The 71,744-nt window shown below is 41.7% G+C and overlaps 1 protein-coding gene across 2 annotated transcripts; it reads left to right on the plus strand.

The window, feature by feature from the left end:
- Positions 1-2,614: 2,614 nt before the first annotated feature.
- Positions 2,615-58,436, plus strand: KIT (KIT proto-oncogene, receptor tyrosine kinase). Of its 2 annotated transcripts, XM_048304663.1 has the most exons (21): positions 2,615-2,736; positions 20,808-21,047; positions 24,629-24,907; positions 27,931-28,067; positions 30,717-30,876; positions 33,700-33,889; positions 34,575-34,690; positions 39,933-40,047; positions 41,234-41,427; positions 42,523-42,629; positions 42,724-42,850; positions 43,106-43,210; positions 43,299-43,409; positions 45,037-45,187; positions 46,955-47,043; positions 47,399-47,526; positions 50,304-50,426; positions 54,020-54,131; positions 54,225-54,324; positions 54,962-55,067; positions 56,184-58,436. In XM_048304663.1, exons 1-21 carry the CDS (start codon positions 2,667-2,669, stop codon positions 56,307-56,309), a joined length of 2,886 nt encoding a protein of 961 aa, XP_048160620.1. In that variant the 5' UTR covers positions 2,615-2,666; the 3' UTR covers positions 56,310-58,436. The 2 variants fall into 2 exon arrangements, with proteins under 2 accessions (XP_048160620.1, XP_048160621.1); XM_048304664.1 differs by lacking the exon at positions 24,629-24,907.
- Positions 58,437-71,744: the final 13,308 nt, after the last annotated feature.

The raw sequence follows: 71,744 nt of genomic DNA on the forward strand, positions 1-71,744 counted from the left end.
ATCTATTCAATGTTTACTTCAGCAAGCAGTCCCATGAATGTGTAAAAACAATCTTTTGAATTGACTTTTTAAAGGTGCTTATCCACAAATGTTAAGTCACTTTCAGGATTTCAAGCTGAAGTGAACTTTTCAAATATAATTTCACATATTTCTCCAAGCTTATCATTCTTATCTCCAAATCTGTATCATGTCCAAAGCCTGTAGATCTCTCTTGTCTCTCTTTTCATTCCACACTCCCCCAAATGTCAACCTACTGCAAGTTGTCTCCAGCAGACGATGAGGAGAGATGGCATTACCTGTCCTAACATACTGCCACAGTACCACATTGACAACCAAAGAGAGGAACATGTGAGGCTGGCTGCAAAGCCAAAGAAGAACCTTTCTAATTTATGCTCACGTATTTTTGACAAAGGTAGGAAAAAGACCTACGAGAAACCTCCACTGCTTAAGAAACTTTCTTTTGCTTCTATAATGAAAAGAGCATATAGACAAGAGAACTTAGAGCATTCCGTGCAATACGTTGGAAAGGGCAACTGCATTTGTCATTACAATTATTAAAAATAAATGAAGGGGCAAGGTTAAAAGCAATTCACCTTTGTTTCCCAGTGACTGCTGCTATTTATAGTCAGTCAAAGCACGTGAAGAATACTGTTGCCACTTTGATTTTGAGATCTAACGTTGAGCTAATGCTTGTGAAAATGAGGCATATGATGCAGAGCCACGCGGAGTTTGGCTTCATGTGATCAGGGATGTGCAGGACCTAAAGGCAGGCCACTAACTGAAAGAGCACTAATCAAGGAGAACAGGGAGAAACCTGCCACAATAACAACATCACATGTTCCTTGATAATGCTTTAGTGAAAACCTCTTATAGTATACTGTGCGCTGCCTTTGCCTCCTTAAGAAATTAAACTGTAAATGCATCAAGTATTTATATAAAAAAATTCCAGCTCACTTTTTTTCTCCTACAGAAACAAAATCCAGAGACACCTGGAAAATCGGGGAGACAGTAAAAAACTAAGTATTTCAGTTATTTTTTCCTCCCTAAGATTAATTTGATGAGGCTAGCACCTAGTAAAAATTATGATTTTAAAACGTTATTTGATTTTGAAATTGTTGGTGTGCTAACAAAAAAGTATTCCATTTTGCAGCAGAGGAAGGATTCACCCATCAAAAGAGACTGGCTGTCAGAGATGAAAGAGAGTAAAGAAATGGAGAGAGCCATTTAAACATGTAAGACAAGACTTTCATCTCATGCTGGACCATGTGGGACAGCGCTATTAACCTTGGAAAAAAATCTGACAGGAGTGAAACAGAAAGGAAGAGGAAGAAAAAAAAAAAAAAGGAATATTTTACCTGCAATATTTTTTTCTGATCTGTACTGACACATTTCAAGAAGTCTACATTTATACTTTTCCTTGGGTGAAAGTTTTGCCATATGTCCTCTACATCTTTCTGTACATCCAGAAGTGTTGTTACGGGTTTTCTGACAGTCTGTGTGTCCTTCGCCCACCTGCCTGTTCAGGTGCTGCCTGTGGATACCTTGGGCAGGGCATGGCTGGTGAATGCATGCACGACTCCTTTGCCTGGGTCACCCGTATACCTTTCTTTCGCCTCAGCAGTGTGTGACACTGCCTGCCAAAGCAGTGTTAAAGGTAGACATTTGTGTAGTTTGTGTTATTTCTGCCTGAAGAGCAGCTCCACTCCAGTTCTGCTGCTACAGAAGCGAGTGCTCCCAGATCCTCGTCAGTCGTCTCATCAGTGCTTAAAAAACTCTCTCTGTGGGATTCCACAGCCCCTTCTCCGCAATGCATTTGTAGTCTAAATCCTCCCTGCTCTTCGCAAGTGCCTTCCTTACATTTAAGTGACTTCTTTTCTTTTTTCTTTTTTTTTTTTCTCTGAGAATCAAATGGATTACTTTTTATCTTGCCCTTGAGGGACATGAAAAACAATCGCTCACAATCCTTTTCTTAAGGACCCTTTCCACGTTTAAGCTCCCTGTCAGTTTTCTATTTTCCAGGCACTTCTTTCAAGTCTTCGCTTTGTGTCACAGCATATACTTTTTAAGTCTCACTCCAGGTGCTCTGGCCCTTAATAGGTGGTGACCCACAGCGGGCTCTCAGCGGTGCGAGCCAGGGCGGAGGCGATCCCCTTGGTGCCTCTAGAAACTGCTATGACACCTCCAGGAGCGATCAGTGAGGACTTCAAAGCTAGGCAAATGGCTTTGTACCTGCCCTTTAAGGGATGCTTTCTCCGTTTCCAGCTCCCGTACCCAGCCCGGCCGCTCCCCCCACCTTTCTCCGGTCCACGTTCCACTTGGGCTTACGCAGCCCCACGGCCCCGATCCCTCGGGTGCTCGGCATGGCAGAATGCTGCCCGTGAGGAGAGCAGCTCTCCCCGAAGACAACACTGCGCACACATTCGCCCACTGGGCTCTGCCCTTCTTTCTTAAATCATTTTGTTTAGGGCTTCACGGTGAGCCCAAACGAGGCACCCCGGAGCGCGGCCCTTCCCCGGGGGGCGGGGGAGCTCCTCACCTGCGCCCATCCCCGCGGCGCCGGGGCGGGGGCGCGGCGCGGGGCGGGGCGGGGCCGGCTCTACTCCGCTCCCTCCCGCGGGGGCTCGGGCATCTCCGCGCCGGGCGCTGCGAGCCGCAGCCGCGCCGGGATGGAGGGCGCGATCCTCGCCTGGGAGCTGGCACGCACCGTGCTGCTGCTGCTGAGCCTCTTCCCCGCAGGTGGGAGCCGCGGGCGCGGGCGGGCGTGGAGCCCCGCGGGGCCGGGATCGGCACGGGCGGCGGCGGGGAAAACTTCGGCGCTGGCTGCCCCTTCCCACGGGGCAGCGCCGCGCCGGGGGTCGGGCTGTAGCCCGCGGTGTGCCTGACATCGCCCCGCGCTGCCCTTGTGGGACGCCCCGCCGGGGAAAATAAAGTCCTTTGTCTGCCGTGCGCGGGTATCCGGGGCTGGGAGAGGGGCCGGCCGCGAACCCCTCCATCCTCCTCCATCTCCCCGGCCGGGCTGTTTTGACAATAAACTATCTGGGGATCAGTACAAAATGTCCCCGCGCTTAAGTGCTCGTTGAACAATGGGCAGGAACGAGCGGCCGCCGCCAGGTGTCCAGCGTTGTGCAGCGGGATGCAGCCTCCCCGGGGAGCCAGGTGGGCTCGGTGCCTTCTGCGCCCGCCGGCGGGCCGGTGCCCCGGGTGCGGGGATCGCCGCGGGACAGGGCATCAGGGCTGGTCTGCTCCGGCACTGACGTCCTTCGCGGTGAAGAGGAGGGCGATGGGTGCCTTTCAGGCCTTCGGGTGGTCAGCTGGTGCTAAAACTTTGGTGTGTCGTAGGTTCCCTTCCACTCCTTTCTAAAAAAGGGGTCTACTTGCCTGACCTCACAGCCCTGGAGCACAGGTCTAATGGTTTTAAATACTGCATCTGGCTGCAGCTCTGGGCAATTTGGCACATGGCTTTCAGAGCCGCCGTGCATCTCCTTGCATCGTTTGTAGGCTTAGGAGGCTTTTTGCGGTGCCCAGGGGAAGGTGCTGTAAGGAGGTCGCTGCTAGACCTGGGGAGGAATTTGGCCCTGGGCACTGAAGTCTGAAAGGAGATAATGTGAAAGGTTCTTCTGCTGCTTAGCTAGGAACGAGCTGAGTATCCAGGGAAGCGGTGCACAGCGATAGGTGTTAAACGTCTGCTGCCACCACCAGAGAGAAGCCTTGCAGAGCACCCTCCGTGACAGACGGGGAGGGTTCCGCCATCCTCTGCCCATGGGAGCAAATAGCACTAAAACACCAGGAATTAACAGTAGTGACAATTTACACTTCTTCACTGCAGAGCACTTCACTTCATCATGTCTTAGTGACTTTGTTTAGGTAACTTTTTGTGTTTGCTGCCTTTTGTTTATTGGTAATCTGAGTAAGTGTGGTATCTGGCAATTTGGACTTTTCTATTTAGAAGTACCCACACAGGGCTGCAAAATGCTGTGGCCACGGGAGTGGGAAAGTCTCCTACCAATAAGTTATTCCTAGAAAGACATTTCTTAAGTGTTGAAATTATTAATACCTGCCAGCTTTCTTTACTTCATGTATTTCTTGCCTGCACTTTAAGGTTATCCTTCGTCATATAGTTAGACTGTCCTTAAGGAAAGCTTGGGAAACAGGTCACACTGGCAGCATCTCCTGTAAGACAGAGGTGCAGTTTCCAGACTACTGGAGAAGCAAGGAGGGAACCTTTCTTATGATCCTTCCTCTCGTTCTGGGTTTACACACTTGTGGGAGACTTCAGGGACACATCAGACGAAAACTTGTTGAACAAAAACACACCATGTTGTAAGAAATAACTTGCTGCTGCAAAAGACAGCTGTCCTTGGGTATGTATGTGCATCATCTGTGTATCATGCAGATGTAGGAGTATTCTGGGCTAGTTTTGTGGTGCTGGAGGAGGTATCAGAGTGATGGTTTGTGTCCTGGCAGTGGCATAGGAACATCAGAAGTGACAGGCAGGACAGAGCTGACGTGCTGTTCTGGATTGCTGCAGAGCTACTGTGACCCTGTGCTACTTTTGGTTTTGCCTCAGTGTAGACACTTGGCTGGGATGATCTCCCACAGTCCCTGTTGAGACTTATCCTGTTTATCAGTATACAGATTTATAATAAGTATCTTTCTTTGGCTGTTGGTCAAGAGCTTCTTCCTTTGGTTGCAAACTGGGAAGGAGGATGTAGAAAACGGCTTAACATAGCTTCTCAAAGGGTAAACCATTCATCTCTTCTGTCCATAGTCTGTCCCTACTTTTTCTTTTTCTTGCATCCTAACATACTTCCACACTTCCTTCCATTTGGGGCTTGCCTAGTCCTCATTTTGATGCAATATTCTGGAATGAGCTTTTCTCTCTGCTTCTCCTGTCCTCCCTCAAGGCTCACTTTGTCTCCCACCATCCAGTACTCTGCCTGAGTCTCTTGCATTTCCATCTTGTGGTCATGGAAGACTGGACATGGTTCCTTTCAGCATCTATCAGTGCAACTTTTTTTTTTTCCAATCAGCTGCAGAGTAATAGGAGACTCTTCCTGTGCCCAGAGGGAAGAATGTCTGTTTTCATGATGCTCCCTGCTACCTGTCAGCCATGAAGGAGGAAGATTGAATTTGACGAGGATTATGATTGCTGTCAGTCACTGGCTTGACCGCCCTCAAACCATCTGAGTATCCTTCCCTCCCCACTCCCGTTTCCATTTCTGTTCTCTCCTTCTCCTTTTCCTCCCTCCCCTGTGGCAGTGCAGAGTCTCCTGTGCAGAAATATGGCCTAAGGCCACTGTCAGGAGCAGAATGGAAATGTCAAAGATTGCTCAATATTCAGCTCTTTTTCCTTGCATTACCACTGGGAACCCTCTCCCAGCAAGTGCGTAAGTGATTTTTGTTCAGGCTTTATAATAAAGAATGTGACAAATTTGGCAAGAAGTGAGACTCCCATTTGCATCCTGTTTAAATACCATTCATAGAGACTGAAGGCATTTCCATGTGCTTATTTTGCCAGAGAGAGCCTCTTGTCAACAGATGACTGCAGCTGTAGTACTGTTGGGTTGTATTGGCTCTCTGTGGGTTTTCCATCTTGTTTCAGCTCTCCCAGTGATTGTCCAAACAGTAACACTTCTTTGCAGGTGCCTGAGTTAAGCAAAGGATCCTGAGTCACCTCCAGAAGGGACATGCTGCACCAGGACACAGGTGGAATTGGAAGGGATATGTCTTTAGCACATGTAAACATGAGCTAGGACAGGTCTTGGGAGGAACATCTGAGTCATATTCCAGTCAGTAAGAGGTTCTCCTAGTGAAGCGTGTCCTTTTCGCTCTCTGGTCTGTTCTGAGAGACTAATGGTATCCTATAGTCTTTGGATTTCTGTCTGAACTATAATTTGTTGTTACTGCAAGCTGTTAGAAAGATTTTTAAGGCATATCTGGAGCTGTCAAACTGAATACCAAATATTAGGCATTTGTAGTTTGAAGGAAAGCTGCTTCCTGGTCTGAACAGTAAACAGTCTGATGGAATCTGAAGGTAAGGAACAAAATCTGGATGAAACAAGAACCACACAGCATCAAAGAGTTTCAACAACATAAATGTTTATCTACAATACACAATGACTGATATAATCTCCTATCAGTCTTGTAGAAGAGAGGCAGTAATTGCTCAAGGTTAAGCCACTTTTCAGCTTTATTTCTCTGTCCACAAAGATGAATGCCATTGCAGAGATCAAGTGCTACACATTGTCTTGCTCTATGGATGGTGACACATGATTTTACAGATGTTGTTTTCTTTTTCATCTAGTACAAACATCTTCCAGGATTTTGACTCATTTCCTTAAGTCTCTTTCAGCTGTTCAGAGAATGGCTAGAGGAAATGAGGTCTGATATCCTAATGCATTGCATTTACTGTAAGTACCCTCTCACTTTAAGTACAAAGCTTTACCTTTTTAAAATTTCTGAATGTCTTTCTGACTGCTCCTGTGCACAAGAAACAACTTGCAGATGTTTCTGTCCCTTAGAAACTCAGCTCCCCTGGTTGAGACTTTTCAGCTGTAAAAGGGCTCAAGGTGTTCATTGTAACCTTAGGCAGGAGAGAAGAGCTGATGCTAAGGCATCTAATGAAAGCGTGTTACATCTTTTGGTCATTTATTAAAAAAGTCTGAAGAGAATGCACATAGACATTATGAGACCTTGACATAAAAGGAAATTTAAAAATTACTAATATTCTTCTATATTATGGTATTCTGTAGTATTGTGCTTGGCTTTTTCAGTGGCTTTTAGGAAACTAGAAGGTTTTTTCCCAATAGGACCCTGTTTGACAATGAATCCTGCAAACAGTCATAAATGAACGTAATTTTACGCGTGTGAGCAGTCTCCTTGGCTGGCTGCCAAACCTAATGACAACTGAAGTGTATTGTTTGTCCACTGGCCAAGATTGCTGCCGTTAGTGATAAAAGCGTAAGGAGAGTGTAAACATCTGTGTTTGAGGGGAGAATGTGACTCCTATTTTCTAGGGGATACCAATTAGAAAGCACAGTAAATGTTATTCTCTCAGTGGATTTACTCTTGGGGATTATGTTGATTTATTCTGAAAACACAGGTTTTCAGATTTAATGGACTTTTAATGATATTTTTCATGTTGCAAAAGATTTTTTAACAGCACGTAAGGCTCTTGACTTTTAACAGCAAACAGGCATGTAAATAACAGAAAAGTTTCTCATGTTGCTACCATGCTATGCGACTTCTGGGCTGCTCCAGAGTGATCATTCCTGGAAATTGAACTAAAATGAAGCCTCACTGGATAACATTATGAGCTACAGAGTTTTTTTGTTACTGGGGGTGGGGGGGGGGGCTGACTGCATTAAATGTGTATAATTTTAAATGTCATCTTGACAGTTGAATCTGTAATCATGTAACACAATCATTAAATATCTGATGTGGCGAAGAATTCTCTGGTCAACTAGGCACTGACAGTTGTAAATCTAAGTGATAAAGAGGATGCATGGGCTGATTTAAGTTAAGAAGAGATGAAAACTGTGGCAGGCAAATGTGAAAATCAGAGAGATGCATTTCTTACAGGTTCTTTGCAAGCATGGCAAATGCCAGGTTAGTCCTACATCTCCTCTCTTTTCCTATCAGTCATGTTAAACTCAGCAGTGCTCCTCTGCTCATGCTGGGTGGCCATGCTCCTCATGAGGGACCAGAGGGCTGGAGCATATCTCCTGTGAAGACAGGCTGAGAGAGCTGGGGTTGTTCAGCCTGGAGAAGAGAAGGCTGGAGTGGGTTTGTTTTACAGAAAGGAATTGTGCAAAAGCCACACAGAAAAAAGAAGTCAAGCTTGTTGGTTATAACTTGTCATTCAGAGCCTGCATGCTTTGAAGGGGTGGAAAATCCCAGTGAGCTGTGTAATAGAAATGTTTGGGGTGTTCGCATACCTAAGCCGTTCAGAACTAACTAGATTCCTGCTGACGGGTATCATGAGATTTAAAACTTGCACATGGCTCTCTTACTTAATCTGGTTTTTGTTTGGGAGTTAATGTCTGCACTGATGTCACATGTTGAAGGTTTTGCCTGCAGCCCTCAGGACTGGAAGTTTCATTCTTGCTGATGAAATCTGAGTTTCTCATGCATTCATCTTCCTGCAGCTGGTTTTCTAAGAGACATGGCAAGTCTTAGGAAGCTCCCATAGAACTCTATGAGTAAGGCTGGAGGATACCTGCAGAGATCTGGTCTGTCCCCAGCTCTTCCTTGTAGTCAGATGGAGCAAATCTCCCCACACAGACTTTTGTTCTAACCTGCTCTAAGGCAGATTTGTGCTGCAGAGTCTACCACCTGTTTTTTCTTGTAAATAGTTATTAAAGGTTAAAAGCTTCTCCTGATATCTAATCTCCCTTGCTGGTTGCTTAATTCCATCTTTTTATTCTCCTGGTCTTTTAGATATAATTAACTGCTCATCACCATCCTTTCTATAATAATACCGTAGGCATTGACAATATAAACACTTTGGCTTCTCTTTTCTATGATAAACCTTTTCCAACATTTTCTTTTGGAGTATCTTTTGTAACTCCTCCCCCTCCTGCTCTTCTCAGCCCTCTCAGACTTGTTTGCATTTCCTCCAGATATGATGTGTAAAATTGACATCTGACTGCAGATGAGAAATGCAGTGTTTCCAGGTTCAATAGTTACCTCCCCCTGTACTATGTGCTTCAATTTGATTCAAAGCGTTGTAAATCTGATTTTAATCATGATTTGCATCAGCCAACAGTGAGCCTCATTTTAACTGTTTTGCATTTGTACTTAATCATTTTGCAAAGAAAGGTTTAACCTCCTTTATTACCACTGAGAGTTTTAATTAAATATAGCCTTTGCAGTTAATGTTATACTTACTTTGATTAATCACTGTGCCTGTATTTAAGCAATTATGTAGCTTGTTATATATACACTGGTCTTGATTCTTCATGTGTATGTTTCAGTATGAAAATAGAAAATGCTGACATTTATTGTGTTAGATAATTGATTTTTACCGATGATTTGCATTGATTACAGTGAAGAAAACAAGAATTCTGAAATGTTCTTCCATTAGATAAAGAAATAGCACCACATAGAAGCCAGCCAATTCAGAAGAAAAAACTGATTGAGAAATGTTTTGAAATAAAGAATTAATGCCTGAAAGGCCTATCTGTAGTCAAAACTGGTGGTTTCTAATCACTATGCTACAAAAATTTTGAACAAGTCCACGTCATGTTCTCCTTATTCTTTGAATAGCAATGGAGAGAAACACTAATGGTTTTTTTCAGCTCCAGATCAGTAGCTCCTCTTTAAATGGACTAGTTGCTTAATTGAGTTGTACTGAATGAACTGAAATAAAGAAAATATTTTCTGTGCACATGCTAGGAAACTCCAGATGCCAAAGGCTGGTTTGTTGCTGCAGCACAACCTGCCTAAAGGTGCTCAGGGACTGACTTTGATGAATCCAGTAGTTAGATTATCTTTAAAATGTTGACAGCAAATGTACAGCTTGAATAAATTTTTGCTTTTATTTTTTTAATAATTAGGGGAGCTGTAAGTTTAAATTTATGTTGTTGTATTTTCAAAATCACTGTTGAGTATATTTACCTTTTAAAAGGAAAATTTGCATTACAAAAATGCTATGGTTTTACTTTTCATGTAATATTAAATTAAATATGCAGCTTAATAGGGTATTTTTACCTGAAATGGTTCTGTTTGTATGCCTTGTATACAATTCTGTGCTAGGACCTGATACTGAGGCGTTCATTTTCTGCTGCTCAGTGGCTGGTTGATTCTCTTCTTCACTTTTGGTGCTTCTTTGTTTGCTACTGTCTATGTCATGGAAGTGCTTTCTATGCCTGGATGAGCATAACTTTTTAACTTTGAAAAGAAATTTTATTATCTTCCACAAAATACAAGCTTCCTCCCAGTAGTGTTCACTTTAACACAAGCTGTTAAGGTTTCCTATTCCATAGCATGTCTGACTTCCAGGTATTATACATAAAACTGCTGACTTTGCAGTAGTATTAATGTTATCATACCTAGGTTTTGAGGTATGTAGCACAATAAAAGAGGTCAAATGGAAGGAGCAGAAGTAAGCCCTGTGGTCTCCTCCTATAAGCTAGATATATTCAGAGGAGATCCTGAAATGGGACTCCCTGTTTAAGCAGGCACTCAGGCTGCACTCACATTAAGTAGTCTTATAATTTGTTTATTTATGTGTATCTCTCCTGGAGCAGGAAGGAGGACTACTTTTCAGTAAGCAGCTACCTCTGTATATGCAATTTGTGATAAGGCTTATAAGTAAACTAGAAAATAAAGTACAATTTAAAAGCAAAAACTACACGTTGGACTTCGGCTGATATTAGAGATGAAGTTCAACAGCTGAGTTACTTACCTCATTGCCAGAAGACTGAGGAAATGAAACCGAATTGTCAGAAATATATCCAAGTCTCTGTATTCAAAGCACTTCTATTTGAGACAACATTAGTGACAGATGTTGCTGGGTGTTAGTGTGATTATCTGAGGTGAAATTTTTCACCTGAGGGTGTTCTGAAAAATGTGCCAATGACTCCTCCAGAAGCTGTCCTAGTCATAGCTTGAGAAGGCATATGCAAAGATACTTCTGTAATATGCTGGGTACCTCACTAAAAAACTACTTACTAGATTTGGTGTTGTCTGTAAAACAACCCTTTTACAAGAATTTTTTACCAACATCTTAATAGAAAAGTTTTAAGTGTAATTTAGACAAGGGAAATCTAACTTCTTGCACACTTACCAAAAATCTCTGAATAGATACACGTAATTTATATGGGCAAATACGGAAATACCCTAAAACCTGCTTCTTACATGGATCCTGTGCCATGTGCCTGCATGACATGATGCAATGACTTTTATTTTGGTAACACAACAGTATAAATACCCTGTCTTATTACTAAACCCAGAATTTTTCTCATTAATCTATCAGTTCTTTCAGTGAAGGAAAAGAGAATACAAAGTATTATATACATAAAAGACAACTGTGTCTTTTCTGCAAAATTTGGTGAACATGTTAATCTGAAGGTCTTGTTTATTGCTGTAATCTTCTAGGAAAACGTACTGAACTAAATATCTAGAGAAAGTAAAAAGCAGTGTTCCTCTTTGTGGTATTTAATGTGGTCCATCATACAAGCAGTGATAACATAATTATGCAATTATTGGTATATTTTCCCCTCTGGAGGCCTTATGTAGATGATTACCAGTGCACCTTTTAATGAAATTGCTACTATTTGATAAAATTACTGCCAAGACTTGAAATAATTAGAATTCGCATTGCCAAAAGTCTTACATCTCCTTCCTCAGTTGAGCCTTTTCCAAATAGGCATTAATTCAGATGGCAAAACGATTCACTGTTCTCCATTTTTCTCATTTCTCTTCATTAAAACTACCTTTTTACTGCATTTCAGAAAGCATGCTTTCAAGCCTGTGTTGCTCATTACAAGGAACATTCGTTCAAAATGGAAGTTGAAAGACACTGCACCTTTTAATGTAAATGTCAGCAAAGAGAAGTGAGAAGAAAGAGTCATTAAAGGAATAGAAGGGGCGCATGACAGCTGAATATGAATACGCTATGCATTAGTGTGCTTTTTGGTTCCTTCTAATCATTCTCCACACTTACCTTATAATTTGTTTATTTATGTGTCTAACAGCTGACAAAACTAACTGTGGGAACAGCTGGTTAATAAGTAATTTTGGAAATTAGAGGGAAGAAGGCAATAATTCAGAGTAAGGATCAGTCTAAATGCATAAATCTCAATACTGGCAAGTGTTGTGGCATACAGTTGCTTTTTTTTTTTTTGCAAATCTACTTGTGTGCGTACATATATACATATTTATGTCCTCTGTATTTCTCTTTGAATAAGAATTATCAGGTAGTTGTTGTAAGCACAGACCATTCTAGCTTAAAAAAAACCAAACCTGGCAGATCAGTCATGCATGGGGTTTGGTTTTATTCATTGATACATTGCCTGTAGATTCCTTCCACGGTAGGAAGTTTAGGTAGAAGAGACTATAGTGCGTCAGTGTAATATAGTGAAATGGATCAATCACCTAGTGCAGGTTGTCACACATACTGCTTCGAGGTAAGTGACTGGGCTACTGTAGTGCACGTGGTACTCCTTCAAAAAACAAACCCCAAAACAACAGAAAAAGCCCCAAAGCCATGACTTCTCAAGAAAAGAGGATTCAGGGAGGTACCGTACTCAGCCTTGGAAAGAAACGTGGTGTTTGATCCTGCTGTAGCCATTTAGTATGTGTGCTAGACTAGAATTATATTCAGCTACATGTCTGCCTTTGACAAATGCCTCTGTTTGCACAGTGAGGGATGCCTGTCAGAAAGGGCAAGGTGCTCAGCAGGCAGGAGCAATAGCCTGTTTGCATGGCTGGATTTTCCTCACCTCAGCAAGGGAAATAAAGCCAGTGGGGAAGAGGAAGGTGTGTCTGTCTCTGGAAGGTGCAGTTGCTTTCCCCAGTCCCTGGCCTTGAGGGAGTGTTGCACTTGCATGCATAGGGCAGCTCTCACATGGTTTTGGAGGTCATGTGAGGAATCTGCTCTGCTAAGCCTGCTTCTGAAGTACTGAGCTGTTAGCTACATCACTAATTGGTGTGACAAGACCCCCTGCAGGAGGATCTGCTGGCTTCCGCCCACAAGCCAGCGATTGTCCCAGGTGCTCATGCTTATCCTGGCTGAAGAGCCTGTGAATGTCTCTCTTGGAGAGTGGGATGTACAGGGTCTATAGAGCTGGCTGGATTTGTCATCTTGCCACCTGTCTCTGATACTGGCTCTTCCTGATTCATCACATCTTGTTCGGAGGGCTGCATATATAACCTCTGTCCAGGTGTACCTGGGTGTGCCCTCAGTCTCCTGAGCTCTCTTCTCTGCAAGTGGTAAGCACCAAGTGCCTCTTACTTGTTCTGTGAAGTGCCTTGCCAGGGCATGAGGTGTGTCGTGAGGCAGGTCCATGTAGGTTCAAATGCAGACTGTGGAGCTGAAAGCTTACTGTGGGGCATCACTGCAAAGGGGGGTGTCTCACAGCCACAGCCTCTGTAGTTCCCCATGCTTTACTGATGATAAAGCCAACCTTTGTTCTAACCTCCTGCCACTTCCTCTCTTGGGTTTGCCATGGGTGGGAATCAGCTGGCTGGTTCCACACTTGCTCTTTGTGTGGGAGATCTCCATTTCTCCTTAATGCTGTTTGCAGATGGAGTCAGCTTGGCTGCGCCTTTGAGTGCTGCACTGGCGAGCTCCCTCCTCCTGCTCTCTACAGTGCCCTTCCTTTGCCCCCTTCCCTTTCAGGGTGAGGGGGCAAGCAGGGCTGGGTGGGAAGACAGGGGTTGCCCTCATGCAGCTGGGTAAAAGTCAAAGCCCTCATTAATCCTCTCCATTGGTTTTCTGCTTAGTAATATGTAGCTTCTGAGAATCCAAAACTTCAGAGCGAGCACAAGCTTGTGAGCTCTTAGTATCTGCTTGGAAAACACAGCATTGAAGAGTCTGTTGGTCAGCAGATAGCACTGACCCTGTGAGATGGGTTAGAAACAAACCGCTTAGTTCTGCAGGGAAACTTGATCAGCCTAGACTTAAGTATGTGTCCAGTGACAGATAATTTTTCAGTCTCTGAAAAGAAGTTGAGGCAGAGGAGACAGTCAGCAAGGATTTGTGTCATTCAGATATGCCAAGAGTCCGTGACACTTGCAGGGACAGTCATGTCTTGGGTATTTTTTGTTCTATGTCTTTGAGGAAGACACTAGTGTGGGTGTTGGTGTGGATAGTTTATTTTGCTAGCCACCTTTTCCCCCACAGCCTGGCTGAAATGGGATCTGATGTAGCTTTCAGATCAAGTAATTTAAAACTGACATTTGCCATTGCTAAACTTTTCATTTAGCATAAGGGAGAGTGTCTGTTTAGTGAAGTGGAATAAAACAAGTAAGCATATGATAGCATGTCTCCTTTGAAAAATCTGGGAGACTTATACATCAGAATAAATTTTAAGTTGTTTCAGTGTGGTTAACATGCAAGTTTGACACTTTATCTTTTTCCTTGGGGCATGAAATGGCAGGACAAAGAAAATGTAATTGAAAGGATCTACATTCATGTCCATCATAGCATATGTCAACTGTCATAGTGGCTTTAACAAATAGGAGACAGAGTTGGAAGGGTGATACTCTTCAATTAGACCTGTGTGTAAATACTCTAGAGAAGATTGAGTAGGCTTCTGGCTAGGACCTCTGCACTTGTGTAAAAGAGATGGTTTTGCTTCTGCTCTTCTTTCAGACCTGCAGGGGACTTGTGTGTCTGAAAACATGTTCATTTTTTCCAGCAGTGCTGGGTATGCTGAAAGAGGATATTACTTCCCTGCAAGCCATGTCTTGCTGATATCCCTGGACCATTGCATCTACAGCAGTGCTACTACTTTAACTGCTAAAGCATATCTCTTGTTTCTGCTCTCTTATGTTGTTGTAGATGAAAAACCACGGTGAGTGAGGTCTGTGTGATAGCCCTTGAGTGAAGGCAGTGCCCAGAATGCATAGGCACTGAAAAAAATAGTCTCTCCAATTGTATCCAATCCCCACAATCTTAGACGAAAGTTGTGGACATTGTGTCACTTGAAGTTTAGCTCCTCTGTGCATTTATGATAGAAAAGCATTAACTGCTTTAGAAATCATGGTCATGGTCAGGTCATAGTCAGGTCATTGTTTTCGTTGTGCAGTGTTTGTACAGCTTACATGATGATGACTATGAAAGTTATGGACAGCTGCGAGGGGGGAAGGCAGAAGCTCAGAAGAGCCTGCCATGCCCTTTCAACGTGCCCCAGCCCTTGAGGAGGCAGGGTGAGGGATTTGCCCTTGCTGAGCAGCAATGAACCTGTTGGCAGGGCGCTGCCAGTCCCGTGGGCTTGGCAGAGAGGCTGGTACTGGATGTGAGCAGTTTGTGACTGCACTGCAAAGCTGTGCTGGGCCTCTGTCCTGGGAGATGTTTGACACAACTTTGAAGTGGAAGGGCATGGGATAAGGCACAGGGTTTTTTGTTTTTATTTTTCTTTGGAAGCAATCTGTTGTGTTACAGAGCTGCCACAAACTTCTTGTTCCTTTTAATGTTTAGATAAGAGTTGAAAGAGGAAGCAGCCACAGAGAGACTAACCTGTTGGCCTAAGGTTGTGCAGGAAATCTGTGGCAGAGCTGGGAATAAAATCCACAGTGCTTGACTCTTCATCTTATTCCATGGCAGTCCCACATCCTTTGTTTGCTTGGCAGCTGGAGATGGTTTCCAGTTGCTTGCAAGCTTGATGTGGACTTGCACCTGATGTGCTTTTCCATGCTACAGCAGTGTTGTCCTGACGCTGAAAAGCTCCAGCATAAACTGTATTTTTTTTTCCCCAGGATGGTTCACTCCTTAGCCAGAGCTTTTGTTGTTTGCACATCCCTTAATTGTTACAGGAACATTCTGCTGTCCTTAATCATATCCCTGCAATTTGACCTGCATTTCCTATCAGTATTATCTAGAGCTGTTTGAATTTCTAATTCCTCCAGCCTGGTTTTCCAGATGTTCCTTCTGCATGCAGAATTCACAACTGCTGTACTCCTCCTCTTTCCTTCCTCTTCCTTCATTTTAATATATTCATATATTCTTTTTCAGTTACACAGCCTTGTTTACAAGTGATCCCAGCATTGTAGTTTTTAACTCAAGTTTGTTATATTATAAGGAGAAGTTAGGGTTGTGGAAGCGAAGCTCTTCAGCTGTAGGACTCAAATTTAGTACATCCAAAATGGATCTTTGGCTGTCCAACTCTGAGCTTAGCAGTTTATTTTAGTTTTTCTAAATTGTGACTTATTAAATATTTGCCATTATCAGTGTGTTTTTGTTAGCATATAGTAACTACACGCTGTAGTTGCCCTTGAGGACAACTCTAGAGGGTCATCCAGAATCCCATTGTGGTACTCTGGCTGTGCAGTGTATGGGGAATGTTGAGTGTGTCATGGTGGGATCCACATTCTGTGATCAACAGTGGGATTATCTGCCCCACTTGAGACCACAGGACCCATGTGGGCAGAAGACAGGTTTCCTCTCTTCTCCTTGCCCTGAGTTGTTCCCCTGCTCAGGTGGACCTCACTGAGATGGGGACACTCAGCTGAATATTGAAGTAGTAGTCCACCTCCTTTTCAAAGGTGTAAAGAGGTGGAGAGAGAATGGAGAAATGCCCAGGTGTGGGGCAGATAACAGATTAAGGATGCATACCCATGCCTGGAAAACTTCAGTGGGGACATAGCAGTGTGTTCCTCCATCTCATTGCTCATTATAGTCCTGCTAGTGACTGGTAAAGCCATGATCCCACCTGGGCTGAACACAGAGCTCTGGTAGGAGACAGCAAACACTGTATCCCATGGGGTTTGGCACTTGGGAGATCTCTTTTCTCTGGCATATATACTGCCAACACAATTGATTCCTGAATTAGGAGTCTTGGTGTCATGGCTATGATTACATGGTTGATGTTACTGGAGTCCCTGAGAGCAACAGGGGCCTGGAAAGAGCCCTATCACTCGGGTGCCATACAGATAGAGCAGTCTCAGATGTGAGTCTGGGAGAAGATGATGAGAGAGCAGATGGACACATGCTGTGGGGATTAGTACACCGGATTACAAGTTGTTAGTTAAACTCTCAGATTTCTGTCACTTAATTATTCCTCTAAAAAGAAGATAGAAAGTCATTCTCATCTTTCTAAACACCATTTTAATTCTCTTTTTAAAGACAGCTGATATTTTGGTGCATAATATGAAGCAAATCTAATAGTCATTGTGTTTACAACTGGTTGTCCTTACACTGTCATAGTTTCCTTGAAGAGACATTATTTTCAGAAGGCAAAAGAAGAAAACCCTTTACACTCTGGGAATCCTTTGCACAAGGCATTATTCAGTTTGTAAATTGTTTTGCTGAGAATTCATAGACTGCGTAAAAGGAACCATAGCAAAATCATCTCAAAATATGAGTGATACTTCACCACAAGTGTGCTTATTTCCTCTTCTTTTTTTTTTTTTTTTCCCCCAGTTCTGGTACGTAACATATTTCTTGTTCATCTGGACAGGTCATGCTCCGCTGTGTTGTTTACTACCTTCAAAAACTTTTCAGTAACTTACTAGATAGTTCTGATAGTAAGTGGTGCAGAAATTTGAGCTCCTAACTTGAATGGATAGGATGAGAGCTAGGGGAAAGAGTATGTAAGAGTAATAAATATTCAATAAAAAGATGAAATTATGTTTTTCTAATATTTCTGGCAATTATTTTTTGTGGGATACTTTTTTATATGTTGAGTCATGTGAGTTTATGTAGGGGATTGATTAGTGGAACTCATGGAAAATTTCTGGTGGTGCTGGAAAAACAGGTGCTGGTGGACTCGTCTGTTGGGTTTAGCACTGGTAAATCTTCATCCAGGGGAGATGGGGAGAGGACAAAGGCTTCCTCCAAAACCTAGACCACAGACAAAGTAATTAGTCTCTGCAGGTGGTCTGACCATGCTTTGCTTCCTACTCTGTGGTGGATTTGTCAGGAAGAGGAACAGTTACCTGACCTGGTCTTAATCCAGTATATAGCTTAAGCATGACTAAAGCCGTGAGATGAGTGAATTAAGTCTGGAGTGTATAACCTCACCCCAACTACTTATCCAGTTGTTTTTCTTGAACGTCTGTTGTTATCTGTGTGGGTAGGGAAATTCAGCCTCTGAATGGAGCTGCAGAGTGTGTTTTTGCATGCAAGTGGTGTTAGGTTTTGAAAAACGTTCCCCCCGGCTCAGGCATGGCCATTAGATGTCCAGTCCAGCTGTGCAATGCTGTTCTGTGCTGTGCATCAGAGGGACATGGCAGTGAGTATTTGTAGGACTATTGAGCTGGCCTTCATGAGGGGAAGCGTTTGTTACTGCAGAACCTGTCCGAATTTACACACAACGCAGTGATGTGTATGGTTTGACAGATCCATCCTGGCGTAGTAGGTCAATTACAACATTAATCTTTACACTGCTACCCCTAACAGGTCCGTTTTCCTCTGCAAACCTGTTGGTTTTGACCTTCAGACCCCCTTGTGCCCTAGGGTTGGGTGCCTAGGTGGGTTTGGGAAGAAGGAGAGGCCCGATGTCTGTCTGCAGGACTTTACAGGCCGGTTTTGTCTGGGCAGTTTGGAGCCTACACTTAGGCTGTGTGTCATTATTGGGCTGTATAAATACCCAGGAGGGAAGTGGAGGGAGCAGTTCAGCAAGCCAGGCTGGCTTGGCATTTCCTCAGGGGCAAGTAAATGAGTTTGTTCTCTGTGTAGCCCTGGACACTTGGAATGAAGCCACCTCTTGCTGCAGCTGAGGCTGCTGCCGAAGGAGGGGGAGCACGGCTCGGGCCAGCGGGCTGTTGTGCTCATCCCTGCTGCCTGCATCGTGCCAGGGCTTGGGAGCTGAGGCCAGGCCACAGCAGCACATCCCCTCGTGCTGGTGAAGGAGAGCTGCCCTGTGGCATGGTGAGGGCATATGCTGGTATTTGCTCCATGGCAGGGGCTGTGTGACCTGCTCAGGACTGTGCTCCTTGAGACAATGGGCAGTGGGGGCCATCCCAGTCCAGCTACATGTGCACCTCCCTGGCGGAGCCCGGGCTGAAACCTTGCTGGCTGCAGGCATGGAGTGATTCCAGTGAAGGTTGTCCACATCTTTTGCTTTCTCAATCTTCCCTGACTCGTCTGTGAAGCTAGTGCCAGAATAGCTATACCACACCACACTTCTGCTGTCTTACGCAGCTCATGTAATTTGTCACTTGAAGTGCCTTGTGGTCTGTGGGAAGCAGCAGAGAAGTCTTCCAAAGACAACCCCATGAAGGACTTGCATGGTCTTTCAGGAGCCCTTCTCAGAGATCTTTGTCTTCTGTCTTCTCACATGCCAAAAGTTACTGGCTCTGATCTGAGGGGTTTGAAAATCAGAGTTTTTTTGCCTCAGCCCTGCAGTCAGGCACATCTTTGCCCAGGGCAAAGGATTTTTCCAGCGTTCCTGTCTACTGTGCCATTGCTGACTTGGGACTTGTGCTTCTGCGACCTTGGACTTTCACTCTTCTTGTTCGAGCTACTGTACCACAGCTCAGACACACACCTACACTTTGAGGTAGCAGATTTGAAATTAATAGGGGTTTTTTTCTGCATTTTTCTGGTGATTTTTATTTTTAGGGTGGTTGGTTGTGCATTCAGTCATGGAAGCATATATGCAGGATTAGTGGACCTCATGTGGAAAATTACTTGGTGACACTGGAAGAATGAGTGCCAGTTGAGTTTAACACTGATAAATTCTAATTCCAAGGAGGGCTCCTTCCAGACTACAAACAAAGTAATTAGTCTCTGCAGGTGGTCTGACCATGCTTTGCTTCCTACTCTGTGGTGGATTTGTCAGGAAGAGGAACAGTTACCTGACCTGGTCTTAATCCAGTATATAGCTTAAGAATGAGTAAAGCTGTGAGATGAATGAATTAAGTCTGGAGTGTATAACCTCACCCCAACTACTTATCCAGTTGTTTTTCTTGAACGTCTGTTGTTATCTGTGTGGGTAGGGAAATTCAGCCTCTGAATGGAGCTGCAGAGTGTGTTTTTGCATGCAAGTAGTATTTTCACTGGCATGACTCTGCTACTCCACATGGATGTTGTACAGTCTTGTACAACTCTGTGATATGAGCTAACAGCACAGTCATTGTAAGCTAAGGATCACTTGTAGGACTGAAGAGCTACTCTGAAAGGGGAAGGGTTTGTTACTGCAAGATCACCTCAATATTTGCGTATGTTCTTCTGATGTGCAAGTAGGTCCATAACTGAGAATTTCTCTGGATTTTTGACTGTGAACTTCATTTTTGTAGGCTCACTAAGACTTTCAAACCATGGGTATGCTAACTCAGCAACCCCCTGATTGGCTTACCCTAACAGTAGAGTCAGAAAAGCCTGAATGTGCTCCTTTCTCTGTGTAGACAGTTGGGAAGTAGTTGGGAACTGTGAACTGGAGCTGCCGATTTTACAGAGCTTTATTTTGTAAGAACTTTTAAAACACTGTGTTATGGCGTGTTCAGTGAAAAAGAAGCTAAATGGTCAATTAGAGCAACTTTGGTGACTGGGAGTTTGGTGCCTCAGTGAAACTAATTTGGTGGTGTTGGGATGAAAACTTGAAGAATATTTTGCATGAATTTTTTTTTTTTTAACATGAGAAATGTTGAATTGGCACTTCAGGTAAAGAAATAAGCAAGTGTGGAAAGCATGTACTGATGCCTTCATTAAACTGGACACTTCTAATTCACAAGTGTGAGTGGAGCATCTGAATACATGAGAGCAGTTATAAAAAGATAACTCTTGAGCAAGGAAAACTTTAGTTCTTGGCAACATACTGAGTAAATGACAAAGAATGATTAAAAGTGCTGCCATGTAGGATCAGACTCATATGTTCTTGAATTTAATTTTTAAATAGCTTGGGTCTGTTCCCATTCAAAAGCCAAAACATTGCAGAGAGTGGTGCATCTGAAACTTTAATTTCAAAAGGTTTTTTAGAGGCCAGTTTCCACCTGCACAGGTTATTTTCTCTGTGTGCCAAAGGTCTCACAAGCCAAAAGGTGTCTGTAGAATAACATAGTGCCATTGCAGCTTAGTATTTTTAAGAAATAATTCCCAAAATATTAGTTGCATGTATACAGCTATAAATAAAATTTTGCTGCAGAAGAAAAGAGAGTGTTGTATTGACAGACATTCTGTTCTGTGCTTTTTTTTCCAGGTGGTTCGCTGTCCCATGTAGAGTCTTTACAGGTTGTGAATAAAGGGGAGGAATTCAGGTTGACGTGCAACGAGGAGGGACCTGTGACATGGAATTTCCAGAACTCAGACCCATCGGCAAAAGCAAGGAGCTCCAGTGAGAAAGAGTGGCACACCAGAAATGCAACAGTCAGAGACATAGGCAGATACACATGCAGAAGCAAAGGGAGTATTGTCTCCTCTTACTATGTTTTTGTTAAAGGTAAATATCAATGAAGGCATTATTTTTGCTTCCTCACCCCCCCATCTTCACTCCCAAAATAAGAGGACAGTAAATGTTGGAGGAGGGAATGAGTTTGAAGTTCAGAGGCAGAACACAGTTGGGTAGAAGAAATCTTCTTCCCTGTCCAGTAGGAAGAAACCTCACTCTCTGCTTTGCTTGCAATGGCCTTTGTCAGCAGCACAAAGTTCTGGATGACTTCTTCTCTACATCCCCGTTAATTTTGTGGTCGTGCTTATCTGAGCTCCCTTTCTAGACGCTACCTAAGTGACCTGAGTCTGTTGTGTGAGTCAGTTATACTGTGAAGAAGTAAGAAATAAGTAGAAATGTCTTTTTAATTCTGTGCCATCCATCAGTATGGAGTCATATAAGGTTTGGTCCCAAGCTTTTAATTTACTGAGGCAGTTAGCCTAAAGGATTTGGTCTTTTGAGACTGTCCTCCGAGGCTTAAGCCAGCAAACAGTGATGATTCCTCTGCCTCCAGCTTCTGATCTACCTTGTGACTGATCAGAAATGTTTCAGACAGGAAAAAAGTGCTTCTGCTCTGACACATTTCTCAATCCTTTATTGCTCTTCTTTGTGCAGTGTTTTCTTCAGATTCCTTCTCTTCTGATTTATGTCTGCATCAGCTGCCCCCAAGTTCACAGTTTACCATGCCTGGCACTCCATTTACTTTCCAAGGAAAATGGTTATTTTGCTTCCCCTTCCCATAAATCTGGTGGTCTCCTAAACAGTTAATAGAAAAAAGGTCCTATGGTATCCACTTTCTTGAAGACAGCATTACTTGGCCAACAGGGGTTGTCTCAAAAGAGCCTCCTCTGAACCCCACTAGTCCTTTGAGAATTACTGCAAGGTTGTTCTCTGAGACAGGGAGATACCAGCATAGCAAAGCGCAGCACAGCGAAGGTTATTTTCTCCAGGGAAGATATCTGGTATAGTGGCCACACAATTTAAAGAGTGCTCCTTTAACTGCTCTGGGTTCTCCAAATAGCCATGCAGCTACCATGGATAAGTTTTCTTGACTTTCTGTTTTTCTCTGAGACTATGACTAAAGGAAGTCTGACATGTATTTTACCTATATGTGGTAAATAGTGTTGACTTTACCTACCATGATTTTTTTCCTGAAGGTCATGGTAATTATCCCAGATAGCTATGATCATAGAGATGTTTTTGTTTTCCATTACATGAGTGACTCCTTCACCTTAGGATAGCAGGCAGCTCTCCTGAGCATGCTTACCACGCATCAGGGAAGTTGTGTGGCCCTCATACAACACGTTGCTATCTTTTTTGTCTCAGTTGTGTGAAAAACGTGCCACCTTCACTTTGACAAGTTCCTGGCAGTGAAATAAGTATGTTTGTGAGGTTGACCATCATTTTGCAATAGGCGTGGTTTAATGACATCTTATACCACCTGTAAGATGCTGTCGTATGCTCTGCTGCTTGTGGGGTTGCCACAAACACCCCTTATACTTTTCTGCTTGTAAAACTGGGAGTGAAGAGAGAGTAGGACGAAGGACCTTAATCCTGCATAGTGACACATAAAATGGTGGCATCTGTTGATATCTTACGTTCTTCTGAACCTACAAAATCCAAATTTCTTCTGTTTCTGTGACCAAGGATGACACAGTGTTGACAGACTGTGGATGTGTACCTGTTTCACCTTTCTGTTACGGCGGAAAGCACCTGTGTTGTATCTATAAAAGCAGCTTTTTTCCTAATCCAAGCAAGCCTAGTTCAGACTCCTGCATAAGACAGAAAAATGTCTTGATTTTGATCTCAAGTCTTTTCAGAAGGAAGCAATGATAAGCACCACTATATCTTGTGTTGGAAACCTGCAGTATGCCCAGAAGGCAAGTGCAACCCAAGATGTCCCTGGCGTAGAAGGCTATGCAAGGAAGAACATGAGCATGAACAGCCTTGTTTTTGTCTGGATTCCCCATAGGAAGTCCTTTCATGTCTTCTGACTGTGCTAGTCCCTTCAAGAGGGGAATTGAAGATGCAAGGGGTGCACCTCAACGATGTTACCTTCTCCAGTCAAGACCTTCCCCGCAGTTTCAGCTGTTAGTGAAACAGGTCTTTGTTCTTTCTATTTTCAAAAATTTCTCTTTTTTTTGGAGTTGTGGGGAGCCATACTTTCTGCATAATGAAGATATCTTGGTTCTGTCTGTATTGGAGAAAAGGGGACTGAGTAGAAAGCAATCAGGTATGTCTGTTAGCAGGGACATTTAGATGAGCACTTTTAATCCATCCTCTTCCTGCTCAGCAGTGACAGCTAGTCATAGCATTTCTTTTAAGGTCTCTATGTGCAAAATGTCACATTTTGATTCTGTTCAGAAATGCTTTACTTTTTTTTTCATTTCTTAGTAGTCTCCATCCTCTAATTCTAGACTGATGCTTCAAAACCTGTAGTTTGTGGGGGCTTCTTGGGTGGTAGTATCAAATTCAGCCAAAGCTACACCCTCACTCTAAGCTAGAAACCAGCCAGTAACTTCTCTGTTCAGTGATGAGGAACCCCTTGATATAGTGAATTGCTTACATAAACATCCCAGGCTTCATTTTCAGCCTGGTACTTCTTGTCTTAAACCAAATGCACATTGTCCATTATCTTAACCAAATTCTCGCAGTCTTCCTTGTTAAGCCATGGTTTGTTGATCTGTAATCATTCAGGTTGTAAGCATGTTTGTAAAAAGGAAAGAAAACTTTCCTCTTTGTTTTTGTTTTTTTAATTCATTCTCCTCTGTAGAGAGGGCAGATGGAATCTGAAATAAACTTTTACAGAGTGTTTGTCATCACACATTCCTTTATTTATGTGTTTGCCAGCTTCTTAGTATTTCAAGGTCATGACATATCATGGGCTTCAACTTTGGTTGTAAAAGTGTTTGAAGTACTATATGTTTGTGTGCTGTGGTTGGCCGAGATGAAATGCTATAGGAAAGTTACCTTGTGAAAGATGTGATGATGATTTTTCAATCAGATATGCTGTTTGTGTGCCCAATTTTTCTTCTAAGGAGGCTAAAAATAATCTCTGCTTTCAGGGAGCTGAGAGAAAGAGAGAAGTTGTTTGCTGCTTCCTCTGGTAACAATGTGTGTTCATTTAGATTATGTATTTTACAGAAGTGAAAAACCATAATTTAGGTGCTTTTCAACTTCCATTTGCTCATAAATTTCTTCCAAATCCTCCCGTGGGCATGAAACTTTACAGCCCTGCCACTAGCTAAAAGCAAATTACTTTTAGTGATCTGTGAAAATCTGTTTACTGTTGTGGGGATATTTTGGACCTAAACAAGGCAAAAAACTCCCTCCATCTCCAAATAAAAAAGCAGTAAGCTTATTTTTAGTGCGAATGATTCTTTAGTGTACCTGGTATTGAATGCTACTGCATGTCTCCTGTCATGCTGCTCTTTTAGGACAAAATTTAATGTCTCTTGGTAAACATGAATTAGGCAATACTCAGTTTTACTGGCTGAAAAGAAACTCTCTTTGACAAGTGCCCAGTTGTAGAGTTAGGGTCATCAGAAGTTCCCATGCCAGCTTCTCTGACAGATCTTTGTGTTTCTTCATAGATCCAAATGTGCTCTTTCTTGTTGATTCTCTGATCTACGGAAAGGAAGACAGTGACATCCTGCTAGTGTGCCCACTAACAGATCCAAATGTTGCGAATTTCACACTGAAAAAATGTGATGGCAAACGTCTCCCCAGAAATATGACGTTCATTCCCAATCCCCAGAAGGGCATTGTTATAAAGAACTTACAGAGGTCATTCAAGGGCTGCTACCAGTGCTTGGCCAAGCACAATGGAGTTGAGAAGATATCAGAGAAGATTTTCCTGAATGTGAGACCAGGTAACACAGGATTTTTGCCTTCTTGTAGAGAGCCTGATTTTACTCCTCACCTCCCAGGAGATGTAGAGAAGGGCTGTGTGTGAAGCCTCGCTGCTGTCCAAAGGAAAGTGGTGAGCTTAGAAAGCTTGTTTTGGGCCAGTTGTGTCAGGGCACAGATTGATCTCGTGACACTTAACTTGTGGCTGTGCTCAGAAGGTTTGGCTATGATGAGTTTTGCTTTCTGTTCCTGGTGATTTCCAGGCGTTTTTTTCATCATTACAAGAAATGTGGGTTATGCTGTTAAATTCTGAGGGCAAACCAGCACCCTGAGGTTTGGACAGGTTTAAGCAGGCAAAATTATTTTGGTGCCTGACTCCTTTGTACGTTGCCCACAAGTGACAGTAGAAGGAGCTGATTGATGGCATTAAAGAAAAGGGATTTGGTGGAGAAGCAGAGCTTGTGAAAGGAGAAGGTCTTTGTCTTCTTATTATTGAGTGAAGATGATCACAACAGCTGTGTGCACAGATCATGATGGGGACTGCGTTGTGGCTGAGCTGCTGCATGCAGCACTACACTTGGCAAACCTGTTGGTGATACCCTACACTTGACCTTCAGACCCCCTTGTGCCCTAGGGTTGGGTGCCTAGGTGGGTTTGGGAAGAAGGAGAGGCCCGATGTCTGTCTGCAGGACTTTACAGGCCGGTTTTGTCTGGGCAGTTTGGAGCCTACACTTAGGCTGTGTGTCATTATTGGGCTGTATAAATACCCAGGAGGGAAGTGGAGGGAGCAGTTCAGCAAGCCAGGCTGGCTTGGCATTTCCTCAGGGGCAAGTAAATGAGTTTGTTCTCTGTGTAGCCCTGGACACTTGGAATGAAGCCACCTCTTGCTGCAGCTGAGGCTGCTGCCGAAGGAGGGGGAGCACGGCTCGGGCCAGCGGGCTGTTGTGCTCATCCCTGCTGCCTGCATCGTGCCAGGGCTTGGGAGCTGAGGCCAGGCCACAGCAGCACATCCCCTCGTGCTGGTGAAGGAGAGCTGCCCTGTGGCATGATGAGGGCATATGCTGGTATTTGCTCCATGTGTGACCTGCCCATTCTCCTTGGTGGTGGGGCGAGAGGTTGAGCAGTGGGGACCATCTCAAGTGCGGAGTCTGCTGTGGCAAGTTTAAATCTTCTTTTCCTGATGATCTGGAAATTCTCATACAATGAACTTTAATAACTACTAAATGTCAATTAATGAGAACAAAAGTTTAATCAGTATAGGCAGCTCTGGCATTCTTCTTTGACAAACAAAAATCAAATCCATTCTTGCTGTGTGTCGTTTGTTCTGTAACAAGTGGGGTTTTTTTCAACTGTTTCTTCAGTGATGGCCAAAGAAAGAAACCAGCTGGTTGATATAACTGATTTTTCTCTGACATAGGAAGATGGAGGCTGTAGTATTGGACTTTTTTACAGGATAAAAATCTCTAGTGGTGTGATTCAGTGGTGACTTCAGATGGAAGGGTGCTGACCTGGTACCATTGTCAGCAAACCACTGATGGTGGGCAACCATAGGTGGCTGAGGGCACCTTGTCATTTTGCCCACCTTCTCCATTAGGAAGGAAGCGTGCAATAAGTAGAAGCATCTGCTGAAATCCATCAGCAGCATTGTCACTCAGTATTGTATTTGCTGTGCTATAGTGTTCCGTCCTTATTGAGTTCACCAGGTAAAACTCCCACTTTCTCCTTGGCTCAACATTTAAACATGTTGGAGATGCTTTGGTGCGTAATGTGTTTGTAGTTATAACCATGCCACTCAGACCCTCAGGTGTGAGCTTCTGGTGCAGAAAGACTGAAGAGGCATCCATGAAACAGGGAGCTGTGCAGGAGTACTCAGACACACATCAGCTACGACAGCACAGGGAGTGTTTATGTACAGCCCTTCTCAAAACAATGAGGAGCTTTATGGACTTCGGGCTTTTTTTTGGATGTCCAGAAATGTTTCTGGCAGATGAGAACACAGAATGCCTTCTGCACTGGCATCCTCCTGTCTCTTGGGTATGCTGAATGCTGAGGGGGATTTTTGTGTGAGCCTTTATATCTGAAGAGAGCAAACATGTTTCTTTGTTCTCTTCTGTAGCTTCTTACAGCAACATGAGGAAAACATTATTGTTAAAGTACGAATGCCTGACAAGCATGGTGTTTTCCTAAGTTTTGTACAGTTTACCTAAGACAACTACAAAAGTTGTGTCAGAGGTAGAAAGAGAGTCTGAAGACCTTATCTGCATTTACAGTTTGTCTTCCTGTGTAAAAGCCCTAGTGGGAAATTAACTGGAGTATAATAAAATGGGAAAAATTGAAGAAAGGATGAAGAAAATAGAAAAACAAGCCATGAACAGAACAGAGGGAGAGCTGAAGAGCTTTGCAGAGGCAAGAGATACGTAGTTCTCAGATACACCTGACTGTTGATGAAAGACATCCTGAAGCAGAACAGGGTACAGCTACCCCACGTCTGCATGTCACCACCTGATTCTTGGGTGACAAACTGTGAGCCATCACTGTGAGCAGAGGTTGAGGTGCTTTCAGGCACAGATGTGCAGAAGTCCTTGAGCTGTACCTGTCCTTCCTAGGCTGTCCATCAGAGCTTTTCAGGGACTTGTCACACAGTACCTTCTGTTGGCTGTAATGTTTTGTAATTAAAATTTGCAGTTAGTGCTGGGCTGCTGTTCTTCAGTGACTGATACTTACCATGTTTTCAGTTCCAGAGTGCTGCTTTTTAATCACTGTCATGAAACGAATTGTCTCACTGATGGTTCAACATCATTCAAGTTTATTCATGCAAGTTGCTGTGCTCTAACAAGTATTATCTAACTCTTAAGTGTAATTTGATGCGAGGTTGAGGCAGAAATGTGCTTATTGTAAAGGAACAACTGTGTAATACGTTTAAAAAAATTTAATACATATCAGAATCTTGATTTTATTGGAAAGTTAATTAATGACTGTTGATTTTTATCCTCCTCGGAAGAGCTGAGACTAATGAAAAGTAATAAACTTCTAAATTGTTTTCCAGTTCACAAAACTCTTCCTGTCATCACCTTATCAAAAAGCTATGAGCTTCTCAAAGAAGGGGAAGAATTTGAAGTTACATGCATAATCACAGATGTGGATAGCAGTGTACAAGCTAGTTGGATTTCTCACAAAAGTGGGGTAAGTTCCTTTAATTGTATCATGTGTGCCTCAGCACAGTTCACAGACTCTCTGTAGACATTCACATGCTTGTCTTGGGTACCTGATGCTGTGTTGATTTTGATTTGTTGCATTTACAAAGATTCAGTATCCCACAGACTGGTGAGAGGGCAACAGCTGTCCTGTGCCCATGAGGATGGCTGGGACGAAAAGCATCTGCATGGGCTTCTCTTCTCAAAAAGAATTTAAAGTTAGGCTCTTCAATGTGAAGTTTAGGTGACCTCTGTTGGGTTTCCTAAATACGGAAGCGTGGAGTGCCTACACATCACATTGCAATCAATGGGAGCTGCAAATATCAACACATGGACTGCAAATTACATATTCTAGTTGTTATCATTAACAGTAAATACCTGCTAATTAGCATGGGGTTGTGTGTGACAGGAATAGTAGTAAGCATTCGCAGGAATGATTAATTCATTTAAATTACATGGTGTGCCTCACTAACTGGAAAAGCTCTGAAAAATGAACCAGTGAACTGGCTTCTGTCTGCCAGTGATAGATGAAGTTACTGACTGCATCACCAGATTAAATTATTGAGAGGCTCAGTGCTCCAGGAGAGTTTGATACTGCAACTATTCTGCAGAAGAGAGGCAGAAAGATTCCCTTTCCTGGTAAGCCAGTGTGCTGCCAGCTCTGTCTTTGAAATGAGCAGTACACATTGGGTTGTTTTTGAGAATGCTTCTTGATCTTCTGGGTATACCCTGAAATTTAAATTAATTAAAGGCCCTTGTGAAGACCTTTTAGTAACTCCTACAGTATACGCTCCCATGCTAATTGACTGATCTTTTACTGCTAATGGTAGTGACCAGAATATGTAATTCTCAGCCCATGTATATGGAAGAAAAGCCTCCTGTGATATTTGGATAAATTACATCTCCTTGGGCACATAACGAACAGGAGTCTGTTCCCTGGGGCTGGGCATGCCATGCTTAGCTAATCCACCAGCTCTGGTAAAGCTGTTCTTGCTAAGTGCTTGCTGCTCCAGAAATCCCACCCTGCAGCTCTGAACGTTGAGAAGGTCTAAGTGACACAAAGGTGGCTTGGGACATGCAGATCCGCTTTTGTTCCTGTGCCAGGACCTTTATCTGAGAATTTAATTTCTTCTCTCATTCCCCTCCCTTTCCTGTGTAACAGATTGATGAAATTCCCTTCATTTTTTGTGCTTTATAATTTTTTATTTAATGTGTAAATGCCACAAGGAAAGTATTTTCCCAATAAGTTTGACTTTTCTGTCCTTTCTAGTAAATAGTAGGAGTTGCTGTCTTTGAAATACTATCAAATTGAATTTTGTGTTGAAGGAGAGCACATAAATTTCATATTTAAGTAGATTTGGAATTACATTTTGTCCTGAATAGATGAGAGGAAAAAGACTGAAATGCTTTTTCCATGTATGACTGAAGTTACCACCGCTTTGGAAAACTAGGAGACTGGTTACTAACAAGCACATCCATACTAAATACACTTCTCTTGTGATTATTATAACTCAGGAGAAATCAAAATTGCATTGAGAAGCTTTAATTTATCTAGAAGCTCTTGGAACATCCAAGAATTGCAGTAATTCGATTAGAAAATCATAACAAGTCCAGGTCTGCGTTTGGATTAATCAGTGTAAATTTTATCAGTCTTCCCAACCATACCGAACATTCTCACAGAGATTCAAGTCAATATCTCAAAGCATTTATTTTTTCTACGCATATGTATAGAATCATGACATATTTAAGAGAATGAAATTTCCAGTTGCTTTTAAGATTAATAAATTTAGATTTCTATGGACCAAGAATCAGAGTGGGTACCAGAGGAAGGATGCTGTGTATAGTCTGCTGCCGGTAGGGCTCTGTGCAGCATGCCTGCAATCAGGAGATGCTGTGGCCTTGGGACATAGAGCAACACAGTTAAAATGAAGCCCCAAGACTTTAAATTGTCTCTTGTCATTCTCCAGGAAGCATTGCAGCCATTAGAGAGTCTGCTGAACTTCAGGCACCGCTTGAGTGGTGAACCACACTTCTGAGTTGCAATGACTTCATACAAGAGCTGCAGCTTCTGAGCATTAGGAAAATCAGGATCCAGTGGTCATTTTGCATCAAGCCCTACAGTTAGAAGTGCTGTTTGTGCAAATAAAACCTTCAGTTGGTTTTTCACCTTCTCAGTATTGGAAATGTAGGCAGAATGAGCTGGGTCTGACCTTGGGTGCAACAGACTTGTCATTAGGTAATGGGAACATGTGAAGAAGCTACAGCTCTAGTTCTTTGGCTTGGGCTGGTCTCCTCCATTTGGAACTCTTGGGGCAGGTGAGCACAGCCCCAAATTCACCCCAGCCACACCCCATGTCCCCCCACATTCTTGCCTTAGAAGGGAGCTTGTGGGGGAAAAAAAAAAAAAGAAGGGGAGGGGATAAGACTTAGGAGAGGACATTATCTCCCAAAGGCAGCTGATCACACACTTGTTTTGCATGGAGAGATTCTAGTGACAGGTTTGTCGTGCTGGCTTATTATTCCGGTTTAAAGTTATGAATATTAATATAGCAAAGTTATAATTACTCCTGTTTTTAATTTATCTAGGAAAGATGATGCATACACAGTGTTTTAGATGTTAATTGTTTTTTACCGACAGATTGTTACAAGCAAAAGCAGAAATTTGGGTGATTATGGATATGAAAGGAAATTAACATTGAACATCCGTTCAGTGGGAGTTAATGATTCTGGAGAATTCACATGCCAAGCAGAAAACCCTTTTGGAAAAACCAATGCCACAGTAACCTTGAAAGCTCTAGGTAAATGCTTCTTGTAGAAATCTTAACATTTCTAAGAGCAGGAGATGAAAAGTGAGAACACTGGGGAGTCTCTCTTCGTTCTCTCCCTTTTTCCTCAAACCTCAGTGAGTAAAGTTGCTTTTCTGTAAAGGTTATTGCTGACTGGTACCATATGGGATGGTTCAGGAAGTTGTGGTGCGTATGGCTGCCTTAATTTCTATAACCCTTTGCTCGTTATTCTAAAGTGATACTAGAACAACCACCCAACAGTGTTTCTGTCCCTCTGGTGTCTCATCCTTCCGAATTCAATCTAAAATTTAAACGGGTTTTAACAAAGCAGCTAATTTACCTTTGCCTGGTACTGTCCCTATGCTTAAGTAATTTGGCAGCACAAGCGCAAAGCACATCTTCAGTACCTGCCTTCCAAGCATGGGGAATTTCACTGACAGCGTGTCAATGTTTTTTACGTAGAAGCTATATTTATACCTCTATTTAAAATAATGCTGTGAGCAATGTCATGGTGCACATAGACAGCATGAAATTGTTCCGGAGGTCACCCCCTTGTTAAACCCACTATCCATCACTTCTACATGTTTTGGATCATGTCCCTAAACAGTGAGCAAACTCCCTTCCTCCTCTTGTTCAATAACAGATGTGTTTAGAGTCTGCTATATATTAACTTGAATGACACACAGTGCCTTTTGAATTTTAAAGCTGCTGAAACCTGATCATTTGATAAATTGAGTACAATTAAGAACATGTTGGTATAGTTAATAAGATCATTCTGGTCTGTGTAGTTGCTACAACTGTTCCAGTACCGTACCATTCAAGAGTTTAGTAACTGAGGGAAGTGTAGCCTTGGATTCTTTTTTTCCTTTTCAAATCTGTTTTTCTGCTGCACAGACACGCACTCCGGCAACACTGCTTGTTTTGCTCTCCCTGGTAGCGTAAAGAAAACAGAAGTGTTTGACCCGTGTGGGTCAGATCTTCAGCAAATAGGCAGAGGTTTGAGTGCCCTTAACCTTGCTGTGCTGGTCGAGTGGTAGGGCTCACAATGACAGGGATGTTTTCCTCATTTTTTTTACAGGAGAGACTACATTCATATGTAAAAGAGTGAAACAGTGTGAAGTATGAAAGAAAATCTTCTCCCCAAGGGGATCAGTGTGAAAGCTTTTATTATAAGAGGAGGGAAGTTCTTAACTACGGAAATTCTTAGTACTACTACATATGCAAATGTAGCTTTAAAAAGGATTGACTTTGGAAAGTCTGGGGTTTAAAATAAAGCATGGCACTATAAAAAGTAGGAAATAAAATTTTTATTTAGTAAAATGCAAGGTTTGTATTTAATAAAAAATGCCAGAGAAAAAGTGGAATCTTTCCTTTCTGAGATAGTTTTCTCTCTCCACCCTCTCAAGTTTGACTTAAAATAAAATAAGCTCCAACTTTTGGATACCTTTCACCATTTATTGTCAAACTGACTATCTTCACCTGAAGTGTGCCAGCTCCCAGAGTCCTAGGAAGTGCTGTATGGTGTGTACATAGAGGGAGATCTGGAATTGCATCAGATACTACATCACTATGGCTTTAACATTAGCCAAAGGTTTTACAGGAAATAATGTGTATTTTTTGTAAATTCCTAGTTACATTTTCTAGCAGTTAATTTATCTAATTGTAGAAGGTACTAGAACTGTATTACAGGGACCGATAGCATCATAATAAAATTTTATTTGAAGGCTGTTGGGTCTGATTTTGAATATAGCTTGCATAGGGAATCCTGTGTTTATACAGACAACTGAAAAAAGCACTACAAACCTTCCATTTTCAGATTTGAAATATTTTTCTCTTTTCTGATGATGGAGACCATTTCAGAGCGTACCTGCCTGCTGTGAATTTACTTCATCCTTTCTTCTTCAAAGCATCTGTCAAGTGCTCTGGCAGATCCATATGCTTTCACCAAGCCCCACTGGCTCTGGTTTTCCCAAGCTCGGGTGCCCAGCTGGCCACGGCAGTTTGATTACTAGAAAGTGGGAAGAAGCAGGGATCTGAGATTGACTTCAGGTCTAAATTCAAGCTCTCAGTAAATGTGTTTCCTAGTAATTGCAATCTGCCTGTCAAACTGATAATTCCCTTATGAATTTCTGTAATAGGACTGAAAAAATAGTCTTTTTAAAGTGAATCCTCAATCTGATGGGTTTATTAATGAAATTAAAACCACTACAGCAAAGATGTTGTTAGACATGATATTTTGGAATGGAACTGCGCAGTGATAAATAGTATCTGCCAAATGAAAGATTAAGACCCAGCAGCAGATGTACAGAAATGCCTTAGTTTAAGATTATTGGTATCTAGGCCTGTGGACATTTTTCTCTAATTACAGCTTTTAATAGCTTCATTTGTAATGTTGTTCTTAATTACACTTGACAAAGAAACCTTTAATACTCTAGTATACTGTAATAAATGATTTTAGCTTGCTTTTTTTGTAATGTTTTTTTCATACCAGACAGTTAGCAAGTCAAATTTTTGGAAAAACAGAAATACTTGAGTAGAATCAAATACATGCTTGCATTTTTCCAAAAGTATATAGAGAGTATTTTTCACCACAAGATGGAATTATCTATGGTAAAGCACTCAAGGCTGCTTTAAGTCCTGTGCCTCATGCTTACATATAGCTAGTAGCCTTGAGTTTGGCAGGTGAGGGTCTGAGTTCTGCTCTGCAGATAAGATTTCCTGTTTCACAGTTGTATGTTTGATCACTGATCTTGAAGTCGTCTAAGTGTGGTTAGAGTACTCACAGTTTTCTAAATGGCCCTGAAATTGTTTTTCTTCTCCTCATATGACCATCAGCTAAAGGATTTGTCCGTTTGTTTGCAACAATGAATACCACAATAGATATAAATGCAGGACAAAATGGAAACTTAACAGTTGAATATGAGGCATATCCAAAACCGAAGGAAGAAGTCTGGATGTACATGAACGAAACATTACAGAATTCCTCAGACCATGATGTCAAGTTCAAGACTGTGGGCAATAACAGGTAATATGCATGGCTGTAAATATCGATTTCACTTTGGAACAGCAGACTAGGGTCTGCTCTGGAAAGAGGAAAGTGGGGATGGTGAGAAAATTGTGACTATAAAAGATGTAGAATGTGTGGCTTGCCACAGTAACTGGTGTAAAGTCTGCCGACCTAGATTTGGATTAGCGTCGCGCTAACCACACTATCTGAGGACCAGCATGCTGTATACTCACGACTCACCTACATTGCTGTCCAAGAGCAAAAATGAGAATTAGGGTCGTTTGTGTGCAGAAACTCCCTCCATTGCCACAGCAGACCCCAAGTGCTCTGGATAAAAGCTTATGCTTTTATTTCTGCTGGGCACTGTTCTCTCCTAATCCCTTGTCTTCCCAAAATCCAGTGAAGCACCTAGAACATGTGGCCTAGGTTGTGAATCTGGGTCCCCTCCTCAGTGAGAAGAGGAGCAGGTGGTGATGCATGCATGCAGTCTGAGCCTGATGCTGAGCTGCTACCCAGACACACATCTGGGTGTTAGAAGTGGCAAAACTGCTGGATGTTGGAATTGCAGTCGCAGTCATAATGTAAGACAAGAGTGTTTGCATGGACGATGTGTGCAGAAAATGCCCTTCTTATTTTCCGTGCAGCAATTGCCTGTTCAGAGCAAGTTGTGTGTCTTAGTAATGCTTAAATTTTTCCTTTACAGTTACACAAGTGAACTTCACCTTACACGATTAAAAGGAACAGAAGGAGGCATTTACACATTTTTTGTGTCCAACTCTGATGCCAGCTCCTCTGTAACATTTAATGTCTATGTGAAAAGTAAGTAAAGTGAACAGTCTGAAATATTTCATTATCACAGTCATTGTATTTTATACAACATAATGTATGCACAAGATGTCACAGTGTGGTTCAGCATATGAGAGGCTTTCTGAAGTGAAGCACATGCTGGAAAACTAAATGTCAAGATATAAAAGTGCAGAGTACTCACACAAATCCACCTACTATCCAGCATGACCTTACATTCTAGCAAATGTATTCCAGAGATTACCAGAGAGCAGCTAGGTTGTTTGTACAGAAAAAAACCTGTAGCACGTGGAAACATGATCTCAAAAATAAGTATGTATCATAAACTTTTTATAATTCCAGGCGGAGCAGGATACACAGGGTTTGTAATTTGCATTTTTGGCAACCAGTTAAGCTTTTGTCCTTAATTTGTTTGAGTTGGATGCAGAGTTTGAAAGCTTGTCAGGAGAATTATTCACATTTAGATGCCTTTTGGCATCTAAATACTTCTGTATAATAATATAAATCACCATTGTTTTAGAGAAATCTGCATAGCTTTACAAATGTGTGTGTTGTCATCTTTGGGACACGCTCGTTACGGAAGAGCATTGGCCTCAGTTCCAAATAGCATTCCTCAAGAAAATGCCAAACTTCAAAATTAATTCAATGAAACCTTCCGAAAACCCTGTCCTTAGTGGAGCCATCCTCTTAGAGCCTTTCATGCTCTCAGCAGACAAATATTGGCTGCTGCTAAAGGCCAAGCTTAAGGAAAATTAAACCAAGAGGGGACTTTGAGCCCAGCAAGAGGAACTGTATCGAAAGTAAGTGAATGCGCTGCAAATGTGGTTTTGTGTTGCTGCTATGCTTTAGCAGCAATGTGTCCTTCTTCAGGCACAGTTTTGTGTGGAGGACTGTCAAGATTTCCACAAATGCATCAAGTCCTAGCTATTAATTTCTGAATTCTTCACATTTATCATTGAAGATCAACATTTGTAGCATCTCTATTAGCAATGACATAGTTTGGATCTAGAAATGTCACTTGGGCTCCTTTCAGAACATGGTATTTCTTCCTTCATCCATGAATGTTGACACTTGCATTGTGCCTTCTGTGTTTCCTAGCTCTGATTTCTGAGATAAGGGCACTAGTGATCTCAGATGTCCTTTGTCTCAGTGAATAAATGTGGGTCACAGTCATGAGGGATAATTCTAGTATTTAAAAGATTAGTGGAGCAAATTGTTGAGCCAGAAATGTAATTTCACTGAAGGAATGGGAGAAACTGCAGGTTTCCTATAGTCTGGGCACAAGAACTAAAAAAATACTGTCTCACAGTTTTGGCATTATCAGGTGTCAGTTCTCAATGCAGATTGTCATGTTGCTGTTTTTGAGGCATGTGCTACTTAATAAAAGCTGAAAATCCCTGTGGATCGTGGTTAGGAAACCAGACCAGGAAGAGAATAGAGAAGCAGAATGGGCAAGGCAAGAGGGAGCATAGACACTTTTGTTCTTCTGAATGGCTTGTCCCTACAACCAGCAGCATTCAAGTCTGTTTCCTTCTTTCTTCAACTACTGGTCTTGTAAGCAGCAAGATCAGTCTTGGAATGCCGTGAGGACACTTAAGCAGTCTCATGGAGCCCATGTTGTCATGCACTGTGGCCCTGGGTGGATTGCAGCCATTGCTGAAGCAGTTGGATTTGATGCACTTGACTCAAAAAGTTTCTTTTGGCATTTTGACTAAGCTCCTGCAAACATTTTTTCATTTTGAAAAAAAGAAACTAATAGATTGGCCTTTCTAGGGGTTGTTTTAGACAAAAATAACCTGTTTTCACTGACTTGCAAAATGCTCATTATTTAGCTGTGAAACACAAACTGCATGACAACATACCATATTATTTGACATAGCAGAGTGACTGCCAAAGGTGAGTCATGTGTGGGTGGGTCAGATCCTGATTTAATGGTGCATCCTCACCTGGCATTGTTGTCAGGGATTTTGCATAAATTGCTTAGATGTAGCTCGTGATGTTTACATGTCTGGCTTGGGCATGTAATCAGCAGAAAGTAACCAAACAGGTAAAACAGGATTCATAATCAGGAGAATGTCTTCACATAAACAAATATCGATGCTGAAGCATTTGCTGAAAGAAATGAAAAACCCGGTGTAGAAATACTTGCCTTGGATTTAAACATATTTAGCAATTGCATATGCTAACCTGAAACAATACTGTATTGCTTTTAAAATAGTGTAGTAATTCATAATAAATGTATGGAGAGAAGGAGCACTAAAATTAGGAGCCAGAAAGAAAATTACAGCTTGACAAGCAGCATACTGTACTCAGTTACACTTAAGAAACTGTAGAAATCTCCAGAGTGGCAAGGTATGGTGTATCTAGCAATTAGCAGAGGAATCTTCCAACTACTACCTGAATTTAATGCAAAATAATATCTCAGCTTAATTACAGTCAACAAAATATTATCTATGTGGTTGGGGCTCCTGCTGCAAAGAGAAAACTGGTCATGGTATTATAGATCACATGAAGCCAAGCTCAGCTGTTTTCCTGTCATTGGACTATGCAGTGAACAATAAGGAGTCACCATGATACTGTAGAAAGATTCGTTCCAATCCAGAAAATGTAGCTTCAGTGGGGAAAAAAACTCTCTCTTTGTCTGGGATGACTGACAGTACCTATTAAGTATTACTTTTTAGACATTTACTGCGTTAACAATGAAGAAAGGGAAACTGGCAATAGAAAGCAATTAAACTCAGAATTTCATTATACAGAACATTGAATTAAAATAGGAGTGACCTCTTATAAGTCATCTTTGATACACTCAGAATTGACATAAATAAAAGCTGAAAAGTGATTAATAAACTTAATGAAATTAGAAGTTTAAGACATTTAATGCCTGATTACAGAAGGCAGAATGCATATATGCTGAACAATGTAACAAAATGTTTAATATTTAGGGGATTAAAGTCAGAACAGTAAGCAACATCTGGTCATTAGGAGTCTGCCTGATAGCCGGAGTGGTAATTAGGCAGCAAAAGTCATAAAATCTAGCACAGTAAAATCCCTTTTAAAAAGAAGATGTGCAAGACAGCTCGGCACCTGTTTGCAAAAGGCAGTCCATCTTCACTCCAGCATCCCCTGGAGCACCTGCACTGGTGGTTGAGGAAGGTGCTCTGGCTGCCAGAAAGGGATGCAGGTGCTGAGACGCGTGCGTGCCTGAGCTGCCAAAGGAGCAGCCAGTGGGAATGGCAGTAGCAGCCATCTCAGTCCCCTTGGGTACTGGCATGGGGGGGCCTCTTTGCTGCCTCAAGTGAAATGTGTCCCTTAATATCTCTGAGCCAGGGAGGCTTGGGAGCCCTCGGTGCTGGTGAGGAGATGCTGATCACTCTAGTTGCTACATCAAAGTGCTTCACCAGGCACATGACAGGTAGAGCTGCTCTTAGGTCAGCACTTCTCAGAGGCTGCTACAGCTCAGCTTCCCCTGGCACCAAGGCTGGACCACACTGCCTGGGCTGGACAGCCTGTCATCTCCTTCACTGTCGCAGGATGAGTGCATGTGGGCTCGCGGCCATGCAGACAGGCTTTTATTGCACTAGGTTTTTACACTGGAAAGAGCGTGACTAATTGTGGGCATTTTCGTTTCCCTCACTCAGCTTCAGATGTTACATGCAGACCAACTCTGGCGCAGTATTTTTTCCAGGGCCTAATGCGCATATGCCTCTTATATTTGACTTCTCAGTTATCTCATTTCTTGACTTACATTGTACTGTAATGTTGCCTAAAATGCAGCATAAACCTAAACAAATAGCACATGGGTTGTAGTTTAGCTAATTATAATTTCACAATCCAGCCATTTTGATTGGAATTTCAGAAATGTGAATTACATGTATTCTGTGAGCATTGAGGCTGGGTTGACATGCTGTGTGCTCTCAGAGAGTTCTTCACCAAATGAGTAATGCTGAAAATCAGTCTCAACATTTTGCAACAATGTTTGGTTCTTGGTATTTTGCATAAAACACAACATGCAGATTCAGAAATGAAAGAACATTCAGTTCCTGTAACGTGAGTCACGAGGAGGTGGTACGTGATTGAGAATATTATCTGTTTTATTGCCTCTAATTTAATCAGTGAGTAGAATATTCTATTCATTAAAAACTAATGCTGTGCAGTCTTTGTACATGGGTTTTATCTGAAATAAATCTATGTTTTCCCACTGCAGTCTATACAGCTTCACCACTTTCTAGAATTAGAAGTTCATCTTACATTTCTGTAAAGCTGTATTAACTGATAATGGGCTCTTCACTTGTATCTGTCAGGTGAGCAGCATCATTGCAATGTAGTCTTTTGTAGTTGCTTTCACTAACTTCTGTTTAGGTGATCTTGCAAGGAAGCTAAGGTTGTTAAGGGAAGGAAGGAAGGTCAGTAATTCCAGTTTCACCAGGAAAAACCCCTTGCTGTGTTAGTGGTGCTCTTGGCTGAAGCTTCTGGCATTGGACTAACTACTCTGAAGTCCACCTGACTGCACTGGTTTCCTGCCATACTTGAAACAGGGGCTCCTAAACCAACTGCAGGACTAGCTCTGTTCAGGATGTGACAAAAGGCATTGGCCGGATGAATTGCTTTCTAAACTACCGGAGCAATCACAAATTCTCATTTGGAAAGCTAATACGTTTAGCCAAGTATTGGCTTCTTGTACGTGCGGTGTTTCAGAGAATCAGGCAGTTGGGCATTTCAGTAGCGATATCTTAGAGGGATGTATCCTATGTGGGGAGGTCTGCACTGGTTGCCTTGCAGCGTAGTTCCTTTCCTGGCTGCAGTGGTAATATTGAATACGCAGGGCAGATGTAAGAGGGATGTGGTTTGACAGATTTAGTACACTTCTAACTGTGAAGAAACTGTCCTTTTTACAGGTGGGTAAAGTCATGCTGTGCAGGAATGGGAACTTTATTGTTCCAAGCACAGGCTTCTTTGGGTTGTTCAAGCTCTTAGCTTTGCTGGTTTAGGATCTTTCATCAAATCAAATACTCAGGGGGAGATAAGGTATTCTTCTGACATTCAGCCCAAGTACTCAGTGTAAGAACTAATATTTTCACAGATACTCGATTTTTGCAGGACACCAGTTCAGACACAAACATCCTTGGGCATAAAAAGGTCTTGCTCACCTGAGTGATTCCATGCATGATAAGGCACACAGGTTGCTGGTGTGAAGAGCAAATGGCAATGCAAATCCTGTGTTCCCCTGATAGATGACTATTGCTTTTCTTTATTACAGCAAAACCTGAGATTCTCACTCTGGATATACTTAGCAATGGTATTCTCCAGTGCGTAGCAGCTGGATTCCCAGCCCCTACCATATACTGGTATTTTTGCCCAGGAACTGAGCAGAGGTGAGTTAAGTAAACAAGAGTCTCCAGAGGTTATTTATGTGCGACACACCCAATTGCTAATTAAAAATTAAGAACATGGAATGACTTCGTAATAGTTATATTCGAATGTTGCACTGTGTCTTTCATCCTTTTTGGCATTGCCTTATTTGCAGTAGTTTGTGAGAAGGTAGGGATATGTTTCGTTATTCTCCTTTGCATTCTCTCCTTGAAAGGGGAATAACCAACACTTTCTGCTGCGTAAAAGTGAAAGCCAAACTTTCTGCTGCAAGCTAACTATGGTTTGTATCAGCTTGGCCCCAAATGACACATGTTCTACGTGCAATTTCACAGAGCGGCAATCACAGAATCACTTGTGAATATGGCTGTTATAATTTGTTTCATTGTGTAATGAAGTAATTTTTCCAGACATAATGTAATTAGATTTCTGTTCACATGAAACATATGACAAGTAAACAAGTCTAGAGTTGTTACAAATAAAGCCGGATGTTTTTAAAAGCAGGCATTTTAAAGAAGATTGTAGAGTTTCACTGTGAAGTGGAGCATTTGTGAAGCAAGTTTCAAGGTTTTTCTTGACTTCCCCCGTAGTAATAGATCTCGTACTAGCAAGTCATGGGTCTCCTTCCCACCAGTGTAATTTGTTTTATGTCTAAAATAATTGTTATTTCCTTAATGGTTTCAAATAGTACCTTTTTTAAAATCTTAGATGTGTGCTTATGTAGTAAATATGTGACATATGAAGGAGAAGCAACATCTTGGGAGAAAAGAACTGGCTGTTTTCTGACTGCATATAAGCTTGGTGGTGCTTTATGTACATCATGGACTTTTTTTGTGCAGTAATAAGATGATGCTTGGGGAACATTTACAGAAGTGGGTATAGACCACAACTGCTTGACACTGAAGTTGAAAATGAATGTTGAATGGTATAAAACCCACAGGGAAGTTACAGACCTGTAGGTATGTCTAATCAAAAGCAAATGCAGACACCGTGGTCTCTAGTGGGGCCAGGGTAGGTGTAAGTATCCATTTCTCCCACTACATACAAGACCATGAGACCCCATGAGTCAGCTGTTTCAAGGTTAATATCTTCAGCCAAATCCCTTTGTAGACCAGTGTAGTTCCATTCTCTGTTGGTCTGGCACTTCAGGTAGCAATCCATTGCAGGTAACTGTCGGTATTGTTTCTCCAGGTGTTTTGATTCACCAACAATATCCCCCATGGATGTCAAAATTGGTTACACAAATTCATCAGCACTGTCATTTGAGCGAATCCTGGTTGAAAGCACCATTAACGCCAGCATGTTCAGGAGCACCGGCACCGTGTGCTGTGAGGCCTCCAGCAATGGGGACAGGAGCTCTGCTTTCTTCAACTTTGCTATTAAAGGTAACGTCCAGGCTGAATGAGACCACGAAACATGGATGGTGTTTAGCTCTTCCTGTAAAAGGATTTTAAGTGTTTTTGCCATAAGAAAGTTTACAGTACTGTGGCTGAGCACGTGATAACGTACTACATTGCATGTTCTGCCTGTCAAAGTATTGCTTTAATTTTTCAGTGACTATTGTGGTACTGTCTTTTTAAGGCACCTGTTCTGCAGTGCAGTAGGTATGTGGGTTTCTTCTGTCTGTGCAGCACAGGGGAAAACCACTTACAGCATTACTCTGGCTTTCCCTCTCTCTCTCCCTTTTGTTTTCCTGTCATTGTCTGTTTTGAGTATTTAGGCCATCACTTCTTTTTTTAAAAGAATGATTGCATTTTATTTTAGGTTTTTACAATATCTCAGGAAAAATGCTGTCCCCAGCTTGCCTGGAGCTTAAGTGTCCTGCTGCTATAAAAGAAGTAACAGCAACAACATGCTGCAAAAGGGCTTATGAGTTTTGTAGTGGTATTTGTAGGTTTGTGGGGGAGAAAAAACCACTAGAACATAGATGATTTGAAATGTGTTTGTAAAGCTGTGCTCTTCTTTGCAAAACCAAATGTTCTGCTTATTTTTTTTTCCGTTACAGCCAGATAGAACATACAAACAAATACGCCAGATTTGGGGCAGATGGGTTGTAGTGGAATGGTATTTCTTCACTACTTGACACAACCTCTCCTTGTGAAGACTCTGCTGTAGGGATCATACTTAGGTGGGGGGCAAAGGGGAAGAGAAAAAATTGGGGCTTCAGATAAAAGCTTCTTTCTTTAACCTAACTTGACTGAGATCATGCAAAGCCCTTGCATTACCTGATCTTAGTGCCAAACCTCGTGAATTAATGAAGCTGAGACTCCGAAGGCATGAACTGGGTGGTTTCTGTGCCAGCTCCATCTCCCACAGCTCTTTCAGGAAAGACATTCTGACACACCTGGAGCACATCTGGGAAAGTCAAAACTCCAAACTGTATTTTACAAAGAAGAACCAAGGAAAGGTGCTCACCTGCATCTTTTTAATTTAGTTTTTCTCGTTCAGTATTTTAAGGAGAATTTTCTGTTTCTTTCCAGAGCAAATCCGTACCCATACCCTTTTCACCCCTCTACTAACTGCATTTGGAGTTGCTGCAGGACTGATGTGCATCATAGTCATGATTCTGGTGTACATATATTTGCAGGTAAAATCAGAAGCCCCTTTGCCCAAGTTAAAAAAGCGTGTGTGAGCTGCTTGCAGAGTCCTCAGTAGTCACAGCTGGTCTCTTTCTTTTCCAGAAACCCAAGTACGAAGTTCAGTGGAAAGTTGTTGAAGAAATAAATGGAAACAACTATGTTTACATAGATCCAACGCAACTTCCTTATGATCACAAATGGGAATTTCCTAGAAACCGTTTGAGTTTTGGTTAGTTTAGATTTATTTAACTTCATCTGCAAGGTGAAACCTTCAGGTCTCATATGAGACTTTGGTCAAACACAGCAGGGTTTTGTCACAAAGATGTGCAATAATGCAGATAATGATAATTGCTCCTTCTTGCCTTGGGACAAAAGGCAAGCAGACATGTCTGCAATAGCTTCCTTGATATCATATAATAAGATGTTGAGCCCTACAGGAGGAAGTACTCAGAGTTGTTACAGAGTATTTTGTTTGCTTTATTAGGTAAAACCCTTGGCGCCGGAGCTTTTGGAAAAGTTGTTGAAGCCACTGCTTATGGTTTATTTAAGTCTGATGCTGCTATGACAGTAGCAGTAAAGATGTTGAAAAGTAAGTTGCTGTAGTACACGATACCATTTTTTCTCTCTTCTCTCTTGGTTGGTGGGTTACATACTGAACATTGTGCTTTGCCTTGCAGCAAGCGCCCATTTAACGGAAAGGGAAGCCTTGATGTCAGAGCTTAAAGTGCTGAGCTACCTTGGAAACCACATCAACATCGTGAATCTGCTTGGAGCTTGCACTATTGGAGGTGGGGTTGTCTACAGATTATTGGTTGTTTCTGTTCTTTTTTATTGCCGGGAGGATGAATTTTGTGAAGAAGAATCCAAGGTGCAGCTCTAAGTGTAGAAATCTTAAATACATTTCATGCTTAGACATGTTGCAGATCATCATGATTATCATCTGTGATTTACTGAATCTAGATTTTAGGCTCATTTTAAAAACAGTAGTAAGACTACTGTAGCTTCAGCTGAACAAGAAGGTTGCTTTTATTCTCTTTCATGTGAACCATTGTGTGCTTTCTTCTGGAGAGATGACAAAATGTACAGCATAAACTTTTTCCTCCATCACATTGTTTCTCATTAATGAGAACTGGTTCCTTGTTGGTATCCTAGGTGAAGTCAACAGGCTTGTCTTCTGTAGCCTTCCAGCCTTCTGTTTAAATGTATCTGCTGCAAATATATCTGCTAAGGCACCACTAAAGGTACAAATTCTAAGCAGCAGAAAGTTGAGAAAAGTAGTTTTGGAAATAAAGAATTGCAAAACCCTAATGTTTCACATTTAGTATAAACTTCATAAGTTTGTTTTCATACATAATAAAAGCTACAAAACCCCTGAAGTGTCAATAGAGAGTGATAGAAACTTGTATTTTTAATTTATACTCATTTTAATATGAAAGATGGTACTGCTTCTTACACATTTTTCAAAGAAAAGGGGCTTGTAAAAATTCATAGTTTTAGACAAAGGCAAAGCATTTCTCACAATTAATGATTTAAAAATAGGATGAAACTATTTTGTTCAGGCAGCCAGCTAAGTAGACTCACTGGCCCAAGTGCATGTTTCTCTCAGTGGAAAAAATGTGGTGTCTGTAAGAAAATCACACCACAAACACTTGTTTTGCTTTGTGAAAGCTATAATTTTTAACTGTAGAGAAATGGAAATAAACCAGTGAGGTTAGGCAACAATGATACAGAGTAAACTTAGAGATGAAATAACACGCAGTGTAATTACATATTCAAGCTCTGTAGCTGGAGTCATTCACTCAAAAGACATATATTTGATCTATAAACATCCTTGCTGAAGATGACTTGATTCCCTTTTCTGATTTCATTTTAATATTCTAAGACCTTGTGCAGTGTAGTTTTCTGTTGCAGCAGGCTGTTCTGTTTGAATGATTTTTCCTATTATACTGCAGAATATAACACTCTACATCATTTCCAAAACATTACTGAAGTAGTGTGAAGCTCTGCTGTAAACAGAAGTGAATCAAAAGGATTAATGTTTGAAGCTTGAATTACTCTTAATGTTTGGAACAAATAACTTCCTTCAGGAAGTGAGCAAAATCAAACAGATGTGTCTGGCCAGAACCATTATCGCATGAAGAAAAAGACTTACTTGTTTAATTTTTGTACAATCCAATGCTGTTGAGGGGCAGAACATTAATTGGGACACAGCTTTAGCTGGACCACAGTTGTTCATCTGTGAAAGGGAAGATGCTCGGTTACTTTTCTATAACTTTTCAAGTCTAGACAGTGCTAGGCAGTGTGATTTTTTTTAATAGTCCAGCCTGTGTGCTTCACTGAATGCTAGCTTTATGTAGGGTTTTCTGCTTTAAAAACAATACTCACCAGCTTTCTAAACCTTACATGCATCTACAGGTCCCACTCTAGTCATTACAGAATATTGCTGTTATGGTGATCTTTTAAATTTTCTGAGACGGAAACGAGATTCATTTATTTGTCCAAAACATGAAGAACATGCAGATGCAGCTGTTTATGAGAACCTTTTGCATCAGTCAGAGCCTGCAGCGTAAGTATGACCCACTGAAATGTACTTGTGTTTTTAGAAGATTGGGAAGGAGGAGATATCAAAGTTTATTAGAGATAAGAGGTGTGGAGAAACATTTAATGCAGCAGGCTTTGGAGATTCTTGGCTGCACAAGAAAACAATTTAATTAATAGGCTATTTGTTCAGGGGGTGGTTTATTCCAACAGAGTGTCATTATATACAGAGTGGATTGTATGCGCTCTGTTTTACTTGTTTATCAAATTTCTGCAGTTATTTCGTGCACTTCCTTGGCTCCAATCTTTGTACATATTTGTGTTTATTGATACTGTTAAACTTCGGTAGTGCTTATTTAGCAGCTTGAATGACAGCTTCCCCGGTGTCGGGCTGTTAGTGCCCTGAGTTCTCCCAAGTTCCTGCCTTCAGAAATAACTTTTTACAAAGTCAAACCACTGTCTTACAATGTCAGCGGCAGGCTGCCACTGACAGCTCACTACATTTTGTGGTGAAACAACCTGTGTCATGACTCTGAGATTGCTCTTGTACTTAATTCATCTGTATATTTTTAACTACTGTGTTTTATATACCATCCCAGAGTTCTTTCCAAGGGCGTTTCCAAGCAGATTTCCTTCCGTTTGCAAAGTGAGAGAGACAGCTTACCAAAACCTAGGGGCTATTACAATATCTGCCCATTCTACATTTTAGTCTGTTTATTGCCCCAGTGGGCCCATTACTTTGTGTTGGCAGTCACAAAAGAAGCAGGCAGACCCAAGGAGTTGGAAAAGTTCTTTATCCCAGCAAGGTGTAGCCCTGGTGAAGCTGTTTGTGCTGTGGTAATAAATGGATAGCTGGTGATGCCCCAGAGAGGTTGGGACCGCTGTGGAGATGAACATAAGGCTGTGATTTGCCATTGGAGGTTGTGCCCTCTGTTCAGTGAAGGGATCTTGCTGTTTAAGCACAGTTCATAAATTGAGTTATTAGCAGCAGAGTATTTACAAAATTCTCGTGGTAGTGTTTACTGCTGCTGAATGTGTCAGATGTGTTTATGATGGTAACTAAAGCTATTGGTGATCTCATTGCTCCTTCCTATGTTAGCTCTGTGGCTGCATTTATTGTTCTTAAACTAAGCAGATGTTTCAGGCTAAGGAAGTATATGAATTCCAATGGCAATGAAGTGAAAAATGCCAAAGTACATCCATCATTTCTAAAGGTGCCTAACTGTATATTTATAAACCATATAGTATGAAAATCTGTACATTTGAATTATATATAGAAATAAGAAAATTTAAACTTAAAAGAATGTAGCAGATGGCTGTCCCAAGCCTCGGCTGATTTTTTGAAATACATACGAATCCCCTATGGAACTTGGGAATTTCTGAATTTAACATTTTTTACCATTTGTCTTCTGCATTTCAATTGCCAATTGAGCTGCTGAAATATTCTGGTAGAAGTTGGCCTAAGGAGAAAAAGGAAGCACTAGCAGATCCTGTGAAACATCTGGATGTTAATTTATAGAGAGTGAGGTCTGTATAAACAGTATTCATGTGAAAGGTTTTGCTTGCTCACCTGAGCCAAACTCAAACTTTGAGGTGTATCATTAACTGTACCAACAAACCTCCCTTTCTGTACAGGCATTTCCTCATTTTTTTCACACACCCATGAATTTCCAATCAATTGATCATTTGTAAAGCAATTATTCAGAAGGTTGGCCTGATGTTGGCTTTTTTCTTGGATGGCTTTTGGGACCTTTTTCACTAAACTATGTTTCTTTTGTTCTGCTGCCTCTTACAGTGATGTTGCCAATGAGTACATGGACATGAAACCAGGAGTGTCATATGCAGTCCCACCAAAGGCTGACAAAAAACGACCTGTGAAGTCTGGTGAGTTCAGTGGCAAGGAATTCTGTTTGCTGGTGGGAGTGCAGGAAGAGGGGTTTCATGGATTTGTTCAGTTTTAGCATATTTGTCTTTTGTGAATGGGGATGCGTAAAACTCAGTAATAGGTGTGAGGAGGCTTGAAAAAGAACAGTATGCTCAATTACAGTGTCTTGTATTTCTTCACACTTAAATGGAGTATCAGGATTATTTTTTTCCTTTTTGGTGATGGGCTATTTATGTGATTCTAGACTGGTACTTACTCCAGTCACTGTTTTGTTTAATGTCAAAACAACTCTACATGATTTCTACATGATTACACTTGCTTAACTCAAAAGCTGTTGTTGTTTATATTGTGTAGGATCCTACACTGATCAGGATGTTACCCTTGCTATGCCGGAAGATGACGAACTTGCTTTAGATGTAGAAGATCTGCTGAGCTTTTCTTACCAGGTGGCAAAGGGCATGAGCTTCCTTGCCTCCAAAAACGTAAGTTAAGAATTTTTCAGAGATGGACAGAAGCAGTAGATTTGTAATTTATTTTATCATCAGTTTCAGTGTTTTAATGTGATCCATGTGTTTAAATGCTGAATATGTCTATGTTCTTTTCAACAAGCACTGTGAACTGATAGGCTCCCTCTCATACCTGAAGCTTTACCTAGAGTTGGAGTTGTATACTGTGCTTATTGGCCAAAAGTGATGTTTTATATACCATAAAACAGAAGTCAGTGTGAAGCAGTGCTGTTGTGTATCTGCTGTTCAGGCTAGTAGAATCAGAGCAAAGGTATCTATTTGCATGAATTTTAAGCAATGCTGCACTTGCTACTTCTCTCATGTAGAAAATACTGCCTTAAATAGGGGAGACACCACGATGTGTGCTTTTTTTTGTAAGCAGGGCTTAATTCACAGGAAATATCTTGATTTTTAGTTTTCTGGAAAGATAAAATCAGCTGAGAGACCCACAAAGAATATTCATTGATTACACTGAGCATAATAGACATTCCTCTGCGTTTTGTAGGAGAGGTGTTGCATAACAGAAAGGGATTTATAAAGAAGTCTTAAGCACAGCATAATTAGTATCTTCCTATGGTTATTCTTACATTTTATTTCAAAAATGCCATTTAACATGTAAACATTATGACTAATGTAGCTACTACAAGTGTACCTTATTTAATAAAGTGCAAAAGCAAACTTAGGCAATTTAAGGAAAGGAAGGCAGGCCTGGACTCCTGTGTTCCTATTGGGAAATATGTCTCGAACTCTGCTGTGAGGAAAGTGCACATTAAAACTTGCTTTTGCACTTGTTTTTTTTTGTCCCACTGTTCTTTCTTCCAAACCAAACCATGAACTTCCTTTAGTTTATTTTTCATCTATCAACACATTCAAAACAGGCCTGATATGCAAACATATCATATTACAGACGATGCACAGGTTCACCATGCTCCTGCATCCTTCGCTGTTGAGGACATCCAGTGCTTAGCACACATATTCTGTATTTCTTCTGTTTTCCTAAAGAGTAGCCCACAGATCCACTATGTATTATTCCTGGTGACTTTTTCTTTATAGTCTTTCCATTTTTACAGACACCGTGGCACTGAATAGCAAAGGCAGTAAAGAATATAACATCATCTCACCCTGAGGATGGGAAGTAATGCACAGCATTGCTTTGGCAGTGCCGAGTTAACATCTGCATCACAGAATTAAATTGCAGTGCACTAATATGTTACTGGTCCTCTTTAGTTGTTGTATACTTACATTCTTTTAGCTCCAGCATGTAAATTAGTTAATGCAGAGTGGGCTGATGGATAAGGTGCCTCAGATTGCCTCATCTTTGAGGCAGGAGGGTCCGTGAAGACCAGCACGCAGAGTGCCCAGCTGCTCTTCTGCAGCTTGCTTGTGTGTCAAGGCTGCGCAGGAATGGGGTCAGGAGCTTGTTCTGGGAGGGTAACTGCCTTAAGCACACGGTGCCTTAATCACAAGACAGAGCTTCATCCCTTGGACAAAGTCTCTATTCATTGCGAACTGCACTGGTTCTGGAGGGACAAGGCAGAGTCATACTGACTCTTGGCCATCGCTTTGCCTTACTGCTTCAGTGCTGTATGACAGCTTTACATATGCAAAGTGCAGAATGCGTTGTATAAGGAGGTGAATGAGAGCCCACCAAAACAGTGGAACTATTAAAAATAGTTCCTTGTGTAAGCATGCCGAAGGGACAGAGATTAAGTTACTTGTGCAATTTGCAGTTACTTTCTGACCTTGATTTTTGTAACTCATGATATTTTGATATTTTTTGGTTAGAAATGCCAAAAGTTTTGTATTTCAAGGAAAAAAGAAAAATTGAACTATCTTCAGTTATTTTTTAGACAGCTGTGGCCTGCGTGCTAAATACTATCAGTAAAGCTGAAGCTTAATACTCTCCAGATGAAAAAAGAAGTCACTTTTTTAGAGAATCACCTTCATTCTCTAACAAACACACATGGCCTCCACAGTTTTATGCAAAGAAACACAGCTGCTGGGGAGCTCAGGCACCCTTCTGGAACTGCAGTTCCCAACACATGCTGACTGCTCAAGTAAAAACTGGAATATAAAGTGACTAGGTCACTGAATGCATGACTGTCTGTTGAAAGATACTGGCATGTGGGAATTTCCAGTATTTTAAAATATGTAAGTCTGCTTAAGTTCTCCTAGGTACTTAATAATTCAGCTTTTCCAGAGGAGTATTTCTGTAATGGGATTCAGTTTCTGCATTTGTGTGCTTTCAAGTTGTTACCATAATTTCCCCTATTTTCAGATTTTCAGCACTTTTCTAGAAACAACAATAGTTATTTAATAGAATATTGGGATTATTTTGGAAACAAACCACCTCTGTTTGTCCTGTATTAGGAAACAAGCCAGTGACGATTTTGATAAAAAAGATCAGAAAAAAGTGCATTAAATTTCAGCTGCAAAGTGAAACACTGCAAAATTCAATGACTGCGATTGGTCTTTTCTAAAATAAATGCATAGACAACCTTAATAATGTGGATGGATGTAATTATTGTGAAGATACTATGTCAGAATGTTTAATCATCTGAGTAAGCTTATTAGCACATGGCTTAATTGTGATTTACAGCTTGCCTTAAAATGCATAATACAGCAAGTTACATAGCTAAATAAACATGTAACCAAACAATAGTTATCAATTATCAATTAGTTATGTTTATCATAATAGTTTTGTTTATCAATTAGTTTTATCAATTAGTTTTGTTTGTTTGTCTATTATTTAGTGCATTCACAGGGATCTGGCTGCAAGAAATATTCTTCTAACTCATGGTCGAATTACAAAAATCTGTGACTTTGGCCTGGCAAGAGATATAAGGAATGACTCAAATTATGTGGTCAAAGGAAATGTAAGTATGCATGATACTTTTTATATTTGTTTTAAGTTAAGGGAGTTCCTGTTGTCTTGACGTGCAAAGAAAAGGGTTTTTTTGTTAGATGGAAATCTGGATTTTCCATTTCTGGTATATATCCGTGTTGGCTAGGAGGGGAGACTTCTGACACAGATGTGTGTGCTGACAAAATCCTTGGTATATGTTTGTTACACTGGAAAATATGTGCTCATATTTGAATGTATGGTAGTGGAAGAGGTGTTTTTGCTTCACCAATATAATGTCCAGTCTTCTTACTATACCTGAATGTACTCAAAGTTACTGCTCTGTAAGTAATTGCTAGTTTTGTCATGGAAATGCTCCGGTATCCTGGTCCTAAATTTTGGAATTATTTGGGAACTTTTTCCCTGGGCATTGCACTATTTGTCCATTATTGAAATAGTTTATCTTAAAAATATCTGAATAATCAGGGGTTTGCAGCTTTTCCTTTTCTGTAAGGGATCACTCCAGACAATGAAAACTGAGTTCCAAAGTGTGAATTTACTGATTAGAGCATCAATGGGAGGCAAAACCACCTTGGTTTTCTCTGATTCCATGTAGAAATCCTAACCTTGTATGTGTAACAAACACAGCTTTAGCTTGCAGCTATAGTTCAAACCCTGTAACAGCGTTGGAACAAGACAATATATTTTGATGAGCAAAGTTAAAACTTCCCATGAAGAAGAGCACAAATCTCACGGGTACCTATTAAACCTCTGGAGGGGTACAAAGGTGCTTTGAAGTGATGCCGATCACCTTGGCAGCATTTGCAGTCCCCTTTGAAGTGCCAGTGTGGTAAAAAGAGCCCTCCTACAAAATAAAATTGAGCTTGTCTGTGGTTAAACTGGAGAAGTGTGTATGAAGTATAGGTTTTTTGCATCTCAAACTGATTTTATGCTGCCTGGCTTAGTGTTTTAAGCCTGTGTCAGATAGGTGCAGCCAGTTGGCTGCCTTCAGAGTACATATGCTTTCACTTGCACTGTTTTTCAAAGGAGAAGATCCATGTTCAGCAAGGCAGCCCTCGTCCCCAGTTCAGCTGAGGGCTCCATGATCTTAATGATCAGGGCCTGGTCATCACTTGGGGACTTGACAACACATGAACTAAAGCTTACCTGTCCTGGCTTTGGCAAGCTGATAAAGACAGAAAATCCCACACCTGAGCATTTCTCACCAGAGGGGTTTGCCACTCAGTTAACTTCAGTCAATCCATAGTACCTCAAGTATCTGACATATCTCTGCTGCTGTGCTGTCACCCAGCAGGCCTTGATGTCTCAGCTACCTACAGCATCCTTATTTTAGGCTGTGGGACTGACAGGTTTATTGGTTTTCTTCAAAACAATGTCACTACCAGCAACTGATTGCTTAGAAGTTGAGGTTAGGGAACAATAGGAGCAGAAATAATTCATGAATGGCTGCTGTGACAGAATACTGAGTAGCATGTAGTGTAACCAAGCTACTTTCAGGCACACAGGCAAGTCAAGAGCTGCTTGATCATAAAGGCTCCTGGGAGTAGGAAGTTCAGACCAGCAGCTTAGGAGGGAAATGTGCAGTTGAGTTTTGTCTGGGCTGTCCTTTAAGTTTCCTGGGTTCATAGAATCACAGAATCATAGAATGGTTTGGGTGGGAAGGAACCTTCTAAGATCATCTAGTCCAACCCCTCTGCCATGGGCAAGGACATCTTTCACTAGATCAGGGTGCTTAGAGTGCCATCCATCCTGACCTTGAACATCTCCAGTGTTGGAAATGTCCAGATGAAGTATCCACCACCTCTCTGGGCTACCTGTTACAGTGTCTCACCATCCTCATCATAATTTTTTTTCCTTATTTTTAATTTTAATCCATGCCCTTTCTGTTTAAAACCTCTGCTCCTTGTTCAGTCATCACAGGCCCCAGTAAAAGGTCCCTTTCCATCGTTCTTATAAGTCCTCTTTACATATTGAAAGGCCACAATGAGGTCTCCCTGGAACCTTCTCTTCTCCTGACTGAACAACCCCAGCTTTCTCAAACTTTTTTCATATGAGATGTGTTCAAGCCCTCTGATCATTGAAAGAAAGAGGTCTGGTTTCTTCCAAAGCATGACAGATGTTTAGGACAGAGGCCTGACCTGCTACTACAGTCAGACAAGGAAAGGGCAAACCAGGGAGAGGAAGGTGGAAACAAATGCAAAGGCTTTCTGTGTCCTTTCTTCTGCTCCAGTTAGCATTCACGAGGGATGTGTCTATTCCCATACAAATTTATGCAAAATCACAGAATCATAGAATTGTTTAGGTGGTAAAGACATTGAGATCATTCCCTCCAGTCGCTAACCCAGCACTACCAAGTCCACTAAACCATGTCTCTAAGCCCCACATCTCCATGTCTTTTAAATATGTCCAGGGATGGTGATGCCATCACTTCCCCAGGCAGCCTGTTCCAATGCTTGACAACCCTTTTGGTGAAGAATTTTTCCTAATATCCAGTCCAAACCTCCCCTGGCACAATTCAAGGCCGTTTTCTGTGGTCCTGGGAGAAGAGACAGATCCCCACGTTGCTACAGCCTCCTTTTGGGTGGTTGCTGAGAGCACTAAGGTCCCCGCCAGCCTCCTTTTCTTCAGGATAGACAGCCCCAGCTCCCCTCAGCTGCTCCCTGTTGGGCTTTATGTTCCAGACTCTTCACTACCTTCATTGCCCTTCTCTGGAAACACTCCAGCACCTGAATGTCAGTGTTGTACTGAGAGGCCCAGAGCTGGACACAGGATCTGAGGTGCAGCCTCACGAGTGCCAAGCACAGGGGGACAATCACTGCCCTGGTCCTGCTGGCCACACTATTGCTCATACAGGCCAGGATGTCTTTGACCTTCTTGGCCACCTGGCACAGCTGGCTCATGTTCAGCTGCTGTCACCAACATTCCCAGGTCCTTTTCTGCTGGAGAGTTTTCCAGCCACTCTTCCCCCTGCCTGTTGCACTGCAGGGGGTTGATGTGACCCCTGTGCAGGATCCATCACTTGGCCTTGTTGAACCTCATACAACTGGCTTGGCTCATCAGTCCAGTTTGTCCAGATACCTCTGCAGAGCTTTCCTGCCCTCCAGCAGATCAACACTTCTGCCCAATATATATATATAAATAGTTATTATTTTTATTTGAATTTAAATTTTTCTGCTGATAGACTGAGGAGCTAATGCAGGTGTATTGACTGTAGATTAAAGCCTTGAAGCATCTTGACTATGTGAATCTCATTTGTGTGCCTGTGCCAGCCAGTCCACCAAAGCTTACGTGCTTAAGGAACCATGCTTACTTACATTATTTTCTTCTGACATCCTGATATCCTTTATTAACTAGACAGAAAGAATCAAACAGCATCCAGAAAATCAGAGTACAAGGAACTGTATTAGCTTGGTAGACCCACAGAAAGATGGATCACTAGTGATGCAGCACTTGGAGAGTCTAAAATGCTGAAAGTTTTCATTTTTGGTTGGATACTTGTACTTCTTGATTTTAAAAGTATTTGATGCACATCAAAACCAGAAAAAATATTTTATCTTGTCAATTCTTATGTCCATTGTCTTAATTTATTCCCTCTTCCCTGGAAAGGCTCGTCTTCCTGTGAAGTGGATGGCACCTGAAAGTATTTTCAATTGCGTCTACACCTTTGAGAGTGATGTCTGGTCTTACGGGATATTGCTTTGGGAGCTCTTTTCCTTAGGTAAGCTCCTTCAAGATCTCTTCTTCATATCTGTTTCATATTGGGGTTTACTGTAGATGCAGAAATCATGTTGCTCACCTGCTCTCTCAACAGGAAGCAGCCCCTATCCAGGGATACCTGTGGACTCCAAGTTCTATAAAATGATCAAAGAGGGATACAGGATGTTCAGCCCTGAGTGTGCACCACCTGAAATGTAAGTGAGCAACCAGCACCTCTAATCATCCAAACATCAGTAAAGACGTGAAGGAAGGGAAGCTTCTATTCTTGTACCGAGGCTCATTGCACTGCCCTGTTGTCATTTTTTAAAGTTCTTGTCGTGTTTTAAATAATTCATGTACTCTAAGTAGCAGAATACATGCCTGTGTTTTTACAAGCAATGAAATACGCTCATGCCTTGTGCCATCTGATCACTCTGTCATGGCACCTGCTCTCTGTCAATAAATTATTGACAGATCACAGAACATAATTAAACATTTTTACTTCAGATAAAGAAGTCAGTGAGATGTATCACCAGACTGTACAGCATTTGCATTTGTGCTGTACTTCCTGACAGCAAGAGGACTGGCTACTGATCTTCTTTATGAGACATTCCTAACTCACTATTTTGTAAATGGATTGGCATTTAACAAGCTGTCAAAGAAAACGGTGTCCAAAGCCTCCCACTAGTATTGAGTTCTCTGTTGTCCCAAACAGAGGTGTTAGCAGCACCATTCCTGTTCTTCTAGTCATTTAAAGAAGATAGGACACTTTTGTTTTAAATAATAATGCAGGAGAGATAAGAGCTCTAAGGATTTCTTCATGAGCAGTACTTAGTTGTGGTATCTTTACAGGTATGACATAATGAAGAGTTGCTGGGATGCTGATCCTTTACAGAGACCCACATTTAAACAAATTGTACAGATGATAGAGCAGCAGCTTTCAGATAATGCCCCCCGGGTAAGTTATGGATTAAGCAGTTTCAAGCAAGAGGTTATACTGGAGCTGTGAGAAGCAAAGAGCCCAGGCACTTCATTTCTAGTATTATTTATGTAGCTTTGCAGCATCAGTCCAGGTAGTAGGAATGAAGTTTGGGCTATTCCATTAGACAGTAGCTATCTAAGCCCATACCCAAAATTCACTAGCTGGAGAAGATTCTTTACATTATTGATGTTTCTCACTCACAATAGACCTGTCACAACAATTTTGATGTTACCAAGTGCAATGGTACTGCATATATTCATCTTATCCTAAACTATGAAAACTTCTGCTAATCTGGGAAACATCTCAGAAATAAAGTACTGTTACTTTTTTATTAGGAAGCTATTGGATGAAGGGGTGGAGCCTTTAGTGTGCTCTTCTGTATCTTCTCACTTGCTTCCTCTTATACCATTTAAATAACCTTGGAGGTATGTTGTGACAAATTGTATTTGCTGCTCTTTCAGTCACTCCGTGGTGAAAGCTTATTCTGAGCAGGCAACTGGACAAAACAGTCCAAAAAAAAACTGGAGGCACATCCTAAACTTGTATTTTCTCTCTCCACAACTTTGTGTGTTACTAGGGTTTACAAAAGTACGTTTAAAACCTGGTTTAAAAATAAAGCTTCCTTTTACCTTCTGGATGCCTTGGGCAGAGAGTACATGGCTTCCTGACAATTTGGAAAAAGAGGAAACTGAAAGCTGCTGGTGTTCGATTGCATCCTGTAGCATATTTTTGGCAGGTGCAGGCATTACTAAAACAAAAGCAAGAATCTTAAGGAAGAAGTATTAGTGAGGTTTCTGGGGAGCTTTGTAATAACCTGAGCTATTTTATTTTTTGAGCTCAGCTGAAATTTGGCATGCAATTGGAAGTTACAATGTTTTTAGTAATTGAGATTGAGTTTCTTGATTCTTTAAAATAGCAGTTCAGCCCAAGACCTTTTGAAACTGTTTTGATTTGCAAAGAAGCTCCTGAGCTGGAACCCTTCCACAGTAGTGTGTAGTACACAGTGGGAAAAAGCTAAGAAAGGAATGCTCTCCAAGAATGTGTGAAGGGAGCAGTCTGCAGGGTACTGACACCAGTCTTTGGCTTCTGCAGGTTTATGCCAACTTCTCAACCCCACCTTCCAGTCAAGGAAATGCTCCAGATCACTCAGTGAGGATTAATTCGGTGGGCAGCAGTGCTTCATCTACTCAGCCTCTCCTGGTACGCGAAGATATTTGAGTGGCATGTGAAGGAAGAAGAGATCAGATGTGTTAGCTGTTTGTATTGTGCAGGGGCTGAGAGAGGGACAACTTCAATAATTTCTCTTTCTTTTACTCACTACTACCACTGTGTAGCTGAAACATTGTTGTAATACTGTCCTTTACCATGCACTGTTACACATAAAGCTAATCTGCTGAGCACGGTTACAGGCCTCATTGCAGTGTTAATTGAAGCTGTATATATTTCGCTATATTGTGTGTATTTGCAGTAGAGAGCCAGATGTGAAGGAAAAAAAAACAACCAACAAAAGAAATCCTAAGCCAGGGTGTGGAATTAGATGACTATAGATCAAACCAAATCTGCAGTGATTCTTCTCTGGATCTGTGCCTGGAATGCATACAGTCATTTTCTAGTTAATCTTGTTTTTCTGAATTTAAGAAATAAACAAATATTAAGTTAATAGTTTTGTAAACCCTTTCCACATCCAGCTAAGCCTGAGAAGCTTTCCCAGGCAGGTATCATAGGTTGGAGGCCAGTGAGGGTGGTGTATATACCTGGGAAAAAGAGGTGAAGGAACCAAGACCCTTCCAAAGTTGTTCTGTGCAACTGGAAATCCTCCTGGGAGCTCTGGGGTTTAAACCAGAAGAGAAGGGAGGAAGAGCATGGATTTTAATTTTTATTTCCCGCCTGGGCTGTCACTCTTGCTGACCAGTTGCACGGTTTCTATGGATATATGCACTACATCCCACCGGTGCATTCCCTGCCAGGATGAAGCTGCCCATTGCTGGGTCTCACTCCACCATGGAGCCTGAACTGCTCCTGTCCCCCCCTGCCTTGGGTGCCCAAAGACTTTGACATTTGTTTTGCTAATAGCTACATCTAAAGGTGTTCACCAAAGATAGGTGGGCCCTGTCAAAGTGGTCAAAAAAGAGGAGGAAGGCTGCTTCCAGTAAATTGTGTGTCTGGAGAAGAGGCCGTTTAACGAGTCATCTTATCTAAGTGAGAGCAGAGGCAAGGAGTGCTCTCCTGGGGGCCCTTTCTTTATCTCGTCCTACCCAGGTGAATCTTTCCCACAGGCAGTCTTGGATAGTGCTAACAGGAAAGGGCTATTTTCCTCCACCCCAAGTTGTTTCTGTGATAGTCCAGAGATGATAATGAAGAAGAGTCTAACTGGGAAGTGCCAAATTTATAAATTGCATAAAAGAATCCTTTCAGTCTTTGACAGACATGAAGCTTTAGGGTCAGCATCTTTTGAGCCCAGGGCTGTGCTTAAAAGTGTTTTCTAACCCCATTTCTTCTTACCAGGAACACTGCTGGTTCTTTTCTTCCTTTGTTTCTGATCCCTAGAAATAAGTAAAGGCATTGAGAGAAGCATTTCTCAGAGGCAGAGTACTACCTGAGTACCTATTTATTTACAATGCACTTAAGCACTCTGTAACTTTTACTTTACCGGGATTTTGGTTGAGTTTACATTCAGATGTGTAACTAACTGCCCAAATACAAGGTAATTGTAAATATACACACTGGTAGTATATTTTGGGTTACATTGAATACTGCGCTCTTTCTATGACTGTGCATTTGGTTTATTGTTACAGGAGTATGTCTTTCAGAGTTAAATAAAAAATTAGCCATTTGCACTGAACTTACTTAGGCTGTTGCACCTTTCCAAAGCTAGCCATTTGTTTGGATGCACTCTTATGCCTACTAGTTGTTGAGCATTTTCAGTTTAATGCTATAAAAGCTCTCTTGTAACGTGTTGGCTTTCGGAGCAACTGTAGACAAACTAGTTGTTATAGATGTCTCGGTACTTTACAGACACTTAGCTGAAAGAGGTTTGGGTTTTTTCGTTCTTGAAATTTATATTTTTATAATTTGGGGGGGTTTGAAACTTATTTTGCAATGGCTTGGTGTTTTGAATGGGTTTATGCATTGTTTTTGTAAATATGGAAATGTAGCAATAATGTCCTTTTGACTATTCTCAGTCCTTGAGTCTCAAAAATATTTTTATATATATATATATATGCAAAAACTATATGTATAAATATGTAAGTGTTTGAAAGTTTATGAAACACTTACGGATATGTTGCTCAGTTGTAGAATTGCAGTTAGGAAAAGTTCAAATAAATCTGTAAATATGTATTCAAATGCTACCAATGTGTATTTTGTTAAGACAGAATATTTTCACGTAAGTGTTAATAAATTCTTGGGCTGAAGCAAAATCTCAGTGTCTGGCCACACACAGGTCAAGTTTGGCATTCTGAAACACTTTTGCAAATACATGCCAAAATTTTTTACTCTTTATTTGCTATGGAAGTTCTTTACCTGTGAATTTGTGGGACAAATACTTGAAAATTTTGATGCAGCTTTGTTGTGGAAGAAAATTGCAGTTAGAATATTGATTTTGTAGACTGTTGGTGCAGTCTACATGTCATGAATAGTATTTAAAACAAAGATATCTCGGTGTTGCTTAGGGTATGGCTGTAGAGGCACTTGGAGCCCCTTAAAGGCTGCAGCAATGCTGAATATTCCCCCTTCCTTAAACAAGGGTACATGCTCTTGTCCCCTCTTGCAGGCTGGCACAAGAGCTCGTGCTGGGCTGGCCGAGTGCAGCACTGCTGGGAGGCAGCAGGAGACACCTGGGGCTGCTGCGGTGGGAGGGAGGTCATAAAGGGAAAGCTTCCCTTGCTGAGCAGATACTCTGTGTCTTGGTGGGAGACCCTCTGATTTAGTTACTCCAGGTTTGACATCTGTGGCTCCCCTGCTCACACTTGTTCCTGTGCTGCGTAAGAGTTTGCCTGGTTGGTACGTGGTTTAATAGTAGGTTTAGAGCCTATAAGCGTAAGTCTGTAGAATAACCCTACTAAAACCCCTGCTAACTGACATGAGAGACAGACCTCAATTGTTTTGATCCTTAAACATTTCTGTTCTTTCAGCAGACTGCCTTGAAAAGCTCCCCTCCTTCAGCTTCCTTTGTAAAACAGCTTCCTTTTTTTTTTTCTTTTTTTTTTCTTACACATAGGTCTTCACTCTGCTTGTTAAAACTAATTAAGAAAATTATAACCTGGTTTTGTCAGAAGCCATGAGGTACAAGCTTTGTTACAATTGGCATTGTCATTTTTTTTAATAATGCTTCAGAAGATACCAAGATGGTATCTGATTTGGAACCATTTTTTTTCCTGTATTGTCCACCCCCACATTCAAGCAGAGTAGAGTTCATACTGAGGGATTCCTGGAGCTGAATTGTACAAATAATTTGTGAATTCTCATTTAGCATAGCCAAAGGTGCTATTTTATCTATTTATTTGGTTAGCACGTCACTAATTTTATTTTCCTGAAATGTTTCCTGTTCTGAAACACCCTCGAATATTGCATCTCTGCTTTCTGAAAAAAATCTCTCTCCTGTTTTCTTATTACAAGGCTCGCAGTGATTACCACCTCCATTCTTGCTCATGGTCAAACAGCCCATTTCCCTCTGAATTATTTTATTGTGCCAGTTCTAAGCAATAGCTTACATGGAAAAGCACATATTGGCATTAATATGTGTTTTATCTGCCCTTCAAAGCATTACTGTACCCAGATATAAAGAGCAACCAGCACCATGTTACCAGCACGGACCATTGGGACCATGGACCCTCATGGACCAAGTGTCTGAAGGTAGGGTGCAGGAGAGGGGTTCAGGATCTTTACAGTGGTGCCCAGTTACAGGACCAGAGGCACTGGGCACAAATGGCAATGTGTGAGTTTCCCTCAACATCAGGAAACACCTTTTTTTACTGTAAGGGGGACTAAGCACTGGCACAGATTGTCCCAGAGGTTATGGGGGTCTCTGTGCTTGGAGATAATCAAAACCCATGTGAACATGGTCCTGGGCAATGGGCTTAAGCAGGGGAGTTGGGCCAGATGACCTGCCTTCCAACTTCAACCCTTCTGTGATTTTGCAATCAGCCAAGGGCACTTTGGAGAATCTGAGCTGTAAAATGCACTTGGACAGAAGTAGAAAAGAAACACCTCACCCACCCCCCCACCCCCCTTATGCTGAACATTAGAGAATGACGTGTCCTCTGTTCCCTTTACTAACTAAAAAAGAAAATACTTGCAGGCTCTGGGAGAGAAGAGGAAAGATTGTGGAAATGCTAGGGTATACATGGAGTTAGTGATCAGTATCATGTGCATCAGCACCACCAGATTTTTTGTTTCTGTTTCTTCTTCCCATCTCTACATGGGTCTTTGGGAAGGCAGATGGAGATACAATGTTCCTGGGACAAGTCACCAGGGAATGACCATTCATACCCTGGACCAAACTGTTCATAGTGATCACTGGAGAAGTTGGACAACAGCATCCTTAATTCTAGTGTGCTGTAGGCTGAAACCAAAAGAGTAAAATACTTCCCTCTTCCTGTACATGGATTAGGAAACTTCCTTCTTGTCCTGTAGGGTGGTCTGAGTCTCCGTAAGAGGAGAAGGAACAGTTGCATAGACTTTTTAGCTTCTCATTTAGAACTTAAGTTGTAACAAAAATGTGATAATCTACTCTGCAGTTCAGTTGTGGTTCCCAGAAACTTCTGAAACTGTGAATAATGGTTGAAGATGACCTCCAATTGCCATGTTTCCTGTGCACTAATTTCTTAGACGATTATGCTGTAATTAGTAGTTTTCTGTCCAGAAATTGCTCTGAAGCTCTTTTTCCTGACAGATCGTCCATATTTCTTAAATTGATCATCATTCTCTCTTCTTGGTGTATCTGTTGGTTGCCAGCCAGGCAGCAGAGCTTATTTACTAGCAGCAGTCACTCCAGTTGATTTTTCTGTCTGTGCCCTTGAAATCATTTTAGCTAGGTTGTGACGGGCAGCAGAAACCAGTATACCCCAAAGGGCCCGCTGGACTTGGCGTGTGTGCTCCCCACTAAGCGCTGTCAGCAACATCAGATAAGGGCTTTGCGTGGCACATGCAGCGTTACCCAACCATCCGGTCCCCGCACGGGCAGGCGCAGCATGCAGCTGCCCTTACAGACCAGCAAACATCGGTGTGCAGCACAAGTTACCTCCAGGACTTTCTCCAGCTGCACAAAGGGCAAAATTCGTATGTTTTGAGATGTAGGAGTACCAGTGGCTGTCTGCACTTCTGTGAATTATACCCATGTATTTTTGACTGGTTCAAGTACCATTACTGGGCAGGGGGCCCTGCTCTTATGTGTGGTTGTGCATGGAGCTAGTGTGGCCATCAGAACGCTTCTCTATGGCCTAAAGGGTGCCCGCTTGGAGAGAGAGCTCCTCTCCCCGCCTCAAGGGGGTTTACCCAGCAACAGAGCCTTTCTGTGCATGTGCTGCATGTGCTGTTACTGCCAAGGCATGTGTCCTTCTGGTGCTTTTCCATTCGATATCAAATACCAGACTTACAACCCACAGTTCAAGAAATAAAACTAAACAATGTTGAAGCATTAATATTTTAAAAGCAAATCAGTTCCTCACAGCAGTACATTAAAAAAGGGCAATTGCAACTTCACAGATGCTGGTTTTGGCATTTTCTCTTTTGAGTTAAAATAGCAAAGCTGATTTAAACTTATTTGTGAGATGAAAGCATATTTGTATTTTCCCCTTCAGCCACTTTTCATTCAAAAGCTGTTTGCATTTTTCTTCTTTTGCTGGGCCTAAACATTAGCTAGTTACTTCCAGAAATCAGCATTATTTGAAATTTCCCACGTTCTTGTGTAATGTATTTTGGGTTTTTAGTCATTCTGGTCGATAGGATGTCTCTGAACCAAAGGACACAGAGAAGGACTTGGACTAGAAACAACAGCTCAAAAGTGGCAAATGCTGCACCAAAAGCAGTAAGTAGCTGCACAGCCCGTGCTGTCTGAGGACAGCCTGGAGTTGTTGGATTGCTAAGAGCACCAGAATCCCGACAAGACTTGGGCTGGATACCAGCACATGGGCAAGCCTGGCTGCAGCAGAAGAAGAAATATTGTCTTTATCCCTTCATAAGTCAGGCCTGTAAAGGTTTCTTCTCTAATCCTGGTGTTTGCAAAGGTTCTCTCTTGAGGGAAGAGGGTGAAATTACTGGTGTAATACATTTTAGCTGTTCAGTCAGAAAACTGACACTAAAAAATGGTAGTGGTGGGGAATTAAGTGTATTTTACAATACCTTTTTTAATAATGAAAAGAAATGTTTGTAGAGGATGTTTGTCAGCATCCTTTGAACTATATTGATGAAATAAATTACGTAGGATAAAATCAAATAGCTTCATTAAAAGTAGTTATCTAAATTTTGAAGTTTTATTTTTTCTTTTTAAAGCTTCTAGCATTTTGGGGCATGGAGAAATAATAAAAGTATGAGCATTACTGGCAACCGCTTCCTCCCCAGGAAATTAACAGAACACAAGGACTACAATTACTTTTCAGAAATTCATTGTTAAGCTGCTGGAGACTTCAGAGGCCTGGGGCATTACCAGGGAATACCTGAGCCTGGTAGCGGGGAGTCACCACTCAGAAGTAGAGCCCCAGGTTACAGGGAGGTAGCTCCAGCAGGAGCCAGAGGACATGGCTGACCAGTGCCTTGCTGCATGCTGCCCAGTCATCGACTGTCAGCTCCTGAGAGATTTCCTAGCAGTTCTCAGACCCCTTTTGAATGGCAGCAGTTGTTTGGAGTTTCACATGTAAGGTTGCAGGAAAAAGAACCAAGCTGATTTTGGTCACTTGAGTGGAAGAAAAAAACAAAACAATCTTTTTTTTATCAAAAAAACATTTTGCCAAGATTCCTCCATTGACTGCAAGTAGTGTTGCACTGCCTGCACTCTGCTGTGTGGTTCCTTGTGGGAGGCACCAGCAGGACCAAGGCAGCAAGAGCAGTGTGATTCCACCACAGGGATGAGCATCCCCATCAGTGCTCACCAGCCAGCTTCTCTGTGGAGCCACATATGGCACTTCTAGAGTCACGGAGAATATCTATACTGTATTTCATTGGCCCCTTGCAAAGCAGCCACCAGCACTTGACAGGGGACAGGAATTTCTCTAGCACTGAGAGGAGTTAGCCTAGAGGATTTGCTTCCCAGGTAGCCTCTGTTACTCTGTCATTTAATCCCAGCAGGAAACATATTACCTGCTGCTTTACAGCCTCTGCCCCGAAGAGCTGGAATGAAAAAAATATATTTTAGGATCTTTCATCCTTCTTTGCTTTTTTTTTTTTTAATTTCTCCTTTATAAAGTTTCCTTGCCACCCTCAGCTCTTGCTGGGTTCAGTATTTTTGATTTTTCTGTGAAAGAGTACAATACTGGAGAAGATCCTGGTTTTAGGCAAGCTGCTCAAGGCCTCTCTCTAGCAGGAGGAGGCTCAGCTCCCTCTTTGGGATGTGTGTGTTGGTGTAGGGCTGTAGCTGTAGCAAGCACTGTCCCACAGGCAAATGCACTGCCAGGGCAGACAGCACTGTTTGACCCAAGCCCCTCTGGCCCCTTCTTTAAACAGCTTTAGGAACAAATCCCCTTTTAATCATCTTTGTAAGCTGTTGCTGCAATTACGTAGGATCCTGAGGCCTTGTGATGGTCATGAGTGCCGATCATCACCCCAGCACTTTTCCAATCACAAGTAATAGATAGATCTACCTCCTTGGGTAGTGGTGCTGTCAGCTCTGCCCTGAGCAATGCCTGTGTGAATGACCATGTGACAGTGGTTTGGACCTGCTCTTGTCATTTGTTCAAAGCAAAGAGCATTTCTCCTTCCCCCTGAATGGAAGGAGGGGAGGGAAGGGAAGGGAGGGCTGAAGAAGAACCATATTTTGTCATGTTTTTCATGGCAGTAAAATAATTCAGACTGAAAACGTACCTGCTTCATTACACTTTGCCCTTAGTTCAGAGCTAGAGAGAGAAAAATTATTAGGGTCTTGGTAGAAGGTCAAACTGTTTGCATCATGCATTACAGGATCATTAGTAATGTAGTTACAAATGCTGAAGAAAGTATCTGTTAACCAGTTGGAAAGTAAGAATTTTGATGCTTCATTTACCATCTAGTAACTGGACAGTCCAAGGAACCACTTATATGACAAGAGAAATATTTTCAGAAATAAAATCACCCAGGATGTTTTCCTGGGTTGTTTGTTGATGCCCTCAAGTCTTGTAGAGCAACACACGTGGCTGGGTGTCACCAGCTCAGAGAGCATGTGCAGATTCATCATCTTTTCCAGATTTGTTCTTCTGATATCAAAAAGCCTCTCTGAAGTGGAGCCTGACTCATGCCCAAGCCCATAGATATGCACAAATTAGAAATGTGGACAAGTATTTGCACACCTTGCCTGCCTAACCAAGCCTCCTCCTTCCAGTGCAAGAACAGATAGGGAAAAATTGTAGTTTTATATTTGTGTGCAGCCAGTTCTACAGAAAAGATGGCACAGAGAACCATGGACCCCACTTGTGTTGTGCTATGAGATCGTTACAGTCATATGATGAGCTATCTAGATTGTTTGGCACCCGAATTGTAATCTGTGGTTACATACAAGCCTAACTGCAGCAATACCTGCAAATATGGTTAAAGCTGATCTACAGCATATCAGCTGGAGAAGGAAATGTATCTGCTCCTTTGCACAAGGAACTTGAACAAAAACTGTTTTGTTTCTCCTCCATGACAAAAAAACAGACTCTGGAGCTCAGTAGAAGTTTTAGAAAACAGGCTAAAACCAGCTTTCCTACAGTGAAGCGTTGTTATCCTCTGGGATGTCTCTTCCTCCAGTAAAAACTGAAGAGCTCAACCATCAAGTAAATGGTTACTTTAAATTAAAAAGAGTAATTCTTCTGATGTCAGATTAAATATGAATTGTACACTGGCACACATTTTTCTAGGTTCAAATTCATATCAAAATATGGAATTGGTCAGTGCATCAAGAAGTGGGAAGGAGAGGAGGCAGGAAAGCCAAGCTTTGTGATGTCAGAGCTGACTGGTTGGGCTGGGCTGAGCCTCTCAGGGGATGGTTGTACCTGCCGTGAAATCCAGTGTAGCTGGAGGTCATTCCTTCAATGGGCACGCCAGGACAGACTTTTTACAAACTCACATGAAAGGGGAAGGCAACACAGCAGCAGTTTGCAGGACAGGGAGCCCTGCAATAAGGCTGAGTTGTAAGAGCCATACTGAGAACGTGGTGTCAGACACCCAACAAAAACCCCAAACATGGGGAGATGCAGCCTCAAAGCTGATCATCTATAGAGACTTCAGCTGCTTTCCTGGAAAACGATTTCTAGTATTTAGCGTTGCAGTCTTGGACAACAGCCCCATCAGCTGCTTCAGGGGAGGTTGGAAACAAGCAGCCCATCACCTGCACCTCAGGAATAGCTGCCTCCTTGTGGGGATGTATCTTCTTAACCCAAAGCAGTGACCGATATTTGGTACCCTGCACCGTAAGGTTGGATATTTCTTCTAATTTTCCCTCCTGCCCGGTGTCATGGTGAATATTTGTGATTAATCTCTTCTACTAAATTTCTTTTTATGAGCCCGAAAGTAAGAAAAGCCTTCTTCAAGAGAAAATGAGTCAAATATTTTCCTACTTTCCTGAGCAGTTTTGTGCAGACTTGATGCAGTTGGTAATGAGGTTCCAGGTCATTTCTTATTTTGGGTACCATCTGCTGCAATGGGAAATAACAACCAAGTGTATTTTGTAAACACCATATGAATACGGTTCATTTTCTCTAATAATGTCCAAAACCTCTCTCCTAAGTGTATGCTGAACTTGAAAAGACCATTCCTGAACATCTGTACAGCTTCAGAAAGTCTATCACTTCCAAGCAGACGGACTCAATATAATTCTTCCGAAATAGATGCTAGCATTTTACCCCAAGTGTAGAACTAGTGGGCTGTACAGGGCTGCTATGACAGCCAGCTCTACGTCTATGCATTATGACTTATGCATATTATGCATATTATGACATGACTATGCATGACAGACTAACCATGGAGACTTTACAAGAAGAAGAAATACTTTAGAATTTGCATTATTCTATCACATATCCTTTGTGCAGCATTTTTAGTCTTGCTGTCAAGAGGCCTTTTGTCATGAAAAAAGATCTGATTATTTTTGAGAAGTCTGTCAAGAGAGCTATTTTACCAAGTGCCTGCAGATGCAGCTTGCTAAACTAACTTTGCTTCTGAAGATACTCAGTTACTAGGATAGCTCCTGCCAAAGCATCTTCTTCATTACGTCCTTACCAGTGCCTTCCAGCACCCACCTGTAGTCCTTGCACAGCTGCTCTTCTCCTCCGTGCCTACCGCAGAAGTATGTGGGAAGAAGTATATAGAAAAGATAAAAGTAGATAGGCTAAATGTGTGGAAGGCATGGATTCTGTGCTATTTTGTCTGTGCAATCTGAACAAGCTCCTGAGACAGTCTGGCACAGGCACCACCGTCAGATATACAGCTCTCTTGGGAGGCACTCCACGGGGTTGATGGCACCCAGCTTTACTGCCTGGAGGATTTGCTCCCAGGACAGGGAGCTAGAGTAATTTGGGGTAATTGCACAGCTAATTTTGGCTGGAAGGAAAAAATCTTCCTGCCAGAGAAATAGTTTAACTATTGGCAGCAACATAGTACGTACCTTCCAGTTTTGTTTGTTCTTCAGCTGTAATTAATTTACTCCTTTGTAAAATTCTACATCATGAATAATGAAATATATTAAATAAGCCCAGGTCTAATACTGATGCTTGTGCCATTCCATTAAGGGCCTTATTGAAATAGAGGTAGTTCCCACTGTGTTTTGTTTAAAGAAGGTTTCAGTTCATGCTTAGGCACCACACAAATCAGCATCTGGTGCTTGAGCAGGTAGGATTTTGTGCTGCATGGTATGAAAAACAAGCCAAAATGAAGAAGCGTCATAGCTCTTGCCGCCTGGTTTTCTCCCTCATCAGCATTTGCCTGTTCAGGGAACAGCGACCTGTGGCTGTGGCTGGAGGCAGATCATTCAAGGAATATTTTTTAACCATATTAATTGTATTCTAAGATCCAAAATCAGATAGATAATGACTGCAAAATTACCCCTTAAATGAGCATGTAGATTGCCTCGACTTTTTCTTTTATTTAAGCTTATCTCCCAGTATTTTGCATTTTTATTGAAATCTTTTCCATGTCCTCAGTGGACTGGGCAGAGGCAGCACAAGGAGGAGACAATGCCACCAGACTGGGACAGATCCCCACAGGAGCAGGGGTGAGACTTCTCCTTGTTGCCTCCCATACGAAATGTACAGAGTCATTTCTGAGCACTGACCTCTTCCACCTGCCGAGCACAGATTGTCTTTTTGATGCTCTTATCTTTAGTCTGCATGCCATGACCCGCCATACCTTATGGGATGTTTTCTTCTCCTTTTCCAGCCCAAGTTCCTGTTTAGAAGCAGATCTTAAGCAGTCCATCACTAACCAGATTGGCCACTTCTTTCTTCTATTTTCCTCTTCAGTGTGACATTGCCTTGCATTCATTTCGATGTCTTATTTACAAAACCAACCCTAGAAAAGATCATTCTCCCTCTTTTAGTTCCAGACATTACTTCATCTAATTGCAGCACCCTGAATGAGGATCTGATATGTGGGACTGAGTAGCAGGGAGCCCATTTACACTGCTGGCTACATCTGGTCACAGCTCTCTTCCCAAGCACTAAATTGCCTCCTACCTCAGGCCTGGACATAGTGAAAGTGTACTTGAACAAGGGAGAAGACAGCTAGAAAACAATTTGCCCACATCTATGCGGAAAATAAAGTACTTTATTGTTTAATAAAAAGTAGACGGCAAAACCAAGAGCAGGAGTTTTCGGAATTCTATTAAAAAATCAACAGTCCATGGTGAGATCTGATTTCCAAACAGCTTCCTCCTTGGGGCAGCAATGCCTGCAGTGGGAGGCTCAGCTTCACCAGGTGACACACTAGCTATGCTGTTCCTTGGCATGAGAGTGGGTGCCCTCTCTGTTTGGGCTTTGCCCACCAGCAGCATGGTCTTCTTGATGCTCTTGCTGCATGGCACCACACCAGAGGTGGGAAAGCTCCTTCTGCAGGGGGTTTTGCTCTTGAATTTGAAGAGCAAAAGGATACCTATATACTTAGTAAGAAAGCTGGTCTGCACAGACCTGTGAACTGGGACCTTCACAAGCCTTGGTAATATTGGTACTGACAAAGGGCAACAATTAAGATGGAAAACCCAACAGGCTGATGAGACAAAGGATTAGTGACTACTTACTAATTACCATCATGGGCAAAGAAGACTCGATGTGGCACTTAGAGACATGGTTTAGTGGTGATCTTGGCAGTGCTGGGTTAATGGTTGGGCTAGATGTCTTGAAGGTCTTTTTCAACCTAAATGACTCCATGAGTCTATGAAGTTGGTGGAAACAATCAGTTCAAAGTTTCATTTTCTTCATAAGTTTTGCTCTTTTAGTATTTTTTTTACTACGTTTTTATCCCTAAATGTATTTGTTCCATTTTGGAGGCCAGGTTTTGCATAGTCTGTTACTTTCCAAAGCATTACCCACCCAGACAGGTTTTCAAACGCATTTGAGCCTAGCCAAGATCACAACTTTTATTTATTACCTTTTATTTATTTATTTACTTATATGTATTTATTTTCCTTTATGTATCTGTTTATTTATTTATCTTTATTTAATGAAATAGGCACATACTTTAAAAAACTTACATAAAATATTATTATGTTGGGGCATAGAAGCAGAATCAACATTTAAAAACCAGGTTTGAAAGACAGCACATGTTTTTGCATGTGTGTGTGTGTGAATGGGTGTTCTCTGCGTATTTAGTCTGGTTTGGAAGGGTGTGATGCTAATTGCAGAGTGCTGAGTTCTTTGAACATGGGCTTTGTGTGTGGATTTCCCCCTCCAGAGTATAAAACTATTTAGGCTGCATGTATTTTTAAAGTAAAATTAGATATCTGTGGAAGGTTTACAGTAATTCACTTTCAATTTAGGGCTGTTTTTTGAACAGAACAAATAGCTGAGCATCTGTTACCCTGAAAATGTTACAAAATGCAGTCACCAGGCAAAAATCAAGCATCTCTGAAAATGATTATTTTGGCTACATAATCAAGAAAGCAATTACTGCATTATCTACAAAGTATGATCATACATTATTAATACATTTTCAGAGAAAAAGGTTTCAGTAAATGCAGTTTTTCTGGCTTTTATGATACTCAAGACCCAGACGTAATTCTAGCTGATTGAAAATAGTTCATGGCTTGTCATTTCCCAGTTTAAGGTGCAGTTTGGTTGGACATGAGAGACAGTAAGGAGGGAGCAGGAAGAACAGAAGGATGTGGACATTTGTGTAAGTGATTACAGACATCCTTCCTATGTGTCATGCATATCCAAAGCCAAAGAGCCAATTTTCCAGTGGAAAAGGATTTAATGAATGCAAACAGTGTAGTGTGCTGTGCTATATAGACGACATTGTATTTACACATTCAGATATACAACCGGGCAGGCATTTTTCACTGAGCACCAGAGTTTCACGTGATACAGAGAGAACATTTTCAGAGCCTGGAGAAGAGCCCAAGAGAGGTGCTCACTGACCTTTGATGTTCTAGGCTGCCATGACTACAAACTAATTCCCACCTTCAAAATCATCTCAAAGCGGGATTAATTTCAGTTAATTTTGGCTGTCTGAATGTTAGGCATCCTAGCCAAGCTCCCATCCGAGTTTATTTCTGCAGCCAATAGAGAGACTGTTTCACCTGTTTTGGATGCTTACCCTGTGACAGGATGAATCACTCAAGCCTACAAAGATGGCATTTATACTGCTGAAGCTGTGGGAGGTGAATCCATTAAGCATTAACAGTTTCAGTCAGTTTGTAAATGACTTTTGGAAATGGAAATTAGTTTTCCAATTGACTTGGGGAAGCGAGTGCTACCTCAGCCCTGACACGACTGAGCAGTACATTCTTCTTATTGAGCTGCATGCCATAACCTAATGTCACCAGCTAGAACAGAAAGGTTCACAACCTGGTATTGGGCAGGTTCTGTCTGGATCCTGCTCTAATTCCATTTCTTAAAGATGGCTGAAAGTGTATCCTAAAATGTCACCAGGAAATACTTGTGCCTTATGGACAAATAGCCCAGACTGCTTGGGGACTCATCAGTCAAGACTGCTTTAAAGATAAAGAAAACATGAGTGAGACCTAGCTCTGGGAAAGATCTGCTCAGAACTTGTGCTAGTGCCAAAAATTCTTCTAGAAGGAAGTTGGTATATATATATAGAGAGAGAGAGAGAGAGAGAGAGAGTGTGTGTGTGTGTGTGTGTGTGTGTGAAAACATTGGCAGGCAGGCATCACAATAATTAGTTACACAAATTACCACTAATGGGTGGCAGCACTGAACGCCATGGGATAAATTCATCCTTGGCACATAGAGGAGTAATTAATCCTAAATGTACCCTTGTGATATAGGTAAGTATTATTATTACCCCCGTTTGACAGACGCAGAGAGGTGACGTCTTGCCCTTGGCAATTCAGCTTTCCAGAAGACTGACTAACATAATTTATGGTGGAGGATTACGCTATTGCTCTTTAGATGACATTTCTTGTAACATTGCAACACTATCCCATAAAGAGATGCACGGGGTAGTCAGATTTTGGAAAGCTGATTTACAGCTAGAAAATTCAGCAAGCAGATTCATGTTGGGGTGATCTGGAAAACCTCTAAATACACAACACGGCAGTGTTTATGCTGGCACACATGCATCAGTAAGGAAAACTTGCTTTTCAGCAACGGAAACTTTCTGAGTGTTTTTTTTCCTTTGAAAATTCACACTTTCGGTACGTAAACAACAGCTCTGCTCAGCTTTTGAGGTTTTCTATAAAACAGTCCCTGATTGGGCTATGGGCTTTTCCCTGCAGCATGTAAATCATCCTAATGCAGTGCTTGAGCCTGTTTCCCTCCCCAGTTTATTTGCTGGTAAAACTAGGTGACCATCAGCTCAAAGAGTTCTGCTGCACATTGGTAAGTCTCACAAGCAAAGGAACATTTTAAAGTCATGCCTTCAAAGATGTGCTATCCATAGCATGAGGAGACTTAAACCGTATACCATATGTTTAGCATATAAAGGTTTCAACACATAGCAAGTTACAGCTGGACAGACAGATTGTATGTTGAATTTCCTCCATACTGATCTGTAAAGCCCACAAGCTATTTGCATTTCCTATATGTTTTCATTCAGTGCAAATAATTTTGATAATAAAAATCAAAATCTACTAGGAGACAGAAATCTAGCTTTCTTGACTGACAAAGAAGCTTTGGAACGAACAACAACAAACAATCTAGATTGGCTGGAATTTAGGAAATAATTTTGGTATATGTTTCTAATGCTAGGATGTTGGGGAAAAGAATAGTATCTTATTACAACACAAAAGCACAATCAGGCTGCACAATGTTTACTTCATTACTGTGCTGATTTTGACATTACACAGGAAAAAAAATTAAAAAATCTATATTTCGT

The sequence above is a fragment of the Corvus hawaiiensis genome, chromosome 5 (genome assembly GCF_020740725.1).
Source record: "Corvus hawaiiensis isolate bCorHaw1 chromosome 5, bCorHaw1.pri.cur, whole genome shotgun sequence".
In the NCBI taxonomy this organism is placed as follows: Eukaryota; Metazoa; Chordata; class Aves; order Passeriformes; family Corvidae; genus Corvus; species Corvus hawaiiensis.

Excerpts from the sequence above, each read along its gene's own strand:
- KIT (XM_048304663.1), top strand. The coding sequence starts at position 2,667 with ATGGAGGGCGCGATCCTCGCCTGGGAGCTGGCACGCACCGTGCTGCTG. Across the intron at positions 24,908-27,930 it reads TTTCCTGAATGTGAGACCAG|TTCACAAAACTCTTCCTGTC; the intron begins GTAACACAGGAT and ends ATTGTTTTCCAG. Across the intron at positions 42,851-43,105 it reads TAGAAACCGTTTGAGTTTTG|GTAAAACCCTTGGCGCCGGA; the intron begins GTTAGTTTAGAT and ends TTGCTTTATTAG.